Source organism: Ursus maritimus, unplaced genomic scaffold (genome assembly GCF_017311325.1).
Source record: "Ursus maritimus isolate PB19 unplaced genomic scaffold, ASM1731132v1 scaffold_3, whole genome shotgun sequence".
Taxonomy (NCBI): Eukaryota; Metazoa; Chordata; class Mammalia; order Carnivora; family Ursidae; genus Ursus; species Ursus maritimus.
The window spans coordinates 67,129,248-67,192,511 of record NW_024425563.1 but is presented as its reverse complement, the minus strand read 5'-3'; the positions used below and the strand labels follow the sequence as shown (position 1 = coordinate 67,192,511).

Here is a 63,264-nt window from a genome sequence, read left to right as displayed (position 1 = left end):
TTCTGCCAGAGGCACCTTCTGTAAACATAGGTGAAAACACAAAAACAAAAGCGCTGGACTTTGAATACTAGCTTCACGGTCACTTTCTGAAATTCTGTAGTAGCAGAAATCACATCTGTAAAATGAAGAGAATTCCTGTGGGTGTGTTGGAGGAAGTCAATGAGAAAGTATCTGCAAAACCTCTATGTAGATATAAAGCAACTGCAGTGCCAACGATAAAGTTCTATTCAAGTGGGGAAACGAACACTTTAAGAAAGTGCTCTCACCTACATAATCTCGCGACATCTTGGTTGATGGGATATGACCAACATTATTATCCCCATTGTAGGCAGAGTCATCTAGTTAGGAAGTGTAGGAGCCCCAAATACGTATGTCTAGCTTTGGTGGTCCTAAATGTACACGCTAAACACAGAATCTCAAAGTATGTAAGGCAAAATCAACAGAACTGCACCACCTTACTGCGGTTATCTAAGCATGCATCTCAAACACTGAAAAACCCGAAGCCAGCAGAAAGGCAGAAATAATAGAGATAAGACCAGCAATCAATGAGATTAAAAACAACAACAACAACACAGACTTTAAGAAAGGCTTATCCGTCGTATAGAATAGTATTCAGTCATAAAAAATAATGAAGTCCTGATACGGGCTACAATATGGATGCACTTTGAAAATATTACGCCAAGTGAAAGGAGCTCGATACAAAAGGCACCTATTGCGTGACTCCATTTCTATGACGCAGCCGGAAGACAGAAATGCACAGACAAAGCAGATTAGTGGTTACCAGGGGCTGGGGGAAAAGGGTAATGGGGAGTAACAGCTTAATGAGCTTCGGTTTCCTTTTGGGGAGAGGAAAATATTCTAGCAGTTGACAGTGGTGATAGTTGTGCAATAATGTGAACGTATTAAATGCCACTGAACTGTATACTTTAAGATGCTTAAAATGGTGAATTTTATGTTATCTGAATTTTACAATGAAAAATTAAATACAGGGGTGCCTGGGTGGCTCAGATGGTTCAGCATCTGCTATCGGCTCAGACCATGATCCCAGGGTCCCAGGATCAAGCTCAGCGGGGAGTTTGTTCCCCCGCCCCCGCCCTCTACTGCTCCCCCCTGCTTGTGCTCTCTTGCTCATATAAATAAAATCTTTTAAAAAATTAAATAGAAAAGACAAATCATCCAAAAGTTGATTACTGAAAATACTAATAAAATTTAAAAACGTCTCATAAGACGTTTAAAGTTCTAAGTATGGGGAAAAAAGAACAGAATATTACCCCAAGTCCTAAAGATATTTTAAAAATTAAAAGCATATTTTGAGCTACTTTATTCCACTATATTTACAAATTTAGATGAAAAGAATGAATTCTTAAACTTACCAAAAAGACACAAGAAGAAACAGGAAATCTCAATATTTTTATATTCATTAAAGAAATTGAATCCATAATTTAAAGCCTTCAGCCCTAAAGAGCTTCATGAATGAATCTTCCAAACACTTAAGGAAGAAAAAAATACTAGTTTTTAATAAACTCTTCCAGAGAATAAAAAAACCCTTTCTCAACTCTTCTATCAAGCCAACGTAATCTTGACACTAAAACCTGACGATTTATTACAAGAAAGGAAAAGTAAAATTACAGCCAATATTCATCATGAATATGAACATTAATATCTTAAACAAAGGATTAGCCAATTGCAGCCACAATATATAAACAGGTAATATATTGTGACCAAGTGAAGATACACCCAGTATACAAGTTTGGCATAGAGCTTTAAATGCATCATATACTTGATAGAATAAAAAAGAAAAATAATATGATTATCTCAATAAATGCAGAAAAAAATATTAAAGGTTCCTAATAAATTAAAAATGGAATGAAAATGGGCGCCTGGGTGGCTCAATCGGTTGAACATCTGCCTTTGACTTGGGTCATGATCCCGGGGTCCTGGGATCAAATCCTGCATCAGGATCCCTGCTCTGCGGGGAGCCTGCTTCTCCCTCTGCCTCTGCCTCTCTCTCTGTCACTCGTGAATAAATAAAATCTTGAAAAAAAAATGGAATGAAAATGTTTTAATCAGACAAAGAGCAGTAACCAAAAGGGAAAAGCTATAGCAAACATCATATTTGTTGAGAAATTGAAAGCTTTCCTTGATGGTTAAGAGACAAGGATACGTGCTATTATCACCTATATCCAACATTAAATTAGAGGAAATAAATAAATAAATACACAAATAAATCAATCAACCCAAGATTGGAAAAGAAAATCTGGAACATACATTATTCATTATTAGAAGACTTCAATTTTAACCATGTTCATGATCCCCATTCAATGCATACATTCAATGCAATCCCAGTCAAATCCTAGCAAAGTTTTGTAGTGATTGACAAGCTGATTCTAAACTTAAATGCAAGTGCAACGAGTAAAGGAGAGCTGTAGAAATTTTGAGGAAGAACAAATCTGGAGGCTTTTACCACCTAAAATTAAGACTTAACTACAAGTCTATTAGAATTAAAACAGTGTGATTTTGGCACAATGATTGACAATCTAGTGGAGTAAAGAGTCCAGCCATAAACCCACATGTGGATGGTCACCTTGTTTATGACAAAGTGTCCCTGCAATGCTGTGGGGAAAGGATTTTCTTTTCAATAAATAATGTTGTATCAATTGGATATACATGTGGCTACAAATGAATCTTGATTTCTACTCACAGCGTACCCTAAAATATATGCCAAATGGGTGAGAAATTTAAATGTGGACAATTAGACAACAAATCTTTTATAAGATAACCATGAAGCATATTTTGTAAGCTACTTAAACAGGACGCTTCTTAAATGAGATACACAAAGCAACATCTATAAAAGAAAATATTGATATCTAAGTTATCTAAGATTTTATTAAAATTGCAGATTTTCTGTCCATCAAAGACACGATTGAGAAAGAGAAAAGTCTCACCAAAAGGTGGAAGAATATACTTTCAATACAGGTATCCACCAAGAATTCATAACTACAAATTGATTAGACAAATAATGTCAACCAGATTTTTTAAATGGCCCAGAAGTTGAATATTCCCTTTACAAAAGAAGACTCCAAATGGCCAATAAACCCAAGTAAATGTGTTTAATTTCATTATTCACCTGAGGATTGCGAATAAACATCACAATGAGATATGCCTATGCACCTATTGGAATCGTTAACATGTTTTTTATAAAAAGGAAAACTGGGGGCGCCTGGGTGGCGCAGTCATTAAGCGTCTGCCTTCGGCTCAGGGCGTGATCCCGGTGTTCTGGGATCGAGCCCCACATCAGGCTCCTCTGCTGGGAGCCTGCTTCTTCCTCTCCCACTCCCCATGCTTGTGTTCCCTCTCTCACTGGCTGTCTCTCTCTCTCTGTCAAATAAATAAATAAAATCTTTAAAAAAAAAAAAACAAACATGTATACACCAATGTGCTTACACTCACATACATATATATATATTTAAAAAAAGGAAAACTGACACTAGTAAGTGTTGACAGGGAAGTGGAGTAACTAGAACTCTAACATTGTTAGTGGGAGGGTATGTTGGTACAGCCACTTTGAACATTTGCTTGTCAGTATCTACTAAAGCTGAGCATATTGTGCACCCTGTTACCCAGTGATTTCACTTCTGCATATACACCCAACAGAAATGTTTACATTAAAGTACATATGTGTATTAAATGAACAAGAAAGTTCATTGCAGCATGGTTCATAATATTTAAGAAATCTGTGTACAACATAAATGTCTAGCAATAGTGGAATGGATAAATAAATTGTGGTATATTTATACAATGAAATACTACACACAGCAAATGAAAATGGATGAACTATTACAGCGTGCTGTCACAGGGGCTTACCACAATGGCTTATTGATCCCTCATGTACATGTCCATTGCAGGCTGGTGGCAGCTCTGCTTCCTACCATCACCAATTCAGGATCCAGACTGGCAGAGCAGACTGTATCTAGAATACTACCAGTTTGGGGGCAAAGAGAAAAGAGACGCAATGAAACACATACCAGCTCTTAAAATTTCTACCTGAAAGTGACATATGTTACTTCTATCAACATTTCATTGGCCAAACTAAGTTGTATGGTCACTCTTGAGCTCCAGTCTCAGAGATGTGGCATCAGCCTACTGAAGGTACCAACAAGAAGAGACACAGAGTAGTTGGGCAACAGTTACCCAACCTACCAGAGAGGTTGAGAAGGTGAGTATCTGGCTTCTCTCTTGGGCAAACGGGAATGATGTCAAGTGTCTATGTCTGGTTCCTTAAAAGTAGAGATTGAGAGAAGATTTCAGAAGCACATGATTTAATGAGACAGGGCTCATCAGGAGAAATCCTGGAAAGGAATGAGAGCAACAAGAAAAAGATAAGGAAAGGACCAAAATATTTAAACTTGTTAAGGTAGAACACATCTGATTTTACTATTTCCATTTATTATGTGTGTATGTGTGTGTGTGTGTGTGTGTGTGTGACTTTTAGCATATATGATCGTTTTGAATGCCAGTGGGCCTCCCTAGAATCCATTCGTGCACAATTTATTTTCCAAAGATCTGGAGTTTACATCCTACCCACAGGCAATCTTCATAGTCACTGCAGAAGCCACTATGTTTTCTGTAGTAGAAATAACACTTCACATCGTACTCCGTCTGCGTGTCGTTTAGGTCTTACCTCTTGATGCGATCACTGATCCTCTGCAGGTTTGTGTGATTCGCCAGCTAGCTCTTAGAAACCACAGGACTCCTGTGGTGGGCAAAGCCTCGAGCTCTAAGAGCACAATTTTGTGGTTAAGTGTTCATTTCTCCATTTCCCAAAGTCATCCCTGATGGACTGAGCTTTTTCTACTGTCTGTTCCAGAGAGTATCAAATTAAGTGTGTTAAAAGTTTCCACTACGGTCTGTGCTCCAACTTCAGCACATTCCTCTTGGTTTTCCTCAATTGGATTACTTGCTCTCGAATATGCTAATTATGGTCTTTTACATCTCCAGTAAATTGCTTTTCTGAACAACCTCATTGTGTGGGAAAAATGAGTTTTGGCAAAAGGTATGTGGTTTGTTTTCTTGCTGTTGACAAATTCCTCCCGTCTTGTGACAAACAATATGAACACAAGTACATCAATAATACCGAGTAGTGCATTCAGGTCTTACTCATGGTGGAAACACTAAAGCACCTTCCACCTCTCTTTCAGCATCCTTTGGGTGCCATGTTTTAAAACCCTTGCACACATTAGAACTGTGCAGAGAGATTTTATAAAACTCCAGTACCTGAACCTCAGTTGGGGGGATGGGGGAGGAGGTGGTCAGTCTCTTGTCTTCTAGTCTCTTGCCTTCCTGTTCTGCAGAAGAAGAAACTAGAACCTATTATTTTCCCAACAATCTTGAAGCTGCAGTACAGGATATAATTCTGTGTCTATAAATCAGAATGGCTTCAATGAGATTAAAATTTGAAACTGATTAAGGGAAGAGTCTGTATTGCAAGCATCTGGCTTGCTGGCATGGACCTCGGCTACAGACGTGGTTCTGAGCCTGACAGTCCTTTGTGATGCCTCGATCTCACCTGTTGTGGCTGCAACCATCCACACTCTCACCGAAGACGAGAGACGTCTCCTATATCCCCTGTAACCTCACCACACCGTCGACACTTGGCGATATGAGCCTTTTAATTTTTGGTAGTCTAATAGGTACAAAGCAATTTAGAGTGCAGTTTTATTTTTTAAATATTTTATCCATTTATTTGAGAGAGAGAGAAAGAGAGCACGAGTGGGGGGTGGGTCAGACTCCCGCTGAGCAGGGAGCAAGGTGGGGCTCTGGGGCTCCATCCGGGACTCCAGGATCATGACCTGAGCCAAAGGCAGCCACTTCACCGGCTACACCACCAGGCGCCCCTACTGTGCCGTCTGAAATGACACTCGTCCAATTACTAAGAATTCTGTGCATCTGAGCATCTTTTCATGTGCTTGATTTTTCCGTCTTCTGTAAATTGCTCCTTCATACCATTTGCGTCTGATTCTTTGGGGTTACGATCTCCATTTTGTTATTCTCTAGACTTCCTAATATATTGTACTTAATAATACCTTGTCAGTTTGACATTGCAAATATTTCTCATTCTGATATTTGTCTTATCTTTGTCAATGATGACCTTCCCTGAATGGAAATCCTTCATTTTGATGACTCAAATTCAACCAACTTTTTTCAGAGGATTTATATTTTTGAGATTTTATTTTGGAAGTCCTTCTCTACCCTTAGGTCATAAAGATACAGTCCTACATTGTCTTCTATTAACTCCAAAGGCTATAGACACCTGTTGGGTAGTTACCCAGTGATGTTAGGTAGGACATAGGTTTATTTCCTTCCATAGAGTGAGTCCATTCTCCCAATGTCATCTCCTAAGCAAACATCCCTTGCCTATTAATTGGTACTGCTAACTTTATCCGGTATTAATTCCCCAAAGAGAAATATCTCTGAGATCTCTATTCCATTGATCTACCTTCTTTTTTCTTTCAAAAATACTGAACTTTTTATTTTTAGGGCTACTTCTGCCATTCATTTTTATTTTTTGAAGTTAACTTAGCTCTTCCATATGCATGAAAAATCTATTGTGAGATATATTGCATATGCCTGAGATCTATGAAAAAAATATATACATGATTATAGAATGATTATAAAAGAAATATCAATGTAAACTACCATTCAAGTCACGAAATATAATATTGTCAGTACTGTAGAAGTTTCTCCATGTATCATTCTCTGACCACAATCCCCACTTTCCCTAGAGGCAGCCACTACCCTGAGTTTTGTGATAGCTATCACCTCTGTGCTCCCTCTAACTCAATCACTTACACACGCATCCTCAAACAACATTGTTTAATTTTGCTTCCTTTGGAATGTTCCACAAATAAAAGCATACTACATGTATTCACTTTGTTGTTGTTGTTGTTGTTAGTTCAACATTTGTGCTCATTATTTGTGGAATTCATCCATGTCATTCCACATGGCTCTAATTGTGGTATACACGGCTAGATAGTATTTCATTGTATGGATTTACTATAATTTATCCATTTCAACTTTATCAACATGTGATTTCTCTAGTTTTTAGTTTCTTTTAATGTGATGATTTTTATTACTAATTTCTTTAATGAGTATAGAATTATGATTTCCAAACTCTTTTTGAGTCCATTTAAGGTACTATGGTAGAGGACACTAGCTACCTACCCAAAGCCCTCCTTTCTGGGCACAAGGCTCCCCAGCCAAACTTAATTTTCCAGCCTTGCTTCCAATCAGGTATAGCCATACGACTACGCTCTTATTAAGAGAATGTCAGTGGAAGCAGCCTGTGCCATTTCCAGTTGGGCCTGCAGACATCTGGTACGCCTCCTCCCATTTCCTCTCTCCCATTTCCATGGGATGGACTCCAATACGATGATGGACCGTGAAGATGACAGTGCTCTACGGGACAAATGCCAACCGCATGGAAACTGCTAGGCCCCTGAACTACCACAAGGATTTGAATTTTCACACTGATCTGTCTCAGGAACGCTCATCTGCAATTTTTTTTTTATATGGAAGAGATTAGAAATGTATTTTTTTAAATTAGCAAGCACTAATGTAACACTGGCACATAACAAGCACTGTTCAAAGTTTTACATATACTATCTCTTCTAATCCTCTTACCAACCCTAGGTGGTAGTTACTATTATTACCTCAATTTTATCAATTAATTAATCAATTTATAAGAGACAGAGAGAGAGCGAGAGTGAGCCAGGGAGGGTCATAAGGAGAGCAAGAGAATCTCAAGCAGACTCCATGCCAAGCACAGAGCCCAATACAGGGCTCGTTCCCATGACCCCAAGATCACCACCTGAGCTGAAACCAAGAGTCAGATGCCCAACCAAGCAAGCCATCTAGAGACCCCATTACCTCAGTTTTAAAGATAACAAAACAGACTCAGACAAGGTCAGAGTTGCCCGGTTAGTAAGCAACTGAGCTGGGATTCAAATCCAGAAAACTGGTTTCCCCAAACTGTGCTCTCACCCACTACGATGTACTACCTTCTAGCAATGTCTATATTCTTTAAGCCACTACATGTGGGGTCCCTTTGTTACAATAGCTTAGCATGACCTTAGAAACATAGAAATTTGAACCTAGAAATGGGTTTCTAAGAATAATCTTCAGTATGTGGTTAGACTAGAATTGAGGAAACAGATGTCACAGGATGCAAAATTGCAGACCCTTGTAGTGTCATCACAAAAATGTATAATAAAACTGTTTCCTGCAGTCATCTGAAAGGCTGGCCACTTAACCAGAGAGTAACAAGAATGTTGATGTGTGTTGGTTGTTCTTTGATGTTTGTAATAGAGGACAGTAAGGAAACTATGGGCTCAGGTAGAAACTAGGGGAAATAAAGCAGAAGACTATTGAGAAGGTCTGGAAATGCGGTTCTGTCCCCAACAGCAGGAGGTAGGATTGCTACGACTTGTAGCTTTCCCCAAATTCCTCCCAATTAGGAAAGCTAAGGCATCTAGCACTGTGGAAGATTATATTAATGGTATGGCCTCACTTTACCCATTATTCAGACAGCCTCAAAGGAGACAGCATTTAAATGAGAGCAATGCATAGACACGGAAACCAGGAAGTAAAGTGGGCTTAAAAACAATGTTCCAAAAGGAAATCTGAGCGAGTTGTTGTTGGCACATGGCACTGAATGAAAACAAGCAGACGCAGAAGCCTATCGGGTTTCTTAGCTACTTAATTTCAAAAGCAAGCAAAAACCTGACCTGAAAACGTCCTCAGACTCTCAAACCTACACCTGTAGGAAGGAGGCTACTAAAATTACAGTCTTTCCAAGATGCACTTCAGCTGTGGCCTTAAAGCATAAAGCACTAGGAAACATTCCCAAGGGGCAAAATTTGGATTCATAGAGAACATGGGAAAGTACATCACTGCCAAGACAAGGAAGCTTCTCAATTCCTCTCTGGTGGAATAATCTTGTTCCGGAGCTGAGTGTACTCCGTCCCTCCTTTCGTTTACAGAGAGTGTTTGAGTTCATCCTCACCCATTGTAATTGGATGCGTGTACGGGGCAGTAATCTTATTTTCTAGACGGCCACATGCAGCCATATATGCACCTAATGCGGAAGTCAAAACCTCACCCAGAGGTCCTGGGCTTTGAGCTGGATCCAGAAATTGGATAGAAATTTCGTTTATGTTCCTTGGCAAGGGAGAAAGGTACAGAGGGATATTTAGTGGCTGAAGGCTGGACCATGGCACGGGGATTAGGAATTGTTCACTAAAATTTATTCTTTCTCTCTCCTGGAACATATGCCTCTCCAGTCACATGACGTCACTCAGTTTTCCTTCCAGTTAGTTAGGTGTGGCCAAGTGATTAGTCTTTACCATTAGTGAGGGAGAAGAAATAATGACTACCATTTCTAGTCCTGGGCCTTAAGACGCTGGGTATTTCTCCTTGACGTCCTCTCTCCTCTTTCTCCTTCCAGTTGGGTGGACACAGATGTGGTGGTGACCTCGCTTTCACTGGGCAGATAACTAGTCCCCTGGACAATGGTGCAGCAACATGACGATCAAGATCCACTCTCCGTGCCACTCCCCATGGCTCTGTATCCTGGAGGCTTTACGGGCTCCACGGATAGCTTCCCTTGTCTTCTGGCTTCTAACTGGGAGGGCAAAGGGGAGTTAAGTCAAGATATTTATTTCCTCTGCTTTCTCTCTGAATTGTCACAGGGTGGCGGCCTCCTTCTACCAATGACCACAGCATCTTTTGTGACGGTCTCTACATTATCTATTCTCTTCTGATTCTAGTAGCTGCTTCCACACCTTGTTGCTTCGAGCCTGCAGTTAGAAAGAGTCCTTGGCCTCCCCATCCTCTACCCCTCTTCTCTCCCTCTCCACTGCTAGCACTGGGGTGTTAGATTGTACCTTGTTAGTGTCCCTTAACCTTCCTACTCTTGTGTCAGCTGTGCCCTGAAAGAACTTCCTTCAATAGCCGTGTTTGAGTGTGCCTTCCCTTTCCTGCTACATCTGGACCAGCAATGTTTCTGAACGGCCCCATCAAGGGAAGCTGTCCCATCAGTCACTCTCCTGAGAACTGGAAAATGAAAGACAAATAAACACACATTTTTTAAAAAGGCATTATATTTTTGCTCTATATATTATAATGGTTTAGTCTTACCCTAGTTAATGGAGTGTTATATTCTTTCTAGAAGTTTGTTCTTTTCATAAAAATTTCAAATTTGTTGGCATAAAGTAGTTCATCAACTCCTTTTTTATCTCTCTAATGTCTATAGAATCTGCATGTCTTATTTTTCATTTTTGACACTGGATAATTGAGCCATTCTTTTTCTTGATAAGTCTCACCAAACGTGTATTAGTTTTTATTAATCTTTTTAAAGAATGAACTTTTTGGCTTTTGTTGAATCTCTACATTATACATGGTTTCCTGTTTCATTAGTTGGCTAATTATTATAACAAAGTACTCCAGAGCTTAGCATTTTAAAACAGCAAGAAACTTTTATCATGATGCATGATTTTCATGAGCAAGGTCAAAATGGTAATCTTTTTATATAACCTAGCCTTGACAGTCACATATCATCATTTCTAGAATATGCTCTCGATAACAGAGGACAACCATATTTGGTGTGGGAAAAACTATGCAAGGGAATGAATACCAGGAAGTAAGCATCACTAGGGGCCATCTTGGCTCTGGCTACCATATAGGTTTTTGCTCTTATCTTTACTATTTTCTCCTTCTTGAGCTGAACTACCCCTAATCATCACCGTATACCCCAGGTACATCTCTGACAATTTAAACAGAGAGACCGGGGAAGGGATTACAATGAGTCACCAAAATGCAACATTTATTAGGAGGGGGAATCCCTCTCCTTCCCATACCAAGTGACAGAAGAGGCTCAAGATAATCACATAAAGATTGGGACCACCTACATGAAGGCGAACCCCAGAGCCCTGTGACTTTCCTAAGCCCTCTCTGTGAAAGGACACATTGGTCTTTCAACAATCAGATCCCCCAAATGGCTGTGGGGGTTTTATCATCCAACCCTTCCTAAATTGGCCTGGGGAGAAGCCAGGGCAGTGCCAATTCTCAGGAACCCACCAGCATCAAAATGCCCTCAGTCATGCCACCTCTAGCTTTCCATGTTCCCTCTAGTCTGGCAAACTTTATATAATCTATTGGGTGTAAGGGTTAGGGACAGAGAATAAGACATTTTTTTTTAATTGACTGTGTCTTCGTTATTGCTCATAGTTATTCTTTTTTTTTTCCTGTATCTCTCTGATGATTAGGCTTTTGAAACTTAAAATCTAAGAACTGACTAGAACATTCTACTGGGTCCTTCCTCCCCTGTATCAATGGAAACTACAGTCTTCTTGTCTGAATCAGAAAGGGTTGCATGGGCTACATAGTAGAATTTTACCCTGATACAAAACTTTTCAGCAAAACTTAGATCTAATTGAGCAAAAAACTTTAGGAAATAAAGAAGCTTCCTCAATTCCCCATCCCCAGAGGAAAGGGGGAAAAAATCAACTAACTACTCCCCAGCAGAAGTTGTGAAAGGAAAAGAGGGTGGGGTGCTGGGGCAGACTGACTCCCATTAGTGACTTGCTAAAGGTTGTCCTGGTTTTTTACCAGAAAAGGGACATTTCTATTCATTCTCATCAAATTAAGGTTGAGTTGGTCCTTAAGACGGGACTTGAACCCAGAACCATAGTATTTATTTCTGATTCCTTGGTTTGAAGTCTGTGGGATGTTAATTAATAGGGTGTGTATTGAATTAACCACAGGGAAAGTCTGAAGCAGTTGCAGGTCACAGCCCTAAGGCTGCATCCCGTAGTTCTGAGGTAAGCCGATTGGAGTACTCCAGACACAGATAGCACTACGCAGAAACACCTGTTACAAGGGAACAGATCAGCCCTTTCTGCCCTAAAGTAGCCAGTGAGGCCTGTCTCCTCAGATTTTCCAGAGCCTATTTCCTGTGTGTACTGGAGAGACTGCAAGTTTAAGAAGGCTTTGGGCAGTTTCGTGGTGCCGGCTCTTGCTTTTTTCCATGGCCTAGGCACTTGACTGGCAGTTTGGGGCCTAGCACAACCACAGGAAGAGAAGGGGAACCGTCAGTATTTGAGCTTTGCTCCTGATCTGGGCTGCAGGAGGCTCGGGTCATCCGTTGTAGGAAGTAGTTTTGCTTCACAGTTGGCGAGGAGCCCTGGGTGAGCTGGATACCACAGCTTACACACCTTACTGGAGAAAGAATATTGCAGATACTGGACAAAAAGCATTGAGAAGTAGGGCTTCTTATTGGACTGCCACTAACTTGACTTACGACTTGGCGGATATTACTTAATTGCGAGGCTTCTTCACCAAGAAAAGCCGGGCATACTATTATTGGTGGTTGTCATTTATGTATGATTCCACTTATCATATAATTATGGGTAATTTTTTAAAAGATTTTATTTATTTACTTGTGAGAGAGTGTGAGAGAGAGAGAGACGGAGAGAGAGCACAAGCTGGGGAAGAGGCAGAAAGAAACAGACTCCCCACTGAGTAGGGAGCCTGATGTGGGGCTCGATCCCAGGACCCTGGGAAGGCAGACGCTTCACCGACTAAGCCACCCAGGTGCCCCTAATTACGGGTTTATTTTTACCAAACATGTAGATTTACAACAGAGACAATAAAAGTGAGTGACCATTACTAAGAGAGTTATTTAAAATGGAGCCGGGAGGACATCGAGGTGGGGCTTACACACATGTTCTCTAGCAAATTCTCAGAATTTTTGCTGAGCTCAGCTAAAAGCCGAGCCATCTGCCAGGTGTTAAAATGGGCGTAAACGGACTTTCTGCCTCACCCTAACACAATCACACAGAGGTCAGTGTAACTGCAGCTACACCAACACCAAGCACCTTTTCTTCAAACAACTTACGTAAATCCCCTCTTTCCTCTTTAAAAACTCTAACCTCCTTTGTCTCTCTGGAGCACGCTTTCAATTCTGGTCGAATCTGTGTCTCCCATGTTGCAATCCCTAAGACCCCCAAATAAACACATTTATTTTGCTGCTTGCAATTTTGTCTTTCATTGATTGACAAGACTTTCTGGAATGTCTGGAGTCTAGAGCAAACAGTACAGAGCTTTGTGAAATACCGTGCCTATGAGAAGTTTTCCGTGGTACACAGAAGCCACGGAGCTTCCCTGAAGCACAGAGCCATTATTGGCATACTCAGTGCTTATTTTAGGCTTCTCAGACAAAACATTCTGGATGCGAAGCACCTGTCAAGAAAAGATTATTCGTCAGTATACTATATGAGCAAAAGGCTGCCAGTGACATGTTCCTTCCCAAATACTCCAGGACTAATATATTTCCCATAAATCAATACACTGAAATGTGTGTACTATTATTTTTTTTTCTTATTCTGATGACAGTATTAATGATCTAATTATATCTAAGCAATCAAGTGGACTGGTTATCTGACATTCGCCAAATTCCCCAACAAGATTGTTTACACAATTTTGATAGTTCAAGCATCTCCCATAGAAGAAGGATGTGAGAACCAGTGGGTGCTCTTATCTAATTCTCGAGTGAATAGCATTCCTCTGTGGGGAAGGGTCTTGCCTTTGACCAGGCCTACTGTGTGGGGAGAGAAACACAAGAGAGAAAGGATGAAGGGACACTCAGTTAGCAAGCCAACCTAACCTCGTAACCAGTGCGATGGTAGTTTCCCAGCTAGAGCCCCCCTCGAATCCATAACGTGGCTAGGAAGCAGGAAGAATGCATACTTTGGAATTCAATCTGACATACCCCGCCTACTACTGTTACTGACCCTCGAGATTAATACACTTTAGTGTGCGCGTTGGTAAACATGTAAGCCCTCGGTTCTCTAAATAGCCTGGATGAAGTTCACTCAAATAGAACACGATAGGGATTAAAGGAAACCAGTTAGAAATTCATGAGTCATGAATATGTATCAACACGTATTAGAATAGAGTTGAGTTGAGTTTTGTTTCTTCATCTTAAGGAAGATCCTGTAACTTCATCTCAGGTTTGTTACATGAAAATTCTCAAACTTGGAATTTGTGTAGAAAAGCTTAGCCTCAACCACAAGTGAAGGGTGTCTTTGTGAAGGAGGAAGTCTTATCTAAAATAAACATACGATGAACTTGAAAATAGAGACATGAGAAAGATCCTAACCAACTTTCCAAACATGCTACGGATCATAATTTCGTTCTCCTACAGCAGACATTGTTGGGTGCTTATAAAAGAGTAATATGTATCCCTTTGAGGGGCATGGATACCAAGCCAAGGTAGATTGCTAGCTTAGGCTCTAGGCTCAGATTTTTGTTTCTCTTTATATTTTTTGGTGTTTTTGCTTGTTTGTTTGTTTTTAAGAAGCTGTGACTAATGTGTAATAAATTAGAGAAAATTTTTTTTTTCTTTTTAACTGAGGAAGAGCAATATTGGAAGCAGAAATCAGTGTATGTTACCAGGGCCAATTAATTACCAGGCTAGGGTTTGAATCGGAATTTCCCAACTCCCCAAACCTAGATTCAAACATTGTATCTTTCTCCAAACCTTACCTTCTCAATGAGGACTACCCTGATTTCTGTATTTAATACTAGGACTGTCCATCCCCCTGTTCACAGTAATCCTGATCCCCTCTACCCTGTTATACTTTTTTTTCCCGTAGAACTTAACCACCTTTAAGCTTACTATATAATTAATTTATTTCTTATGCTTATTGTTTAATGTCTATCCCCCAAATCCAGAAGAGCAGAGATCTTTGTATGTTTTGTTTTTTGATACATTCCAGGCATTAGAACAAAGTCTGGCCCATATAAGCGCTCAATAAATTTTTGTGAATTAATCTCTCAGAGTATGTGTGCCAAGAATTTCTATCTATACTGAACTTACTAGAGATTTGTTATTCTTAAACTCAGTGCTGTAGAAAATGCTGCTCTTGTTTTTAATGTCATATAAAATTCAATGGTGTATGCTATTGTTTTAGAAGATATTTTTTCTTTTTTCTTTTTCTTTTCTACATAGGTTCCACACCATCGTGGAGCCCAACATGGGGTTTGAACTCACGACCCTGAGGTCGAGACCTGAGCTGTGATCAAGAGTCAGGTGCTTAACCAACTGAGACACCTAGACACCCCTGTTTTAGAAGAGATTTTAAATAACACAAATAACATCTTTAAAATGAGACATTCTTCAACACGATCATATATATTAGACCCTGGTGGCAAAAACTAATTTTGTTTCGAGACTACAGTCATTTAAATCCTTTCTTTTGAGCTTCATGGTAGGTGGTGGGAAAGACGATGGTCCCACATAGGACTCCCTTTGCCTAACTTCAGGCCCTTCTCAGAGCCTATATCCTGATTGGAAATATGACATAGCAATCTAGGTCAACGTGAATCATCAAGCTCCTACTTATCTATTCCTCCCAATAGCAAGTACAACCCTTGCAAGGATGAGACATGTTGTCTAGCACTGATGTTAAATTGGCACCAGGAGACCTGAAAAGGTTAATGGGCTGTATCTCCCCATCCCGCCAAAATCTCTGCTTTTTCCATATGCAGAACTCGTTCAGTTCTGGAATGCCGCATGTGACCCACTAAATTCTCCCAAGTCACCTCAACAAATTGTTCTTGCAGCTTTGCCTGTGAGCTCAGAGAAATACAGGAACTTACTTCGGAGCCTGGAGGATCCTCAGGGTTATAGATCAGCAGCTTCATGCCATTAGGGTGGCATCCTGCCCAAATATCTCCCGTGTCCGGATCCTCAGTTAAGTTATCCACTAAGATGCCCAGATGGATTACCTTCCAACAAAGAGGAAATAAAAAGACATTGTTCCAACTTTCTCCTCTACCCCTCCTCCCTCCCACCAGCTCCTTCTGGCTCCTGAAATGGGTCTTTTTAAGGCCCTTACAACTGAATTTTAGAAGTGCAAGCACAATCTCACTGATATTCTTCTAAAATAGTCATGTTTCCTGCATTCAAAGAGCACATTTCTAGGTCAGGCATGGGAGCCGATCTTAAGGCCATGTTGGGTTGGCCAGCCAGGGGACTTTTACCTTCACTTGAGTTAAATCCCAGTTCTCGTGTTTTTTCAGTACATGAATGTTCTGAGCGGCTACATCGGCTGCATAGATATACCTTTGAAGTGAATAGAATTTATGTGTAAGCAAGTAATATTGAGAGATGACAGTAACTTTTACTTTGGAGGAGAGGTCTAACAATTCACAAGAGTGCCACATGCCACTGCAATGTCTTTCTAAACCATAGTACAAGAAGATAAGAGCGTCTTATTTTTGTATTCTTCAAGAGCTTTAAGTAAGCTTTAGATATGAGCTGTGACTATAAAGTAGTGAACTTGGTGTTTCTAGGTGACATATAAGCTCAGTCTCGTTACTTAGGAGTCACAGTTGATTCCTTAAATTGGGTGGAGGTAAGCAGACCTCTTTATTATAAGGTCAAAAGAGTCAATACTTCCACAAAAAACTAGCGCTTACAAAGGAGTATCAGACGACCAGGAGGCTCAATCACAATCATTTTTAAAAAGAGGAAGAACACTTAGAGTTGTTTTCTACATGGATCGTCTCAGATATCTCAAATGCACATCTTAATATTCATGGGTACTTCTCTTTTTAAAAAAACCTTCCATTTCAAAACACTTTAAAAGAGTTTCTCGGAGAATTTCATGTTGCATAAAATTGTATTTTCTTACAGAAAATTCTCCTGCAGTATATCAGTAAATCTGAAATTTATACAATCACAATGCCCAATCTAAGTCAGGTCTCCTTCTCTAAAAAGAACTTTTGGGTAACTCAACTTAGTGTAAGTGGTTAAACAGCTTTCAGCCTCATCAAGGGCAGAGATACTGTGCGTTTGTTCTCCTTTTCAGTGTGTTGGGTAACTGTGTTTCTAGAGTCTCACAATAAATTGGAACAAGGGTCTCACCTCGTTGAGTCCACAGCCTTCACTTCACTGGGGGGAGCCTGACATGCAAGAGGACAAACAGTGTGCTTGCGATCACACACAGTGTGAACGAACCCTGGCCACAGCTGATCCTTCCGCTGATATAGTGACTACTTAAGCCTAAGGAAGTAATCACCTCTTAAAGGAAGGAATCCGCTAAAATGTCAAGAGCAAAGTATTGGAAAATTATAAAAGCTTACTTTTTGTCCAGTGAGACTGTGATCCCATTGGCAGAACTAAATCCTTCGGCTACCACTTTGACCTCTGTTGGACTGTAGAAAACAACATAAGTCCAATGAAGATCCATGATAATCTCTAATAGTACCAAGAAGAAGTTGGTAAAGTAGTGGTCTCTCGTGGCATAAAACTGCTCTGGTCCAAGAACCACAATGTCATTCAGGCTAAAGTGAAAAAAAGAAAGAGAGAGAGCAAAACCACAGAGTATTTAAATATCTAGATTGTTGTCAAAAACCCCGAATCTCAAAGACCATTATGTTCATCCATTTGAAAAAGTATATGTGAAGCAGTATGAATTAAGAAATTCCACACAACGTACATGATATTTCATTGCACCTGATGGGTTTTCTTTAAGCTGTTTATTTTCTCAATCTTCCCTTCCACAGAAGTCAGCAAAAACACATAGATACACAAACAAACCTCAACTCCAAATTGTACAATTGACTTGTAAATGTTAATAATGGTTATCTGTGGGGGTTGTAGGGCAGTAATGGTTATTATCGGTGGTCACCAATGCTCTGGTTCTCTTTCTTCTAGAATTCGGCTTCTCTATGCCCTGCATCTTTGTCCCAGCCATGTGACTTGCTTTTGGCCAGTGAAATGAAGTGATACTCGTGCCTTCCAGAAAGAAGACGAGCCAGTTTGTTATCCGCCATGCTTCCCTTACCCTTCAACAGTAACCAGCAACTTTTTTTTTAAGATTTTATTTATTTATGTGACAGAGAGAGACAGCCAGTGAGAGAGGGAACACAAGCAAGGGGAGTGGGAGAGGAAGAAGCAGGCTTCCAGCGGAGGAGCCTGATGTGGGGCTTGATCCCAGAATGCCGGGATCACGCCCTGAACCAAAGGCAGACGCTTAACGACTGAGCCACCCAGGCGCCCCACCAGCAGCTTTTCTGATGACTAAAAGTGTGGCCTCTTAAGGCCCTACGTGAGGACAATATAAAATTGAGTCCTTGAATCACTTACATTGGGCATACGGCATGAGTAAGAAAAAAAAATTGTGGTTTTGAGCCACTAAAAATGTTAGTTTTTCTTTTCTGTTATTGTAACATAACCCAGTTCATTCTGATCTTTATATTGGGATTGTGAGTGCTATTTTTTCTTGCTTATGTTCTTTGGTATTATTGAAATTTTTAAAAGAAAGAAGTCAGACTCTTATAAGAGTAAAGAGCAATACAGTCATTTACATTTTGGAAAAGAAAAAAGAGATAGTGACTTAAAAATGTAAAAAAAAGATTAAATACTTTTAGATTAAATTTAGAAAAAAATTTGGATGAAACAGGAAATACTTTGAGGTTTTGATTTACAATGACTTTCCCAAGGTCATTAGGCCACTCATCTTTTGGGTCTCTGCTTAAGCATTCCTTCTTCCAAAAAGTATTGGCAGACACCATAGGTTAAGTTCGATCCTATAGCACCTTGTTCTACCCCTTGAAAAGCTCTGTTAAGGTTGTGTATCAGGGCACCTCTCAAAAATCCTCTTTAGGTCCTCAGAGCGTCACCTGCCCTGTTCCAGACGGCACTTCTTCAGCCAGTTCTGCCTGGTTCTGACAGGCCTTCCCCAGCGCAGTCTTGCAGTGCCTTACCTCACTTCTGCGGCAGGCCTCAGGCTCCGACTTCCAGCCTTCTGTGTGGATGCCGAAGCCCAGGATATCACCAGGCTTGACGTGCACATGCACAACCAGGAACGTGCAGGACTTAACACCCCTTTGGGGCAAACCTCATAGGAGATGGGACTGGTGAATAAACTCTTCTCCTTTCTTACTGTGGCCAGAATGTCCTAAAATGAGGCTCACGCTGCTGACAGGAGGACAATCCCATGATTCCAGGCAGTTGCACTTAGCAGGGGCTGGCTTAATAACACACTCGATAGAGCCCCTCCCCTGCATGAGTTTCCTCGTGCTGCCGTCACAGAGTGCCACAAACTGGGGGTGTGAGGCAATAGAAATCTACTGTCTCCCAGGAGGCGAGACGTCTGAAATCAAGGTGCTGACAGAGCCATGCTCCTTCTGAGGCGTCTGTGGGAGGATCTGTGCTTGCCTCTTCCGGCTGCCAGTCGCTCTAGACAGTCCTTGGCTGGTAGATGCTTCACTCCAATCTCACTCTCCATCCCCACATGCATTCTCCCTGTCTGTCTTCTGATTAGGACACAAGTCATATTGGATTAAGGATCCACCCCCACTTTTAGTATAACTTCATCTTAACTAAGTATATCTGCAGTAATCCAGTTTCTAAATAAGGTTATGTTCTGAGATGTTGCAGGGAGGGGGTGGCTGGTTAAAATTTCAACATATCTTTTTGAGAGGACATAATTCAACCCATGACACCCCCTCAGGCTGATCCCTCACTTCCATTTCCTGGGATGGTAATTCTCCAGTAAAGTAGCTGCCTGTTGAGTTTTCCCGCATGCTGTGCTTTCACCGAAAGGAACTCGTTCAGTGAGGTCACGTGTCACAATCACCAGTTAGGTAAGTCAGGCCAGTGAGAGAACCCCCATTCACTGAAGACACTGAAACATAGGTTGAGAAATTTGTTCAGTTTCTCAGTCAGCCCATGGTGGTCCTGGTCCCCGCTGTGCCTCAGAACCCAGTGCAATGCGTCATGGGAAGAGCTCAGTCACCCCAACTTCTCTTCTTCTGCCCTCTGCTTTTGTCACCCCCAAATTCTACAGGGAGAAACTCATACACGATTTTGAGAAAGAGAGCAAAGGAGAGAAGGTGACCTTGCATTTCTTTTCCTGTTCTTCTATCACAGAAAAGATTAACTTCTACTGTCTTTCAGCGATGAGTCCATTTTATAAAAGACAAATTCTTCCTCGTTTGTTACAGCCTTGGAACAGGCAAACTATCCACTAAAAAACTAAGGTATTTTTCTCAACACAGTATGAAGGATGTTCATCACTGTGACTGAGAGTCTGGCTTTGAATTCAGCCCGATCTAGGCTTACACCCTGGTTCTGCCACTTACTGATTATGTAATTTGAGCAAGTTACTTAACCCAAAACTTCTTAGGTCCCAGTTTCCTCATGCCTATTACTAAAGGCTGTTGGGAGAATTAAATGAAGTATTTTGACACAGGGCCTGGCACGTAGTCAGTGCTTAGTAAATGTGAATTTTCATGTGTGCCTACAGCCTTTTTTCAAATCCTGCTCTGAAGCTTTCAGCGAACAAAGGAGTGGCCCATCTGGAGGCTGGTTATAACACCCAGTCGGTAAGCCTCTCAGAACACAACCTGCTGGGACAACTAGAAGAAGGTGTAGGTGTTTGAAGAGAGCCCAATAGTGGGTCTTGCACTGTTGTGGTGTGGAGGACGGAATTAGAGCTGGGAATCTCACTGAGCACCTTCACAGGATTAAAGTGCTTTCAGAAAGTTGCAGAATATAAAGGTATTCAATACCGAATACAGCGATTTCTAGTGAGGTGCTCGGCAGTGTCACCATGGGAACCTCTTGAGAGCTTTAGGGAAAAAAATGCCTGCTGAACCAGAGAAAACAAAGCACACGGCAGAGGCGCAAAATAAATAGAAGTGCGAGATACTTCAATTCCGTACCTTTTGAGAAGTTCATGTTTTATAGTTTTCAGGTGTACAAGAGAACGTTGTTGTTCCTCAAATTTAAATTTCTCCACCGTGGACTTCATGTGGGGATGATTCACGACGTAAAGATACACAGTATGGTCTAAGGTGGAAAAAAGGCATAATTTCCAAGAAGTTTACTTCTACTGCAACAATTATTACCTTACTAGACTTGGCGTACAACTTGGTCACGTTCAAGCACTTTTCTTACACACCTTGCCTTTGATTCCCACAGTACACCTGTGAGGTCAAATGTCGGAATCCCCATTTTACTGAGAAAATTGAGGCTCAGGAGGTGAAAAACTCGTCAGCAATTTCACCGCCACCAAGTGGCAGAGCCAAGCCCAGACGTTTCTCAATGGTCTCCTCAGCCTCACCTACATCCCCTCTCCAACAGGAAGATACAGAACTACAATGGTGCACAGACGGATGTGGTTTCCCAAGGTGGCCCTTCAGCAAAAGAAGGGGGTGCAAGTGAGCAAAAGTATGCTGAGAATTCCTTTCTGTGAGAAACGCCTACATTGCAACACACATTCAAGAAATGTCAGGGCTAGGTAAACATCTTAAAATAAGGAACGTGTCCCAGCTAGAGAATAAAGTTCTGACACAAGTCAACTACCTAACGTTGCAACAACAATGTTTGATGAGCCCGACGGACACAGAAGTGAATATGAATGCAAGAGAAAGAAGACCAGTCAGTTCTAGGTACTGCCAACCTTGAGAATGTTCACCTAGCTGTTTTCATATTGAAATGTGAATTGCTGGGGACAGGACGAAGGGTAGTCGTCTGTTTTCTCAAAATACTGTTTTCTGACTTGACGGAAGCTCTCGGTCAGACGAGCTCTGAAAAGAGCTTGGCCCCATCCTCCATTTGCAGGGCCTGTCTATTCATGTCCCCTATGCCTTTCTTGATGGGTTCCCAATCGTGCAATAGAGCAAGCGCCAGCTCTGAGATGCGGGGGTTGTACTCAGGGCCCCAGAGCCACACACGTACCTTCACCCTAATTAAGGAAAGGCGCTCCCGCACAGGGAATCTCTCTTTTAGTCCAACCCAGCTCTGTTCCAGGGCCTGAGGTTTGGCAAGCAAAGCCCGAGCTGGATTTCAGCCCCCACGTGGCAGCGTGGACATCACACATGCTGCCTTGGTTTTACCCCTTCTTTAGGCTTCTACCGGACCCCTCCTTCCATAGGAGAGATGCTCGGTAAGAATATTTTTGGTTTTGGGGCTCCTGGGTGGCTCAGCTGTTAAGCGTCTGCCTTCAGCTCAGGTCATGATCCCAGGGTCCTGGGATCGAGCCCCACATCAGGCTCTCTGCTAGGCGGGAAGCCTGCTTCTCCCTCTCCCACTCCCCTTGCTTGTGTTCCCTCTCTCGCTGTCCCTCTCTGTCAAATAAATAAATAAAATCTTAAAAAAAAAAAAAGAGTATTTTTGGTTTTTGTCTTCTCATTCCATTCCAATTTATATGTAATATTTTGCCCCTGTTAAATGCACAAAGGAAGTAACTAATAAGTAAAATAAGATTGCAATCATAATATATTCAGCTTCTAAAAGTCTGATTAAACGCTTGAGGGTTAATCTGTAAATTGGTTCCATCTCAAAAAACAAAAACAGAACAAAATCAAAACATGAACCCCTACTTCCCATGCCTCAAAAAAAAAAAAAAACAAAAAACCCACCTCTAACACTATCCCATGCAATCAAATAGCTCCAGGCTAATCTGGTCACTCATTATACTTTTTCCAATGAAGGTGTCCAGAGGTCAGACAAAAAAAACGGTGACTCAAATAATTTAGACAGGGCCTGGAGCCCTAATTTCACCCAAGTAAAGGATATAGGATTAAAAGAAGACCACCTGGGTTCTACTTCTGGAACTGCCAGTTAATGACAGATGTGACGTCACATGTCGCTGCCTTTCTTCAACCTCCATTTTTCCGTCTGTAAAACTGAGTATTAATATCTGCCCCGTCTCACGGGACTCACTCATTTATTCATTTAACACATGTCCGTAGAGCACCTACTACACAAGAGACATTGTTCTAGACTATGGGAATTCAGCAATAAACAAGTCACACGTCATTTTATGGTGATTTATTCTAGAGAAGAAAACAGGGAAGAAATAACTAGTAAATACAAGAATACTGGAGAGGGGAGATGCTTTCTTCATAGGGTGGCACCCACTTAAAGAGTGACAAGCTTGGATCTAAAGATGCAAAGGAGCTCACTATAGGGCAATAGTGGGAGAGGGAAAGAAGGTTGGTATCATTTAACATGAATAAGAAACTTTAATTGCCATTTTGATGAGTGCCAAAAGAAGGAATATACTGAGAAGAAATATAATAAGGTTCACAGCCAGAAACAAGATGGTAGAAAGGCTTCCCTGAGAAGGTGACATTTAAGCTGAGGCCTGAATGATGAGGAATTGTAAGTCATGAATGGTGGCAAACATTCCACTCAGAGGGAATTGCAAATGCAAAGGCCCTGAGCCATGGAGCATTTTATAGGTCTAAAGGAAATCCAGTGTGGCTGGACCAGGGAGTCAAGGGGAAGGTGGTATCTGGTGAGGCTGGAGAAAACAGCCACGTGCCGGAATACACACGGGTAACGCCTAGGAACCCAGGTCACTCTGGTGAATTGAGATTTTTCTCCAGAGTAATGGAAACAATACGGAGAATTTTAAGAAGAGAGGGACATGATCAGATTTGCATAAAAAATAACTCTTGCTTATGAAAATGGATGGAGGTGGTATAAGAGGGAAGGTATAGTCAGGGGGCCAATATAGAATCCAGGGAAGACATGTCGGGGCCTTGGGATGGGATGGTGGCCACGAGGATGGGGAGAGGCTGAGAGCTTGGAGAAATATTTGGAGGGTAAATTGGACGGAATGTTGAAACTAGGTGACTGAATGGGGCAGGAAGGGGAGATGTAGCAAGATTGGGCCCAGCGTTTTATTTTGAGGAGTAAATAAATTATATATGAATATTTTAAAAGGAACCCACTTATTTAAAAACGAACAAGTCTATTCGTGCTGACCAAAGGAATTAAACAAAGATCCGTTGGATGAGCGGATTAATAAGTATTAATCATTCTTTTTTAATTCAATAAAACCACTCCAACAAATGCATTCTTAACAATACATTGTAACTCCAGTATGTAAAGAATTATAATGAAAGAATTAACACACAATTTCTTTAAAAATTCCGAATTGCAACACTTCCATTTGGCTTTTCCTTCCCGTAGTTACTATTAGTGAGGTCCCACTGTTTTTATTTTCCACATGCCCTATGGACCCACAAATATCTGAAAATTATATTAGTCAGGAATTATGAACTATGAACAGGTAGCAAATAACATCAGAAATGGTTGTTGTAAAGTATATACAACGTACTAGTAACTTAGATATTTTGCAACACTTTTTGTGTGATATAATCCATGGTTGTTAAACTCAAGCTTTTAAAATGTACAATTGAGTGGTTTTAGTATATTCAGAGTTGTGCAACCATGGCCACTCTCTAGCTCCAGACGGTTTTTATCACCCCAGAAAGAGAGCCCAAACCCATTAGCTGTCGTTCTCCTTTCCCCCCAGCCCCTGCCAACCGCTAAGCCACATTCTTGTCTCTGTGAATTTGCCAGGTCTGCACTCTTGATACAAATGCGATCATACACTATGTGGCCTTTAGTGATTGCGTTCTTTCACTTAGGATAGTGTTTGCAAAGTGTACCCGTGTTGTAGCATGCATCAGAACTTCACTCCTTTTTATACGTTCATCACTTGGTGAGAATTTGGGTTATGTTCACCTTTTGGGTGTTAGAAATAATGCTGCCATGAACATTTGTGTATAAGTTTTCGTGTGGACCTATGTTTCCAATTCTCTTGGGGACATACTAAGGGGTGGAGTTTGGGGATCATATGGTAACTCTGTGTTCATTTTGAAGAATCGCCAAACCTGCTTTAAAAAATGGCCGCACCAACAAAGTGGGAGGTTTCCAATTTCTCCACATCCTTGCCAGCATTTGTCATTGTCTGCTTTTTTATTATTATTATTATTATTATAACCACCCTAGTGGGAATGGCGTGCCATCTCATTATGGTTTTGATTTGCATTTCCCTAATGACTAAGGATATTAAATATTTTTTCATGTGTTTATTGGCCATTTGCATATCTGTTTGGAGATGTCTACTAAGATCCTTTGTCCATTTTTTAATTGGGTTGTCTTTTTGTTGTTGAGTTGTAAGAATGATTTATATATTCTGGATACAAGCCTCTTATCAGATATATGATTTGCAAATATTTTCTTTTATTCTTTGGACTATTTCTTCACTTTCTTCATGGCGTCTTTTGAAGCAGAAAGTTTTTAATTTTGATGAAGTCCAGTTTATCTCATTTTCTTTCATGTTATGTTTTCTAATATGACACACAATTATTTTCAAAGGGCTTTGAGTTCATACGTTAGATTTCTGAGAACAATCTCCAAACTGGTTTTGAAGGTCAAATGGAAAGAGAAGAAGGTGAGGAAGAAGGAATGACCATCTTCTAGTCTCCTGTTTTTAATGTGATGTCTACAAATGTTTGGTACACATTTATTATTTTTCTGATAAAATAGAATTTTCCCTCCTTTCACATACACACTGAGTCGTGGAGGTTGAGTGGCTTATAGTTCCCTCATTTACCCTTTATTTTTAAGCATTCGGGCTTTACCTTCATCAATGAAAGTACTGATTCCGTGTGGATTAAATGATGCTTTGTCGAAACCATCACTGATGTTTAGTGCCTGGGCCCTTGGGTTTTGCTCATTCAGATCCATCAAGAAGATTTGTCCTGGCTCGTCTGGTGCAAAGCTTGGCATACCTGGATATTTTAATCCCTGTACAAAATATAAAATAAGTAAGTGCATATATATGCCTCACAATATTTTCATATGGAAGCTAGAATCTCAAAGCCTAACAAAAATATTCAAAGCTCTGCATTTCTTTTAGATTTCTGGGATTTTTTGCTCTGTCAGCTGATGCCATTATCTGATCTGAGGGATTACCAATGACCCCTGGGCCATTGGGAATGGGAATGGGAATGTGGGAAGAACCCATATTCAATTACTAATATAGAGAGAAGGGGGGAAGCCAAAAAGTGTAACGCAAGACACTAGGCTGGGTTAGTTTGTGTGAGTCGCTTGGCCTGCCTATGCCTCTGGTTCCTCATTCATAAAATGAGGAAGTTAAAGTGTTGGATTGCTAAGTCCTGACAGTCTGTTTTCCAGTCCTGACAGTCAGCAACTAACCTTCCTTAAAGCAGAGAGAAGGGATATATGCTCTCATTATATTGCTCCCATCCCTACGCCTGTTATATTAGGTAGTGACAAATAGTAGAGGCAGCCAAGAATCCACATAGGGAACCAGTCACATAAAATTGACTATTTCTGACCTATTTTGTTCCTACAGTTATGTCCGAAAACTTAGAAATGAATCCTTTTCTTCAAATATTGCAAAAAGTTTATGTCGGTAACTTGGATAGTGGCTCTTTTCTCCTGGAAGGACCAGTTGGGCCTTTGCTGCATCCCAGGTCATTGTGTCAAACTTGGAGCTGGCTCGTGCTACACCAATGACAAAACTCAGCCCACTTTGTCTCTGGCACCCTCCCCCATCATTCTGATATATAACAACATCAACAATGTCATATCTTTTCTTACACCCTCGTTTCCATTTACAGTTGATTTAAATGATCTTCTTACTCTGTCTTCTGTCTTCCTGTCCCCTCCCTTTCTTACAAATACGCATACACACCTCCACAAACTTACTTACAATAATACTACTCTTGGCCCTTCCACCGCCCTTCACCCCACCCCCGGGGGAGTCAATCTTCGGTTGCAAACAACCTCACATACATCTTCAAGCTTTTTTAAGAACAGTTCTTCTATGCCTAAGTCTTACCGGAAACCTGGCTTTCCCCCAGACCACAATGACATTGCCAAAGCCCATCCAAGGAGGTACCATTCCGACTTCAGCTTTCTTAGGTCACCTCACCTGGTGGAGAGAACCACATGCCCCTAGCCACAAACTTCTCCTTCCAGACCCTGAAGCTGTCATTGTCAACCAACAGTCAGTCTCCTAAGGAAGCCACACCCTTTGCTTACTGCTTCTTTATCAAATTCCTACCAACTCCCCTTGCCCTGGTCTAGCTTTTACATGGGGCCAGTCGAAATCAGGTCGAAAACTTCTGCTGCAAAGTTATCATCCCAACTTCAAACAGACATTCAATACTGTTTGTCAATCTTTTTGTTCATTCTAATGGGTAATCTCTTGCATTTCCCTAAGTATCCATCGTCAATTAATTGTATTATCTTCCAGAGCACCCACCTTCTTCCTCTTTATTCTCAATGGATGACTTTACTTCCTATTTCTCTGAAAACAAAAAAACAAGCAAACAAAAAAAACTCAAGCAGCTCAGCATGAATTTCTTCTGACTCCCTCCTTTCTGTCTGGTAAATTTTGTCAATTTTCTTCCTTTCTCCCTCTTCTCTTTAGGAAAGAGTTTCCCTCTTCTGTTCTCAAGTTAATTACTTCCCCCACCTGTTTCTTTGGTTGTCTGTTCTTGGGGACCCGTCTTTAGAACTTACAGTCTCTCTCTTGCTTTACCCTCATTTCTCACCAGTGCCCCTTCGTTTGCCTGAAAAATTGCTCATTTCTCCTTCCTCGAGACAAATCTTCTCCTAATTTTACTACTCCTTCAAACCACATTATCTTGCCTTCCCCTCATTGTCAGCTCTCTTAGAAACATCACTTGGTCTTGTCGCCTGCCTTGAACGGCTCCAACTCTCACCGATTTGTAGAAGCACCTCTGTCAAGGTCACCTCAGTGCTCTCCGAAATATCTCATTTGAAAACCCCTCCCCCTTTCCTTATCTGTATCTCTATGGCATCTGACACTCTGATGTACCCCTTTACTCCTTGTCAAAAAGTCAAAAGTAGACTTTCCAGATAGGAGTCCTGCTTCTCTTTCTGCCCCCTCCTCCTTCTATCCTCATCCATCCCTCTTTTCTTCTTGCTCTATACTCTTTCCTTGCAGATCTCATTCATAAGGTTTCAGGTATTTCTTCTATACCGGTTATTGTCAGGTCTGCCCATTTACCTGGAACCTCTCTCTGGAGCTCTAGCTTGCATTCCCGACTTCTTCCTAACAGCCGTTCGAAATCAAATTGTCAGAAACAAAATCAACATCCTCTCCCCAAACCCTTCCTCTCATTTGTATCTATTACTCTCAGTTAAGGCCAGCACTGTTCTCCCCAATATCAGGCCATGAAATCATGACATTCAGTCTTCAAGTCTACCCTTTCTGCAGAGTCAGGCTGTCACCAAGCCCAGCAGCTTAGGTCATGGTAATAATGGACAAATAATGTCAGAGACATCTAATTCTTCCCTTTCACCCAAGGAAAATTAAGCCCAGAGAAGTGAATCGCCTAAGTCACTCACATCGTTAATTGTACACTCTTTCTGCCACACCATAAGGACGGGTTTGACGGTGGAAAAGCTACTGAGGAAGAAAGCTCAAGGAAGACCACTGTAGCAAGTATCTTGGTAGCCCGGGTGCGCACACAAAGGCACTGCCAGCTAGTTCAGAGGCTGAACGTTCTCAAAATTGAAATGATTTAATATGTAAATAAAGGTAGGACATTACAAACAAACTTGACCTACGTTAAGTGTCGTGTTGAATGAAACACTTCCAATAAGTGGCTTCATATGCAACTGGTTTTCTGCTTAAGGCAGTCGGGTACGAATTTGTAGCAAGGGAGTGCAAGCAATTCTGCGGATGTCGTTCGCCCCTGAAAATGGTGCAGATCCCCTGGAGGGGCAGCATCTTATTTTCCCCAACAGGCTACACGTGCGTGTGAGTAGGCGTTGAACTTCTCTACCGCCCTCACTGCCCATCGCACGCGGTCAGTAACTTCCAAGCCCCCACGCATGTCAGGGAGCGCGTTAGGCGCCGAGCGCGGGAACAGACACTGCACGAGGCTCCGGGCCGCGAGAAGCTTGAAACCTGGGGCGGCAGCACCGAGCCAGCACGTCCGATACGATGCGGCAGGGAAGAGCCTCGGCCCAGAGAACGTGAGGGGCCGTCGAGGAGGCCCGTTGCCCAGAAAGGGCGTTGGGGGAGACTTTCCCGTGGAATTGAAGTGTGGCCACAGGAAGGCCTGACGGGCAACGAGGAGCTGGCTCCACAAGGTGTGAAGAAGGCAGGCGTAGCGCAGCCTGCCAGGTCCCCAGGCAAGGAAGCAAATAACCTGCGTGGCCGCTCTCTAGACTGACTACGAATATCGCGCAGACTTTCTCTCTCATTCAGCACCTTCCAAACATGCTCTGTGACGGCAAGAAAGGGAGATGGGAAAAACCAAGAACAAGGACCTGAACTTACTGCAGTGCAAAGAGACTGAAAAGAAGCAAACAACATCATCCTTAGCCTAGGAGTTGTTTGTTGATTTACAAGGAAGAGCTCTATTACTTAAAGCCCCTTGTTAACATTTCTCTGCTGAAAGTCTCTAGTTTCTATACAGCAATAGTTCAGTACTTTTAGTTCCGGTGAAAATGGAAAAGAAGCATACAGCTGCAACTACAACTATTATCTCCTAAGAGCAGAGGAATCTCCCAGTTACAGAATAATCATTTTTAAAAGTCTATTTGGCATAACACTGAACATCTAAATTGACAATAGAAGATTTAAGACAACAAAGGAAAAACGTTTCTAGACAGCATTGTTTGAGTTTTTGTTTTGGAGGAAAACTAAGGAAATAAAATCCCTCCCACCCCCCTACCCCAACACATATCGCCACCAACAGCAATTTAAAATCCAAATGAAACCCCACTATACTGTGCATACTTAAGAATTTAGATATTCAGGCCTTTAAGAATTATTATGCGTGTCCCCTTTTAACCAAAAAAATATAGATTTTAAAATTCATTTTATTTGGTTGTATTCTATTGGTCCAAATGGAATATTTAGGACATGCAATTCCAGCAGTCAGAATTCACATTGAAAATGGAGTCAATTTGCTTGTTCAGAATCTTAGGTCCCGTTCCAAATTGCAACTGTTCAATAAACACATGGCAATTTTCAATATCTTCACACCATGTATATTTCAACTTATTGTACTTAATTTATTTTTATTTATTTGTCAGTCCTTCACATAGCTTTCTGATCGTCCCAAACCTGTGAAGGTGGTATTAGAAATAAAATGCAGGCCCTTCTCTACTTGTCTTTGAAAGAGCTGGAAGGAATGGCAGGGGACCCAAGACAGAAAATGCTCAGGCTTTTGAATCGAGTAACATGGTCAACAGATGATTCACAAACATTTCCCGAGACCCAGACACAGGCAGGCATAGAGGGAAGAACACCAGTTAGGGCGGACATGACGACCGGAAACTGAGGTCCAGCAAAATAGAACAATGATGGGAATGGACAAATCTGGAGACTCTTCTAGAAATCAAATGGAAATCAATATACATTTACTGAGACCCTACTGAATTTGTGACTGCCCATAGGGAGCTGCCCACACAGGGGGCGAGCACACCTGGGCATTCCTAGGGCCCGATGAGCCCTCTGGAATCCTGGTTAAAGACTGCTTTAACCACAGTCAGGATGAGTGTGTAGGGGTCCACCTGGCAGCTCTAGTCAGCAACACTAATGTATATCTATTCAGCTGTTGACATGAGCGTCTGAGGGGCGTGGAAAATACTCACGCTGGAGATAAAAGCCAGCCCACTAGGAAGTATATCAATGTCTTCAGAGCCATTTTCTGCAAAAGAAGCGGAGGATCAGGAAGACGCATGAATGAAGGCTTAAAAAGTAAATCTCACAGACAAAACTTTAGACTTCTTTTGGAAACTACATTAACTTTTTCAACTATTTACTTGGGAAACTACATTAACTTCCAGGAATCCCATAGGCATGCTACTCTACAGTAAAACCTGAGTCAGATTCCCTAAATACTAAATTCTTTCTTTAGAACTCAATTTTCAGGAGAAAAAAGCAAATAACTATAAAATAAAGTCATAGCCTAAATTTATTCTTTAAATAACAACTTCTAGGGTATGCCCTGAGAGATTCCGCTTTATCCCCCACAGAAGACTGATGTGCAGATGGGTTGATAACATTTGGAAAGTCATCGTTGTGAGGGTGTCTTAAAGGCTTCTCGGCCAAACATTTCTCTCTTCCAACTTGTTGAGGTCTAAAAATATATCATTATCCAATCGTATAGGGAAATTTTGGATAATTGTTATCCATTATTAAAGCAATAGGTCTTAGGAAAGACTACCAAATATAGATAAATTTGAACAATTTAGTTCTCTTTCTCATTAAGAGTTGGTCCTCAGCATTTTTCTATGGAAAGAGGCATATAAGAAGTAAGTTATGACCACAAACAGGGTGAAAAGGGGGCTCACATAGCTCCTAATAGAGAGACAGACCCACAGAGGATGTGGTCCCAAACAGGCAGGACTGAGGGTAAAGGCAGTGGTTATCTAGTTTGGCAAACTGTATTCTGCAAATATGGGAGAACCAACATGGACCATAGTCACATGCCCTTCTTAAAAGATGATGTTCATATTCTTCCAACAGGAGGTAAGTTCTCTCCCCTTGAGTCTGGATTAACGGTAACTGCTTTGACAAATTAAATGAGGTGCAAGCGACGCCACATGGTTATGACAAGGTAAAGTCACAACCACAGCTGCTGTTGGTTCACTCCCAATCTCTTTCTCTCTCTCTCACTCTCTCTCCTCTCTGCTCCCTTCCCTTCCCTTCCCCCTTCTCTCTGTCTCTCTCTGTCAGCATGGGCCTTGGGAACCCTAAACTTAAAAGCAGGAAGTCTGGGTACTTTGAAGCTACAGAGGAGAGACTATACAGAGACTACAGAAGGTAGAGAAGACACTGGAGGAGTCACAGGTCACTTCACTTCTCAACCTTTGGGTCACTCTAGCTGATGCAAATGGAACAGCGATGAGCTGCGTCCACTGAACCCTGTTAAAATTGCAAATTCATGAGCAAAATAATGGACATTTAAGTCAGTCCCTTGGTTTCAAGGTGGTCTGTTACGCAGCTATGGTGACTGGCACATGTGGGGAAAGGTTGTGTGAGGTAATGTGTGGCTGGTCAAAAGGCAACTGAGCAAAGACGGGGGGGGGGGAAAGAAAAGTGGGACAAAGCCAAATAAACTGCAAATTTGAATCAACAGAATAATGGGCAATGGGTACTGAAAATGAGAGAACAGAGGAAGATTTAATTATATATTCACTTACTGAAACTAATCCCCAACTTGTAACCTGAAAATTAAATTAATCAGAGCGTTCCATTTTCTAAACATTCCAGTTAATCAAGATTTATCTATCTATGGTATCTTAATGGCTTGAAAGACTTAGTGCTATTTCCACATGGAGTAAAACAGACATGGGGAGAACCCGGCAAACTGAATAAAGCAATTTAAAAAAATCACATTGAATTCAAGTGGGTTAATTTTTGAACCAACTTTTTTTTTCCTCTCTTACTTTTTCTCTCTCGAACACCACTTTTCGGTTTCCTTTTGCCCTATTTTCCTGCACAGTTCTGTTCTGGACATGGTTGTTTTCCAGGCCCTAATTGCCTTTGCCTGTTTCCCATGGCAGAGCAACCCTTCTACCTGTGTAACCTACTCCAGTCCCCTGGCTTCCGCTCCTACCCATGTGCCGTTGACTTTCTAATCTCTGAATCAAGACCAAATCGTTCTGCCAACTTCCAGACCTTTGTATTCACCTGTACATTGAGCAGTCCTCCCTGGCTGTTTCATTTCTCATATTTAACATGTCCCAAACTCATTTGGACATTTCCCCCTTGAATCTGCTCCATTTCTTATATTTTGATTTCAGTGGATGGCATTTCCATCCCCCAAGTACCCATCCCCTGAAGTACCTGGAGTGATCTTTGATGCTTTCTTTTTCCTTACTCCCCGAATCCAATGGAGCATTATCATTGGAGCTCTAGAACTCCCCCCTGGATCTGCACAGTAGCCTCCTAACAGGTCAGTTCTGCTGCCCTGCTACCATTGTCTGCACCTGCTGACGGTCATCATTGCAAATTGCAGAGTCCATCTTGCCACTCTCCTGCTTAAAACCCTGCAAAGGTGTTCCAGAGCTGGCAACAGAAATCTTACGCTTCTTGGTCTAGATTCCAAATTCTCCACATGTTGGCTCCAGCCTCGGTTTGTTGGCCCCCACTCTCCACTCTCCAGGCCAGCTCTGCTGCAGTTCTTCCCTTGGTAGTTGCTGAAATGTGTCAGCCTTGTTCACCCGCCTGCCTCAGCCCATGCTGCTCCCTCTTCTTGGCAACCCACATCTCTCCCACACCACCTTCACCTCCCCTTGCCTGAGTATCATGGGCTCTAGAGAAGAGCTTGGAGACCACCTCCTCAGCCTCGGCAACCTCTCCCAGTTCCCTTAGTTCTAGCACCCATGTTATGTACTAATACAGTCACCTGTGACTACCTCCACCATGATATTTCATTCACACTTGGGCTGCAAACTTCTGTTGACTTGTTGATTTCCTACCAGACAGTAAGCCTCCTGGGAACAAGGGCCAGTTTTCATTCAGTGCTCCAGCTTTGCACCCAACATAATACCTACATTTTCACTATAAAAACTCTCAATAAAAGCTGTTTGACTGACTAAATAAGATAAACCACGTTAGTTTCTTGAACTCTGTCTTGTCTTTCAGTTAAACTATTGACAAATGAGTGGTACTTTCTGAGCATGAGGTGTCCTGAGTTGTGTGCTCTTTAGTTTGGTCCTTTTATCTTCCAAATACCACTTAACACCTCTGCCAGCATTCACCTACCTCGGTAATGCAGCCACAACAGGAGTGGGCGTGTTCTGAGTGCTGTGCTTGTCTCTATTGACTGACTTAATCCAGAGCACAGGGATGCTGGTACTTTCCGTTCAGATGTGAAGAAGTGTCACCGGCTGACTGCAGAGTATTCCCGCCCCTCTCTCCCCACCTCCCCTACCTACACTGCACCTGCGTGACAACACCGTGCATCTCGGCAACGGTGACACCTGTGGGAGTAAGGGCCCCCAGGACACCCTCCCCTGAGTGCTCCCCACATACTTATTAGCCTGTGCACAACCATCACTAAAACCCCGCCGATAAGTCTAAAACCGGTCTCCCAAATAGGTGTCTGCTGCTTTCTAACCTGCCAGCCCTCTATGTGGCATGACTTTGTCTCCTTGGCCTTTGATCATTTTCTACGGATACCCTGAGAAAGTGTCACGCTGAAACATTACGATCAATTAATAGTATCACAATTTCACATCTTGGAAAGAAGATTCTGATAGGCAACTAAGAAAACAAATGCGACCTACCATGGAGTAGAAACAGATCTTGGAGATAGGGGAAGCTGCTGGAGAGGAAAAGGGCTGGAGAGGAAGATAGGAAGACACCAAAGACAATGGCTGTCTACGAGATAATCCTGCCAAGGGTGGAGCCCCAGGAAAGCTATTCGAATTTCATGTGCAGCTTTGATCAGATGCCAAGGGCAGCCAACTAACTTCCTGGTTAAAACAATCCTTGACCCTCCAAGCCTTGGAAAAAAGATAAACTCCATAGAAAAAAAGATCTAGGAGATATGATTTCTGGAGGTTAGAATTATTTCGCTTTTCAACTTTTCTTCCCAGAAAGAATACTGGGAAGGAAAACAAAAAGAGGAAAGTTTCTTCCATCAATAAAATTAACCACAAAAGCCTAGGTCTTGAAGAAAACACAAATCAGAATTCTTCTCCAGCTCTGTTAACTGCCTACCAAGCCCTGCCTCAAATCCTTATTGGTTTTCCATTGCTTCATAAGGCTTTCCACTCATCAAATAGTTGGGTCTCGTGAGGGTGGTCTCACTAGTGATTTGTATTGAAATGCCCAGCCTGTCCTGTTTTGGTTAGCTCTGTTTATTAATATTTCACCATTTTGCATCTTAGATTTTTGGTTTTCTGCCGCCATCATACTTCCCCGACACTTCCACAATAAAATGTGTTGTCAGTAGATAAGAGAGGCAGGGTCACACAACAAAGAGTACAAGGCATAGAAGAAAACCACTCTGGCTCATAATCGAGGCCCACCACCCTCTGGTTCTGGACCACAAGGCAAGTCACTTCATTCTGCTGTGTGTCAGTTTCTTAATCAGCAAGGACAGACAGCAAGCAGCGCCCACCTTACAGGTCGGTTGTGAGGGTGATGTCAATGTTTGTAAAGAACTCAGCAGAATGTTTATAGATGAAGGCAGTGGCATTATTTTTAGAGATATATCAAAATTGCCCTATTGACAAACTTGTTTCGCACTCCAAATATAAAATGGAGATGTGCCAATAGACACAAGAGGTCACGTTGTGTTCTTTTGCTCTCTGCCAGTTTCCAACCATTTTAACCATTCTTTTAAAAATATTTAGATAATCAGAACGTTGATCTGTCTTACAACATTAGCCCCAGTTTTTGCTTCTCAACTCTATTTGAATTCTACTATCTGCAAGTCAGACCAGGCGTTAGCAATCAGCTAGTCTAATTATCCCGTTACATTATTTGGCAAGCTCCTATCTTTTGAGAGAGAGATGTGTAGTAAGTATGAATATTACTCCACAAAACAGTAAACAAATGAGCAAATGTTACATTTCCTTTTTTTTTTTTTTCCTAATCAGATTCAATCTGACCCTGCACCCACATTCCACTAAACCGAAGGGAAATTCAATCTCAGTCATTACTGGGTCTTCTGACAGGGTTGTGCAAATATCGTAGGTGGCAAGTTTTTAAAAAGCAGAATATTTGGGGAGGTCCATCTGGCTTTTATTCTGTACTAGTCACCACCGAATTACTCACTGCCAAGCCCGTGTGTTCCCTTTAATTTACACGGTTCTGCCATTTCCAGGTCCCGGCTGGGCACATGAGCTGTGCTCGGGCTGGGACACACAGTAGGAAGGATCCAAGCCTCCCTGAAAACGCCCCGCAGCCATTCTTTCAGGGGTCCTGCTCCACCCCCAGAATGACATCAGGCGGTGGGGAAAGGATCCCCGTTATTCAAAAAATCCACATATTCTTATCCTTTGTCCATCAGAAACTTCTGAAGGAGCTGGGGTTTTTGAGAACAAGAGTCAGGAAGCAGCTTGTCCTCAGTTCTTTCTGTCTCTACCCAAGGGCACAACCCTCCTCCATGGGCTAGGAAGCACATTGGCCAAGGCTACTTCTTTTTTTCCCTTTCTTTCTCTCTTTCTTTCTTTCTTTCTTTCTTTCTTTCTTTCTTTCTTTCTTTCTTTCTCTTTTTTAGAAATTAAGAGAGAAAAACAAAGATAGAAAACCAAAATCAAAAAGACTCTTATTCTGTCCTTCTCTCTCCCTCTCTCTCTCTCTATGTATATATAGTTGAAATAGATTGTATATAAAGAAATATATGTACCAAGAAAAAGAAAATACAAACTCGTATCACAAGAAACTATGCTGTCATCCTGTCACATACTGATAAATAAGTCACGGTCCTTGACCCTAGGGAGTTTACAGTCTGCCAGAGAGAGAGAGAGAGAGAGAGAAAACACTGCTAGTCATAAAATACAGTGTGTGATAGGTGTCACAAGTGAATCAGAGTTTCAGAGCACTGGGGAGAGGACTTTGCAGCCGATTTCAGCAAGCAAAGAGGAAGAAATTGGTGCAGGGGATTTCATGAGCAACCATGAGAAAGTGAAAAAGCACATTCTCCGAGCGGTGAACAGAATCTGCCTGGAACTGTTTTTCTAGCAGCAGTGTCGGGGCGAACGGGGGCTTGGAGCCCAGATAAGCAGCAGTAACAGTAGCCGGGTGAGCTCAGCCCTGTGTGGGACCACAGAGGAGGCTGATACCGACACATGTCATGAGAACAATGAGGGACGAGGGGAAAATATATAGCTCCGAAATATGGAACTGAGCCCTTTGAGAATGGGGTTACCATCCACAGGAGAAGTCTAGAAGAAGAGCTAGCTGTGGGTGAGGGTATGAGGGAGGAAAGGACAGAAATGGAAAGTGGTTTCAGACTGGAAAAGAAGGCCTGCAGTTTGAGAGCTTAGGGAGGCAGCTATGGAGTTTTGATTAATTTTTTTTTAAAGACATCTGAGTAGGCTGTGAGGTTCCTCAGGGTAAAGGCTAGTTCATATTTCTTTTGGAACTTGCAGATAAATTTAGAAGGAAGTGATATTTGAAGCCAGGAGTACCGTGAAGGAGAGGGAAGAAGAGAGAAAAGAGGTAACGTAGACACCAGAAGAAGATAGAGAGGGGAGTGAAATAGCACAAAAGGGACAGGAGAGGCATTCAGTAAGGGACAGGAGGTCCTTCAAATGACAGAGAGACATCAGTAAGGAAAAAAGGCTGGGGGGAAAGCTACAGACTTTGACATTCAGGAGGGCCCCTGAAGACCTGGGATGAGGTGGCTTCAGTAAATGGGGCAGAGGCCCCTGGCAGGAGGCTCTAAGGAGTAGCAGGGAAATAAATTAGTTGGCAGCCTCAGTTAGGTAGGTAGTGACTAGGTAGTGACCAAGAAATTGCACTGTCACATACATACCAAGTCCCTCAATAAGGTGGCAGCTCTGGGGTTCCACTGGCTCCACTTCTCGAGATGCATTAGTTCGCTGTCTATAGAAGATAAAAACACAACATCCAAAATCAATGTCTAAACATTGTCTTTAATCATCTTCTTGTTCATTAACTTTGTTTCTCATCATTTACGGATGATACAGCAAGTAAGTAGGTACCTCCTTTTATTTACATTTATTTACATAATGTGGACATTATGTGCATAATGCACCTGTATCTACTCATCTCACCCGGTTATTGTTGAAAGCTTAAAATGCCATTATACATGGACGACACTTTGCTGCCCGATAAATGATACTATAAGATAATATAAGTAACTGAACAGTATTATTACTGCAAATGTACAGAGTAGTATTATTTAATTTGCTAAAGTATTATCTATTATAAATCTGCACTTTAACCCCCTATAGTCTTGTCTTTTGACTCCTCCACCAAAATGCTTTCCCCAAATTCAAGTGTTTCCTAATGGCTAAACCCTGTAGTTTTTGCTTCAACTTCATTATTTAAAAAATTTTTATGCTGACTTATTTTGCAAGTGTATAGAAGTCATCAAACTGACCACAATGTAAACAATTGGCTGAATTATTTTTCAATATAGCGTTCCTGTTTTCACAGTGAACCATTCTTCTAAACACCAGGGATAATTTTAAATTTTTATTAGATTGTATTCAGGAAGATTCTACACTTAGACTTATCTTACTGTCACTTTGTAAAAATACTCCTTAGATCTACCTAGTAATTATTATTTTTTATGATTCTCTCACTTGGGTGCACTGGGAACAAATGTAACAATAAACACTCTCAAGTTGAATTAGAAAGTATTCACAAAAGCAATCAGGCTTCTCAATAGATTCTAATGTGAACTTCTGAGATCAGCTTCTGCTTGGAGAAATAAATAAAAGCAACTTAAAGACAAGTGAAGGCAAGCAGAAGCTTTAGATCCACTCAGAAATGCGTATCATAGCTAACGTTTCTTTCTAGCCCAGTATATTGACTTCTCTTGAAATATTTCTGCCTATCACCACTAGATCTTCCACTTCAAAAGGTCCTAATACCTGCAAAACGACCGTGCTCACCACCTGCAAGTTTCAGCTCATTTCCCCGCTCACCACCTGCAAGTTTCAGCTCATTTCCCCGCTGTCTGGCTAGCTCTTTTAATCTACGATGAGCTCTGTATCCCAGTACTCATCAGTGTTTCACTGGCCTTGGGCAATATCTGAGTGGGCTGTAAACAGCCAGCTGGTAGCCTGGTCCCCTCCAGGTCCAGTGCTTCCAACGAGTTCGTTTTTTCAGGAGCAGAATGCCTGCCGAGGACAACCTGGAATGGGGCGGGGGGAGGCTTGGGGGGGGGCACGACTTTCAGAAAATAAATGAGGGATGCTTCTGCTCTACCATCTTAGGAAAGGCAAACAGCTCACTTTCCACACCAGCGCTTCTCAAGGGATAGCTTGCTGGGTGGAACTGAGGAGGAGTGAGGTTCTAAAAATGCTCTTTCCTACCTGCTAGGAGGGTGGCACGGGACAGCCCTTGAAACTTGGAAGAGGAGAGAAAGAACAAGGACGCCCCCATCAAGATGCCAACTCACCTAAGCGCCACTAATCTCTCCCCGATTAGGGCCAGGCCGGCCCCAAACAGGGTCAGCACCATCAGCTTCCCCATGGTCTCCGGTGCCCGGGTGCCCTGCGGCGACGAGCGGGCGCCTAGCACTCCCGAGGGCGTGGCGGGCAGGCTCCTGGCCCCGCCCCCTGGTCGGCGCCCTCCCTGCCCGCCCCGCCCACCCCTCGCGAGCAGGTGCGCTGAGGGGAGGTGAGCTGAGGTCACCAGGGAGCTGAGGCTGAGGTCCAGGTCACCCCCCCCGCGTCGCCGCCCTGGGTTCAAGGCCATTTCCACGCACCAGGTCCAAGGAACCCTTTACTCGCGGGACTCGTTCTGTTCAAGGCTCCACGTACAGAGAGAGAGCCGGGGGTACGGCAGCTTCGGCAAGAACACACCCGTCTGTCGCTAGGACGGTAGAGGTAGTTTGCTGCTAAAAGCTGCGAAATTCTACCTCAGCTCCTCCAAAGGACAAAACGGGAAACGGAAGGGTCAGGGGACAGCGGGGAGCTGAATTCAGAGCTGAAACTTCGCGTTTGTGGAAGGCAAGACGAAAGATGAGACGGAACATTGATCTCGAGACACTGGGCGGAGCGATACTGGGAGATAATCAAAGCAAAGAGCTTTAACCCACCCTTTTCCAAGATTTGGGGCGCAGGGACTTATTTCCTGGCCTTTCTGTCCTCAGAAGGCTGACTATAGTGGGAGCCCAGTTTCGTCTGTTGACTGGGTGGATTTGTGAATGTCCGTGGCTGTCCCCATCATTGTCAGGGTAAAGAACACAGGAGAAGTGAAGGAAAAGAAGTAGATAGGTAACAAGGAGATGAGCAAAGTGGAGGGAACGGAAAAATAGTTTCTTAAGGAAGTTAGCCTTTCAAAAGACTCCTTGATTCTTCTTTCTTCTGGATCTTCAGTCCCTGCCACGCGGAGAATGAATTTTCCCCTCTCATAATGAAGATTAGGCTGGGGGGGGAAGGGCTGGCTGGAGGTGGGGAAGGCTTTAGGAGTTAGGACCGAGCAAAATAGCATCTTCAAGCATGATCTGTTTTTATTTATCAAGAGAAAGAGGTAATGGTTCTTTTGATTTCAACTGAGTACACGCTGTTGAGAGAACAAGATTTACCAGACCTGGAGATATTAAGACAAGAAAAATTGGTCCCTGACTTATGGGACATATAATTACAGTATGAATCCATAATCATGGCATGAATAATGACGCCTACAACTTACACAGCACACACCATGTCCCTTGCATTGTGTTTAGTACTTTGCCTATGTTCACTTAATTCTCAGGACCACCTCTGAGGCAGTTAACATTATCCCAGTTTTATAGGTGAGAAAAACTGAGGCACAGAGCGGCTGGGTAACGTGCCCTAGGTCACAGAGCTGGCGAGTGGCAGAGTCAGGCAGTGGGTCCCAGAGCCTGTGCCCTTTACCGTGCTGCTTCTGTGAAGGCTGGCCAAGAAGGAAAGCTGTACCAAAGGAGAACTGTAACATCTAGAGTTGCATTGATAGTTATTTTTAAGATGACTAATTCTAAGAGTTCAAGCAGAGGAAGAGTTGAATGCTGTTTTCATAAGGCTTCTGAGGAGAGAGATGAAGAAAGAACCGTTCCCAAAGCTGAGGGGTCCATAGGTGTGGGCTACAGCCGTACATGCAGGGCTCGGGGCTCAAGCTGCCTGGGTTTGGGTCCAGCTAGTCTTAGGTGCCCAACTAAGTGGTTGATGCTTCAGATTCCTCTTCGGTAAAAGAATATCTGCCTCATAGGCGGCTTAAAATCAAATTTCATGATGAGTGCAAAGTGCTCAGCACTGCACTTTGGTACATGGTGAGGAGTCAATAAACATTGACCATCAATTAATTCTGAGCCTCCACGTGCGAGCGTCGGCTCAGACCCCCATCCCATTGATCACTGGGTCTTCCAGTGCTGGGCACTGGACTGTGTCCTTAATAGATGCTCTATAAAATTGATTAGATGGATGGGTGCGAGATGTGGACTTGGCAGAAGGAAAAACTGGGAACGTAGGAAGACGCAGAGTGCATGATGAAATAGTAATATTGTACTATGTGTTAAGCATTTTTGCATGTTTTCTCATATTCCTTCTAACCATCCTCACTTCGCAAATAAGGAAAGTGAAGCCTAGAGAGGTTGAGTAATAACTTGCTTACATAACTAAGAAGTGTCAGGGACTTCATCTGGACTCAGGTCAAGTGACTCTAGAGTACATGTTCCTTATCAGTGTGTTCGCTGCCTCCCAGCATAGCACGAAGACAGGGATAAGGGATAAGAGGCGGATTCTTGGGCAATTTATTGCAGGTGCTGTGTCATCTATAATCTGGTTTAAAATTATTCACTTTAGGCCAAGGTAGGGGTGTGTGTGCGTGTCTGCACATAATTTCAAACCTTAGAGGTGGCTAGTTATCATTTGAAAACCATAATCAGTAATTCAAAACCCCAGCCCTGTTAGTTAGCTTTGAAAGATTCCCAACTTTGGGCACCACTGTATCAAGGGTCACCATTTAAACCAGCACCTGGAGAGTTCATTCATTAGCTTGAGATATTAGAGATAATATTAGAGAAGCCGGTTAGCAAGACATATCGCATAAGCATTTAAACCATAGCACCAATTCTAGAACACTAGTGTGTGCTGGGTCCACCCTGTTGACAAGGAAGATTCTGCTTTTTGATCTGAGGTGAACTGAACCCTCCTTTCAAAACTTTGTAACTTTTTGTCACATGCTTGTTGAAATACAGAGCTTGTTGAAATACAGAGGGCAGAGCTGGATCTTCATTGAGTTTCCAGAACAACAGATCCTAGGATGATTTTCATGCATTTTTGGTAATAGACATCTGTGTGTGACAGATTTGGGTTTAAGCCTTGTGTTCACTGGGCCATATACATGGCAGTGAGTGGGATTGACGGCATGACCAGGAGAAGTAGGAATTCGTCAGGCAGAAGAAGGGTTGGTGAGGCCCATAGAAAGGCAGCATGTATCTACAGAGTCCTGGGGAATTAGAACCGGAACGAAGTAAGTCCAGTAAGGACAGAGCAGGGGTTCCCACACCAGGTGATAAGAATCACTTGGAAGGCTTGTTAAAACACAGACCGGTAAACTTGAGCCCCAGAGGTTGTCATTTGTTAGATTTGGGGTAGGTCTTGAGAATTTGCCTTTCTATCAAGTTTGCATGTAATGTTGTTGCTACTGGTCCAGGAACCACACTCTGAGGACCACTGGGCTAGAGCACAAAAGACTGTGAGGAAGATGCTGAGAATTGAATCCAGAGAGGTTGGTAGGGCCTTGTAGGCCAAGTGAGGAAAGTCACACTCTTATCCTAGGGGGTCGTGGGTGTGACATGACCCAGTAGATGTCTTAGAAACATCACTCTGAGGTAAGAGTGGATTAAGGAGGGGTAGGGAGCTCACCTTTCCTGGTGGCGGGCAGAACAGTTGGTGGCCTTGGGGAACTAATTGGAGAAGCAATGGGGATTAATTAGTTCCTAATGTCCTTAGAACCATAGGGCCTTGAGAAATATTTGGGAAGGGGGGCTGATAGCATCGGCAACTGGTTGGATGTGAACACAGAGATAGTGAGGACCAGGGACAGATTAAGGAAGGTGCCTAGGTGTGGAGAATCCGGTGGAGAGTTACGCATTCATGGATCTGGGGACCAGAGGGCAGGAGCAAAAGATAGAAAAGCAGGGAGTCCATTGAAAGCTCTGATTTCCATTAGGATACTATAGGGAAAATCTTTGCATTTTCTCCAAAGTCGAGCAACAAAAGTCACGTTTATCACGATCATCATTTTCAGGCTCTGAACTGAGTCCATACAATAAATTTGTTGAAGTTTGTTTTGTTTATTGTTACATTAGCTCTTTCTGAAGAAAATCTGACTAATGCGTCCTGTGGTTCAATACCACAAATGATGGGATAGCTGGGTTCCATGATTTTGGAGCTTGAAAATTGTGTACTGCTTTCTGCTCTAGTGGGAAACATCATTTCTTGTGCTTCCCAACCCTATCAAGAAACGCATAACTATAAATAAAATCTTTAAAAAAAAAAAAGAAACGCATAACTGATGATTTGCAGTTATGAACTGGAAAAATAATTCTACCCTTTACACATGAAGAACTCCTAGGAAATGATTAAAAAAAAAAAAGTCAAAGTCCTAAAAAAAAAAAAAGAAAAGAAAGTTCACAGAAAAATAAACGCAAATCTCTTTGATTATCTGCACGCGTGCTTAAACTCAGTTGTAGTAACAGAAGGAAAACTAAAACACATTGCGATATCATTTTTGCAAACATTTGAAAGTTTGACAACAAAACCTGTTGGTGATGCTTTGGGGAAATTCTTACACATTGCAAAATTCCTGTAGTGAGTTATGAAGTATCTGTCAAACATTCAAGTGAAATTACCCTTTTTTTTTTTTTAAGATTTTATTTATTTATTCGACAGAGATAGAGACAGCCAGCGAGAGAGGGAACACAAGCAGGGGGAGTGGGAGAGGAAGAAGCAGGCTCATAGCGGGGGAGCCTGATGTGGGGCTCGATCCCATAACGCCGGGATCACGCCCTGAGCCGAAGGCAGACGCTTAACCGCTGTGCCACCCAGGCGCCCCTGAAATTACCCTTTGATCCAGATTTAACCCCTTTTGATTCACTTCTAGGAACTTACGCTACAGATTCACCTGCACACATACAAAGGAAGGTCTGCACGTGATTACTTACTGCAGCGCTGTTTGGAATAGCAAGTAACTGGACTGGCTAACTAAACTAGGGGTACTAGGCAGCTATAAAATAGAATTAGTGAAGATCTCCTTGTAATGATATGAAAACATGTCCAAAAATTATCCTTAGGTAAAGGCAATATGTGGAACTCTGTGCAGTCTGCTACCTTCTGCGATACAAAGGGGGAAAGAAAAATATATATTCGTATCAGCTTGTATTTATATAAAAATACTGGAAAGTGGGGCGCCTGGCTGGTTCAGTTGGAGGAGGAGTGCGACTCTTGATCTCGGGGTTGTGAGTTCGAGCCCCATGTTGGGTGTAGAGATTACTTAAAAATAAAATTTTAAAAAAGTTGAAAAGATAGACACAAGAGACTAACAAACTGGTTTCCTGTAAATGGGGCAAATGGGACAAGAAGAGACTTATCAACATGTACCTTATTATGTCAGTTTGATCTTTGAAACATGTAGGAAGAAATGCCCATGAAAACAATGACTCATATTGCGGATGAAAGCTCATGAGTTCACACACACGATGTGGAGCTGCTGCTGCTGCTGTTGCTTCACATGTCAGTGTGAACATTTGTTTCAAAGAAAAACAGACCACATCTAACACTATGCTGTGACAAAATACCAGTTCGCATCCACTCACTTGACCCTGTGCTCTGGAACAGTGTGTGATGGGGCCGTGGGAGGGGGAGGCGAAGGATGGGACGTTTCTTGTCGTTCACATTAGAGTAATCTCTGATGAGCACTTACGACTACTTACTTGGCACCGAGGACCCATCGGGAACAAGATATCCTCGCCTTTAAGAAGCTTACATTTGGGGTGAGAGGGAGATATATTTTTAGGAGGGAAGGGAAGGAGGACAGAAAAGAAGGAGATGAGGAAGAGAAAAAAAGACAAAGTAAACAAATTGTTTTGGATTTTTTTATGAAGTGGTGGGTCAGTTGTGGCCACAAAAGAAGACAGAGAGGCTCCTGAAGAAACAATGTATTGTATTCACAGGTCCTAGAGAGAGGAGGCGGGGCTCGCCATGCAGGGCCACCTGGGAAAGACACCAGGGTGGTCAGGAGGCAGAGGACAGGGGAGGAAGGCTTAGGTTCCTGCTTTATTGGGGTTTCCACATGAAGGGCAAGGCAGGGCAGGGGTTTGGCCAGTATGAATAATTTCGGTGGGCTTTGGGCTATAGGGGTGGTCTCTGGTTGCCCAGCACCGGGCCCTGGGAGGATCACAGCAGAGGAATATGGTCTCCTGGAGTAGCTAGAGGGGTATGGCTCTGGACAGGGTAGTTTGTCTGTCGGACACATGCCCCAGGCTGAGCCCTTTGCTGTCTCTAAGAATTGGAAAGGCTACTCTCCAGAGATGACACTACAAATGAGCGGGAGGAGAGGCGCGTGGGTGGCTCCGTGGGTTAAGCGTCTGACTCTTGATCTCAGCTCAGGTCTGGATCTCAGGGTGCGGGTTCAGGCCCAGCATTGAGCTCCACCCAGGGTGTGGAGCCTACTTAATAAAATGAAACAAAACTGAGCAGGAGGAGGAGCCATCCCGGGGAAGGGAAGAGTTTGCTCAGTGGATGGCAGGACGTGCGCTCCAGCAGTTACAGGGAGAAGAGTGGCGCCGGATGAAGTTGGAGAAGGAAGCAGAGCCCAGCTCACACAACACTTTGCGGCCCTTCTCAAAGAGAATGGATAAACACAAATGTTTGAAGCGGGACACGAGGTGATCTGAGTCCTTTGCTACTGAGTGGGAAAGGGCTTCAAGAGGGCAAATCCTGGAAGAGAGGAGCCGACGGGAAAGCCCTTTCAGGTAAGAGGTAACAGAGGGCTCGGCCATAGAGCTGGCAGCGGAGCTGGCTGAGACTGGGTTTGAGAATGAGGTGGAGTTTCTGATGGTTAAGGACAAAACCAAAATCAAGATGACTGCAAAGTTCAAGCTGACAGTGTTAATTTTGGGGCAATCAGCGCTCAGCTGGTATGTGAACCAGTGGAATGAACGAGAGATGAAAGAGGAAGGGCACCCAGGTCCGGACCCTAAGGAACCACTACAAACGAGGTGCAGGAACCAGCAAAGGAGGCTGTGAAAAAAGAAACAACAGACCCCAAATTGAGTCATTCGAGCTAAACTCACGTGACCAAACTGAGCCTTCATACCTAACCTAACTGCCTCTCCCAGGAATGTAATCTTAACCAGTCAGTCTGGAATTAACCAGTCGGCACCTGTGAGGTCATCTGCCTGGTAGGCAACTGCCATCCGCTGAAGAAAGGTGACCTTGCCTGAAAAATCATCTCTTTGCTAGGATAACTTCCTTGTTCCACTGCCTTCTGCCTAGAAAAGTCTCTCATTTTGTACAGCTCGTCAGATCTCCTTTTTAATAGCTGGATGGGATGCTGCCCACTTCATGAGTCATTGAATAAAGCCCCTAAGATCCTTAAAATGTACTCAGTTGAATTTTGTTTTTTAATAAGGCAAAAGAATTATTAGATCATTCAACTAAATTCCTACAGAATGAGTATAATCCTGACTTTAGAGATAGAAGTTAAGACAGAAATCCGTGACAAGCCATGAAGAGCATCTCTGGGATCTGATGGCAAATGATTCCCAGAAAAAAAGGGAGACAATGCAGAAGAGTGCAAATGGGAGACCAGAGCAGAGGATGTCTTTAACAGAGTGCCTGCCAATATCAGTGCTAGAAATGATAGAAAAATCACCACTGTGCAACTCCGCTATGACAACCATCCAGGCAAGAATCATTAATGGGTGCTGCAACCGACCAGAGGAAACGTTTTAGGGAACAGAACATTCCCATGGACTTAGAAGTGGAGGGAAAACTAACCCCGTCGATCTGGTCGTCGTCACCTGGATCACTCACATTCAGCCTCACGAACAGTGGAACCAAATGCCCGTACATTCTGATGCGATGCGATGTGACGAACACACCACTTGTTAAATATTCTTGCCAAAATTGCTTACCCTGAATCTAATTGAGCCTTGAGTAATTTTACCGGGAACTCTACAGGAAGAAATGATACTGACTGAATTAAGCTAAAAACTCCAGGGAGAAACAATCACATAAATCCAGAATGCAGGGCATTCCCTAAGATCTGCCGGCCCTGAAAAAAGGTGTCATGAAGAAACAAACAAACAAATGACAGAGCAACTGTTCCAGATTAAAAGGCAGTGAAGAGACGCAACAAGCTACTGAGAAGCTTGACTGGATCCCAGATCGGGGGTGGGCTTGGGAGGGAAAGCAACTGTTAAAGGCATTTGGATTATGTATGGATAAGCAACTATTAAAGGAATTTTGAATTCGGATCAAGAATCAGGTGGCATGACGAATGCATCACTAATGCTCTTAGGTGTTAGGATTACGCGGTGGTTACGTAGGAGAATGGTCTTGTACTGAGAGGCTGCAAGCTAAGGCATGCAACTGGCTTTCAAATAGATTCTCCCCCAAACGCAAGCTTCTAAACTTGGAAAGACAAAGCAAATGTGGCAAAATGGGGATTTGTGAGTATAGGTGAAGGGTATACATTAGGTCACTGAACTACTCTTTTAACTTTTCTCCACTTTAAACTTTTCAAAAGTTGTGTGTGGCGGGGCGGGGGAGGGGAGTAGGTTTCTCCAACTTATTTCCTGATTCCAACTGAGCAAATCAAAATGGGTTTAGAGGAAGGTTCAGCCTTAGAGTAGTTATTATTAATAATTAATCCGTATACAAAATGAGAAAAAAATACTGTATTACAGCTTAAATTTTCCTTGTTCCATGTATTAGGAATTCATGTTCACATTTAGCTGTTGGAAAAGAGCTGAGATTTTGTGAAAAACCAAAAGGATAGTCAGATAAACCTATTGTCCCTGAACAGGACGCCAGGTTAAAAAGCAAGAAAACACTTACACTCCTGCGGGACCTGTATCCACCTAGTGGTGACATATCCCAATTGCAGTTTGAGTCCTTTTGAGCGACTTGACTTAATAACCAACCAAACTGTTAAACTCAGTATTTGATCACAATAAGATCATCATATATAAATGCAGTCTTTATGCTTAGACAAAACAAAATCCCTGATCCATAGAGGCCAAAATCAGAGTGTATTTAAATTTTTTTTATTTCTAAGATAAATAATAGATGAGCTCATAAAAATTATATTTACTTTTGTTAAAATAAAATTTCTAATAAATACAATAGAAAACAAGTTAATTTTATACCTATTGTATTCTGCTACTTTTCATGAATGTAGGTTTTTAGATAGTCACTATTATCATCTAAAATCTGATATGTTTCTTGGTTTTGGATCTCTGGTTTACAATATTTAATCTTGCTTTATTTGTCTGTGACTTATATTTTTTCCTATGGATAATGAAAACGGCAAAAAACAGGAATTATTTTACCATGAAACAGTTCCAATATACATTAGTCAGAGCCCATTTTAAAATGTAAATAAAATCACAGGTCAAGTAGACAGTGGCCAAGGTTAAGAACCGTTCTGCAGTTTACATTTAAAAGTTACTAAAAGATTCACTGTAGACCAGAACTCAAACTGATACCTAAAAAAACAGAAGAAACTCTACAATAGGTAAAAGTAAATAAGAGATCCTCATTAGCTGCATGGCAGTGCCTTCCTGTGGGTGACCCTCCAGCCTGTGTGGCATCGGAACTAGAGGCGGAGCCCCCCCCTCACTAGGTGTGTGACCTGGAACATCTGTGAAATGTTAACAGTTATGTAATATCAATACCTACTCCCTCAGGACTGTAATTAGGATTCCATGAGGTAACGGAGGTGCCATTTTTAGTGCATTATCTGGCAAATTTAAGGAACTGGCAAATATTGTCATGAAAATGATGCTGAAAATGGGAAAAAAAGAAGCATGAGAAGCAAAGTGCCTTGGTAAGTTACAAAGGATAGAAACACACGCAAGTCTCTCTGCAGGGCTTACGCTGATTTTACAGGACGTTTAATGAGAGGAAAGAACTCTCCTATGGGAGGCAGACACCCTTGGCCCTGACCCCAGCATTGCTAGGACTAACCATGCGGCCCCGGACAGCTGACTTCATCTCTCCCGGTGAAGTTCATGGTTGTGTTCAATAGGGTGGTGGCATGACAGGCCGGCTCCAACCTTTTATCTCCTCTTTGTAGGCGAGGTGGGCTGCCATTAAGGAAGAGAGCAGAGGGAGCGCTCCATACTCACTGAGAATTGGAGTTGTTATATTTAGTTGATGCTTTGTTCTGTTTTATTCCAATAAAGAGCTCATTTACATTCAGCTTTCAGTGAAAGAAATTAAGGCTGCCATGCCTGCCTATCCCGACGAAAACCCCACGAGGAAGGAGCCACTTTCCCATTCCCCTCCTGAGGACATGCCTGAAGAATGAAGCGACAGGCCAAATTCAGATTTTAGTTAGCCTTTAATAGAACTCCAACGCATTAACAGTAAACAAAGATGTAAGCACAAAACATCCGAATGTCACCTATCAGTAGTTCTGAACACTCACAGTGGTCACCCTGTTGGAGCTGAGGTCATTTGTATTTTCAGGAAATACAGTCTACCCTGTTTCGGTGGAATGTGTGCTCTGGCCATTGGAAGGCAGAGACGAGGTTTCCGTTGTTCAGTGAAAATCCACTTTACTGGAAGCAGCTGTCTTCTCTCTCCTTCACTCCACATTTTTAAAAACTGTCCCTTTCCCTTTTGTGTTAAAAGTGCTATCAGAACTGAAGGGGCCTTTCCTTACCAAAATAAAATTAACTATACAGGTCATACATTTCTGGGCCCATTTCGCCGGTTAAATTCCCACACAGTTAGCAATTCATAGAAAAGTAAGTGTTAAAAGAAGTTAGCACACTTGCATACCAAAAGTACAATTCAGAGTTCACAATACAGGGCTCTGTGATATAAAGTGCCTATAAGCAGCTTCCTATCATATACTGAGGCTACAGAACTTCCCTGGAGAACAGATCCGTTGTTGGCATAAACTGTAGTCACAGTAGGCTTCTCAGATAGAATGTTCTGGATGCGGAGAACCTATTCAGGGGATACAAAAGATTAATACCGGACCACCATACACCCATGTCACTCAATCACCAATAATCCCTGTCTTCCACAACGACACAATCATTAAGAGGACATGCTGTTGAAAACAGCAGTTACCAATCTTTTTAATGTTAAAATGAAAGTACTTTTTTAAGCCTTCAAAGAAAGTACTTTCTTAAACCATCTAGCTACTGCATGCCAACACAGGATTTCAGGTTATTATAGTAATTGAGCGTTGATGGAAATACTTCCACATTACGCTAGCATGAACAGAAGTCATGTCATGTGGGGAGCTGACAATAAGCCAGGTATTTAAAAACATTGCCAGTCTACCACACAAGGAGGGCACATGTCTTTATAGAAAATGCCTTTTGACTAGTTTCCACCATAATTTAATACATCAAAAGATTATCTTTCTAAAAGTATTTGAATAAGTGAAATTCTGCCAATTATTGGCTTAAAGCACTTACAAAATCACTGCATAAGTTTATTGTAATATTGGTTTAAAATGACTAAACAAACCATCCCTGTGACAGTTTACTGTATTATTAGTTCAAAAGGACTTCAATAATTAAAGTTGAAAAATTAAGGTTTAAAAGAACAGAAAAACCTCTGATGATGGAGGATTGTTCGGGTCATAAATGAAGAGCTTCTGGCCATTAGGATGACAGCCTACCAAGATGTCCCCCGAGGAAGGATCGATAGATAAATTGTCCACCAGCGTATCCAACTTGAGTACCTTCCAGATGAAAAAATGTCAATATCTAAATGACTTGAGAAACTTGATTAAATAATTTAGGGCTAACCCTTCTTGCCTCTCTACATGCGGGAAAATTATACACAGCTCCCTGCGTCTACCCTTTTAACACCAATATGGCTTAACCTAAATTTAATAAACTGGTTTAGAGCCACTTTTCATCCTCCCTGAAATTAAGAAAGTTAGGGTGATGATCAATCTCTCTAAAAAATGAACTCCTTTTCCTTTAAAAGATGCACAATGATCAGTTAGCTCAAGGAACTCATTCAAAGCCAAATAGGAAATTCTTAATCAATCTAAAATATGTGTTGTCAAGCAGGAAGAAAATAATAATGGTGTGGAACCCAATTTCTACCCTCATTTATTATTGAAAGAGCTGACAATGTGCATAAATCTTCATTTCAGAATTCATCTATTAGGCTTTTCAATTGTGAAAATTCTTATTGGAATTCATTGGGTACCATCAGTACTTCATGGAATGGGCTCTAAATCTGATGCAAATATCACTCCCAACCCTCTGCTGCACGTAATCAGTCAGTCCTTGTGATTGCTGGGGATAGGAGGCTTGGCCTGTTGCAGGGAGGTAATATTTAAAAACCCAGAATAGCAACCCTGGCATCATATTGTGTTCTAAGGTGAAGTACTGTTATAATACAGTGTAACCACAAAACTACAAAGCATAATAGGTTAATGTCTCCTTTACATATGAAAATCAGTATTTTACCTTCAATTGAGTTAAATTCATATTAGGGTGTTTTTCCAAAACATGAATTTCGTGAGCCAGTATATCAGCAACGTAGATGTACCTTCGCAGAAAGGACACACTGGTTAGAGCTCCATGCCAATATAAAGCTTCATTAATACAGCGTGGAAGAATAAGTCTTAATAACCTGCCAAGAAGTTAATCAATGATGGGCCCTCAAGGAATGCTTGATAAAGGTTAATTTTTATTTAAAAAGTAAGCTTTCAAAATCAATTCATTGTTGCTACAAACAATCATGGAATTGTTAAATTATTTCTCAAAAGCTTTGTAAGGGGGAAAGCAATACAGCACATTATTTTGAATATAAAGTCTGTGATATTTGCCACCGAAAGGACAACAAAACCAATGTCTGGCTTCTGAAAAAAAGCTTTTATATTCCATGATATAATTTGGTATTTCTAGGTATAATGGTCACGTAGAAATATACGGTACGCAACAGAACACACTTTATTATTTGTTAATAGTCATTCATACTTAATAAAATATTTATTAACATATTCAGAATTTTCAGAGTAAGAGATAAGTATCTATTCAGAATAATCTGTCTACATCTAAGGAGGTGAATTAATGGACTACTTTACGGTAATTTTGCTCATTGAATTGACCCTTCCATGGCAACTGTTCTGTTGAGCCATTATCATGTGTAAAGCCATGAGCTCAGTATTGTGACGGACATAAAGAAGAGGCAGCCTTTTCCTCAAAGTTTAGAGTGTGTTGGGATGATCAGACTGGTTTGTACCCATGAAACAAATAATACAGCATGACTGGGAGCACGAGAAAGATTTCAGGCCTAGAGACCGAAGAAATATCTAACTCCTGAGAACACAGAAGGCTTCACAAAGGAAAGGCATCTGCAGTGGCTGTGGAAGGAGAGACTGGATTTGAGGAAATGAGGACAAAGCACCTTCCAGGCAGAAAAAAAAAACATGTGAGCAAAGGCACCGGGGCAAGAATGAGAGAGGCATATTTGCAAAATAATGAGTTCTTTGTCTAAAGCAGGGTAAGTATGAAAACGGTCAAAAAGGGAGGTTGAAGCTCGCCTATTAAAGCAAGTCCGAGCCTTTAGCTTGCCTCCATTTGATAAGCAATTGGGTCCCACTGAATTTTTAGAATAACAAAGTGGCATAATAACAAATGGTTAGTTCCATTCAACAAGTACAGAGCATTTGCTTTGCACCTGGCAGGGCTCAGCAGGGAGGAGTCAAAGATGAAGCGGCGAGCCCCCTCTCTCCGAGGGCCTTAAAGGCTCGTGGAAAACAGCAAGACAAAACTGGCAGCAAGGCAGAAAATGTCAGTGGACTGAAAACAAGTTGGAAGAAAGTCTACTACTACTCTAGGCAGAGAGGATGAGGACCTAAAGGGGGCAGGCGTCGGTGGGAAAGGAAAGGAGACGAGGATGATGGCTCGCTCACGGGTTGGCCCAGGAGGGTAAGAAGAGAAGGAGTTAGAGCTGAATCCTCTCTCGTTATTATTTATTGTTTGCAGCTCGGGTGCTGGAAAGTTGAAACTCATAATTCAAAGATGAGAGTTGGGGGAGAAAAACAGATTTGGCAAGAGAGTTACAGACAATTTAAACGATTCTACATTCACCTTCTATAATCAACAAGAAGGAGGAAAGTGTGTCATGAAAAAAGACATTGCGTCGTCAAGAATGCCAAATTTATTTCACGTTATATTTGTAGGAGTTTAAATTGTTCAGCGTGCTAAAGGTAGTACGAGGGGAGGTTAGTAAAATTAATATCCTTTCTATATGTTATGGTTGGACGTATAGAAACAGTGAAATAATTTGGGGGGGGCCATTGGGCAATATCGATTACAGTTACCATTGAAAGGGGTCACTCTTTGACTAAGTGGTTCTATTTTGAGGGTTTTATTCTATAGAAACACTTGCACAAACGTGCAGCGAGGACGGGCTCAGAGCGTCACTTTTAGCCCGTGCCCAGCTGGCACGCGAACCCAGGTCTGTCTGTATCATCCCCAAACCTGAAGACGGATTACGCTGCAATGCTCCCTTCAGGAGTTGTTCCTTAAAAATATCTGGAGAAGCTTCAGTGGTAAATGAGAAATACATTTTTTGTAAAAAATAAAATAAAATAAAATAAATATATATATGAAAAACAGCCTACATATCCATTAACAGAGAAGTGGTTAAATTACTTTAGGATCATCTCTCTAGTAGAATAATATGCAGCCAATAAAACAAAGATGTATTCATTTAAAAGGAAACACCAACCTCACACTTTAATATGTATATGTAAATATGACCCCAGTTCATAAAAATTTATATTTACAAAATTAAATTCTATAAAGATACCTACCAAAATTTAGATATTATATGTAAATATATGTGTGCTTAGTATATATTATATATTACATATAAACATTGTATATATTTAATAATATTTAATACAAATACATCAATGTATATATTATATGCATATATATATATATATATCATAGACCAAAAAAATATCAAGGGAGCTTTTTACATTGGAAAAATAAAGCAAAGTGAAGAATTTGACCCAGCACCACTACTAGGGAGAAATGAAGATACTCTTATAAGGAGTCATACTTTTTATCAGGTGAAATATTGATCCCATTTGCCGCATCAAATCCTTCTGCAACCACTTTAACTTCATTTGGACTGTAGTAAACAACATTTGCCCAGTGTAAGTTCAAGTATGTTTCCAAATACTTTAAGAAAGGATCAGAGAAATAGTGGTCATTGGTGGCATAGAAATGTGCTGGTCCAACAGCTATGATATCATTCACACTGAAAGAGAAAAAATAACATGTGAGAGAAAATAAGAAGCCAGTTGGTCTCCATATTAAAGATTAAGTCTCTGGAAGGCACACACAACCTATGCTTTAAATTTTTGGTACAAGGTTCCCCAGGAAAAGCTCAGCTAAAACTCACGTGGCTAGAGTTACATGCAATCTACTGTAATATCATTTTTCAGAGAACAATTTTGTATGATAACAGGTAATTTGAAGACAGGTCATTTAGCAATTATGGCAGGGCTATTATAAAAGAAAAAAGAACTTGGTGCCAACAGGGTATGTTTTTTGACAGCAAGAAATGTAGGGTCTGGCAACAACACGGAAGGATACAGCTATCTATAGTATCGAGCTGGACAGAGCCTCATTGGCTCCTGAGCTGCTTAGGCCGTCCATAACATTTACCTAGCTTTCATTTACTCAGTTGCCGGATTTTCCTGAGTTCCTTTGCTTAGTTATTAGTCAAACTAAGGTTGACTGTTCAATTTCTACCTGCCTCACAAACCGACCTGCCGAGAACAAACGGGCACTCAATAAACACTTGCAGAGAGATGGATGATGAAATTGCTGGAGTACAATGCTTCAGGGGAGAGATTTATATACTAAAAACAATTACATTTTTAAAACCAGTTAGGCAAAGGCGTTATTAAATTTAAATTCCAATTACCCTATGCAAAAATTTCTGAAAGAGCTGCTTTCTTCTTTGTTAAATGAAAAACAGAGCTACAGGGAAGGTGAGTTCCCTCTTTCTGAAAGAGCACGGTGATGCAGAGGCTGCCTGGACAGTATTTAAGCTCCAATTATTATGAAGTGCATTTTTTGGAAGAACGATTGGAAATTATATGCAGAAGTCTGAGATAGGGATGGTGAAATTAAAAATATTCATCAAGTTCAAACTTAAAAGAAGCAGTAAGCTAACGCAAACTGAGCTGGGGAGATACACATGACTCTCTTTTAGCCACATTATCAACCGGTTGTATGTTCTGGAAGTAGGAGTGACCGCTTCCAGTTTGAATCCCTCCAACTCTGTGTGGCCATTAGCCCCCAGCGACCATGACACCGGTGCAGGTCCTTTGTATTCATCCCGTACAAAGCACACGGACTTCATTTAAAGCAGGCTACTCCTCTTTGGCAGGACAAGTATTATGGTTCGGGGGATGAGTCATCCGAGATGGAAGGTGACAGCAGGAAAAACAGGGAGGCTTGTCTTCTGCTCCCAAGATGGCCCGGAAGAGAGCTCCCCTGTAATCCAGTGTTTTATCATTTCTCAAGGGAGTCCTCAGAGAACACTGATTATTATGAGTGACAGTGACTTCCCCTGCTCTACAAGGAAACCACACACACACACACACACACACACGCACGCACGCACACACACGCACACACGTATTTACGTATGTGTACACATGCACATATTTTAGCTCTTATCAAGGCTGAGAGGCCCATCGTGGGGAATACATGGCAATGCCAAAGATAAACTGGAGAATGAACACAAGGGCTGAGTACCTTGGAAGAAGTTCATGTTTGATTGTTTTTAGATGCAAAAGAGAATTTTCTTCTTCTTCAAATTTAAAAATTTCCACTGTATTCTTGAATTCTGGGTGGTTTACAACAAAGAGATAAACTGTGTCGTCTAAAGAATTGAAAGAACAGAGTTAATTTACAAGACAGAACCGTAAGACCCCTGGGCAGACACTGACATTTACATACCGCGGGCGGGGGAGGCTGAATGTATAAGCTGTGAGGCGACCTAACAGATCGTTCTTCTTCCCCGTCTTTCCCATCACTGTCTGGCTGCTGTTATTTCCGATCATTGGGCCCCTGACCTTTAAGAAAGAGTGTTTTCCACTCCGTATACAGAATTCATGAATAATCTGTTTATAGTTTAATTCAGAAGTACAGCTCTTTTTTAATGCAATAATCATAGATATATGGAAAAGGTTATGAAATCTAACCATTCTCCCAGGTGTTAACTGTTAGAAATTCCCCATGTGGCCTATGTTGGCTGCTAGCTGGAGAGGCAAATGATCAACTTATTTGTATGAAGAATACAGAAAGAATTCATGAGTTAATTGTTCTTCTCTTACTATAGATACGATCCAAATCTGTTTTCCACAGGCATTTGCAAACCATGGTAAGTTTCTCAGTGTGGGGAGCTCATCAGCTCTTACCGTTGTCTATGAAGGTGCTGATACCATGTGGATTGAACGAAGCCAAATTGAACCCACGGCTGATTCTTAATTCCAGAGCCCTCGGGTTTTCTTTTTTTAGATCCATCATTAGTATCCCTCCAGGCTTATCTGGGGAAAAGCTGTGGAGTCCCGGACATTTTAAACCCTTTTCAAAACAGAGGAAAAAGTTAAATATAGAAGCTTAAGTGTGTTTATAGGCTAAAATGGGCTGTATAAATAAATGATAAATAGAGACTTTGGTTAAAGGTGGCGGCATTACAGCTACAAACAGCAAGAAAGCAGAGAGGAGACGATAGAAAAAATAGGAATTGGAGGCTGGTGAGAGCCGCAAGATGAAAAGGAACTGATTTTTCTGAGTTGAGGAACAAGACTAGGGGTGTAGTCTCTTAAGGGGATAACCAGAAGGTTGGTGGACTGGGAGATACCAAGCGGAGTTGAGGGGGGTGGGGGAGAAGTGAAAGTTTACACACGGGCTGTTGACCCTCCAGCCCTTGGCCTGCCCTTTGCTCCTAGAGAGCCACAAAGTCTTGGTGGATGGTGTCAGTCAAGGCTTCCCTCCTTGTCTCATGCTCCAGATCCAATCCGTCAGCAAATCCTGTTGACTTTACCTTGAAAGTAAGTCCCTTCATAAGGATGAGAGCCTTTCTCACCACTTTGTCCATGACTGCCCTGGTCCAAACCACCCCCACAATTATGGCAACGGCTCACAACTAAATGCCCTTTCTGACTTTTTCTGCCTTTCCCGGAAGACCGGGTCTCCCACCAGCATCCAAATTATGTCAGACGTCCCGCCTCTGATCAAAACTGCATCTCACTCAGATTACAAAGTGGAAGATCTTCCGATTGACTGAAGGCCCTGTACCATCTGCCCTGCTCACTCTCCTGCACCTTCCCCACCCCAAACACTCCAGGTCTCCGCGCTCATCTCCTACTGGCCACATGGCTTCCTTGATACTCTTCATATAAACCAGCACATTCTCACTCAGGGCCTTTATACACACTGTTCCTTCTGCCTAGGAACGCTCCCCACCCCACCTCAGCCCACTCCACCCTGCAAGATCTAGGGCTCTTAGATGCTTTATATCTATGTCAAATGGCACACACTGCCGTTTGGCACAGACGCATATATTTAGATATACATAAACGGCCTGACCACACCCTCAGCACAGCTGTCCCTCTCCACTGCCCCACCTTCCTTTACTTCTCATTAAAGTGTTGCTAGCATCTGACACAGATTCATCCTCTCTCCGCTGCAACATGAGTCAGGACTTTGTCTCCTTTGTTCATTGCTAGATCCCAGGGCCTGGAGCCGTGCCTGGCATATAGTTTGCAAATATCACCCTTATGTACAAGATCCCTTTGTATACTGACCTGTTTGGGCGCTCATGCCTATTCCTGTACCAATACACTGCTCTTTAATTACTATAGCTTTATTTATACATACAGCCAATACATTTATGGTGAGTCCCCATATCCCACACCTCATTGTTTTATTTTCACAAACTAGTTTTAGATATTTCTGCTCATTGGTTTTTCTGTATAAATTTTGACAATTAAGTTGCTATTCTGAATGGAACATTATTATTTTTATTTTTATTACTATTACAGTTTTATTTGGTTCTTCCTTGTGCATGGGAAAGCCAGTGAGTTTTACATGTTCATTTTGAATCCAGCCATTTCACTGAACTCTCCCCACAGGTCTAATAGTCTGTTAGTTGAATGTCTTGGATTGTCTAAAAAGCAGGTAATGATGATGTCTGAAAATTAGGGTAGTTTTGACTTTTTTCCTACCTCATATTTCTTTTTCTTGTTTTCTTGGGTTATTAACAACTCTAGTGGATTACTGATAGTTATAATATTTGGAGGCATTTTCTTCCTTTTCTAAACATTTATGGGAAGGCGGCTAATGTGTTACCACTAAGAATGATGTCTGCTGTAGGTTTCAGAGAAATTACCTTCCATTTCTAGTTTTCTTGGAGCTTTCAACCAGGAATGAAACGCTGAATTTTCTTTAATGTTTTCTTGGGACTCACTGAAATAATCTAGGTCTTTTCTCTTTTAGATCTTTGTAAGTCATATTTTATGCAAATCTAAAAGAGTATACAAAAATTAAGTCTCACGTTATGCACAAAGTTGAACATAATAGAAATTATCTCCAATTAAAAAAAATCTATCAAAATGATAAACCTTCAAGGCTGGCAGGCTCAGGAAGCAGAATAAACTGGAATTACACTATCCCTACATGGCGGCACTACTGCAGTGGCTGATAATCTCTATTTTGTATCACTGTCCCATAAACAAGAGCATGACTCGAAGGCACAGAAAGCTCTACCAGGGACGGTGATCACTATCCATGGTCATTTTAATACTCCCTACCATTGAAATCTGTTTTTTCTCTTTTTAAAAGTTTGATTTATTTTTACTTGCAGTAAAATACACATCACGAAATTTACCGTCCTCATCATTTTAAGCATATGGTTTAGCGGTGTTAAGTACACTCACGTGGTCATTTAAATCTTTCTTCTATTCCATTTTGTGTCACCCAATTCTTCAGTAAGTGTGATGTTGGTTTTGGGGTGACTCTCAAACCCATAACCATGGAACAGGATGGGTCAGATGGGCTAACATGCTTGGAAGAGGAAGAGACAGCTGACGTGAGATACACGTTACTCGTTTAGAAAGGAGGGAATTCTGGGAAACAGTAGAGACAATGCTGAGTAGTTTAAAAATCAGCAGTAAAGTGGGATTGTTTCTAAATTTGAAAAAAAGACAGTCAGATAAGCAAGGAAGGACAAAAAAGCTGAAGAAATTCTATTGACATGGCTACAAGATCATTGTGACTGTCATCAGTCCCTCCGTGGAAATGACTATAGATTTATGTGCTCGGAGACCTCACTTCTAATTCCGATTTATTCCTATGGGGGTTGAGATCTTGAAACATGTGAGTTCTGGATTACAAAAATCTCTGAGATTACCTCTTTTGGGGGGGACAAAAAAAGCAAGTGATTTCTACTTTCCTCGGGATTTTTGCGTCTCTAGTTAACGAACAATTCTGACAAGGAGCCCCCGGGTTTTCTCCTAAGCCTACAGACACGTGTAAGCATGTGCTTCCAAACAAACCGATAGTCCTACTAGAAATATCCATTTTACTTTTTCTGTGAAGGTAATGACATAACCTTGTCTTTTGAGACGATATTTTTAAAATTTAATATATTAGTGTTCTTGCCAAAGCCTACAATGTTTCTTTTTTTACCTCAGTGGTAACAACCGGCTGCTCAGTGTTCCACTTAAAAACCATCAGGAACCTGACCGGTATCCCACGCCTCATTCTCCTCTCAGCCCAGTTCTCTCACGTCTCCCATAGGTCCGACCACAGTTTTATTGGTGCTGTGGCTCCTCTGAAGTATCTCCATGCTTTTCACACCTGAGTCTCAGAGTCTGAAAACAATGGACGCTGAGAGGGAACAGAATCAGCACAGGCTGCCTTCCTCAAGAAAAACCGAACCCATGACGATGCCAAGGACACTCCTGGGGGCCCACGCCAGGGAAGAACGTGGTCAGAACCTCCTCATCGCCCACTTACACAGTTTTCCAATTAGATGGCTGCTGGTGTAGGCCAGCATGCGGGCCAATCAATTTTACAGCCTTTCTAATGTATGCCCAGGGAAGTGGTTATTTTTAGCTTCTAAGAAATTAAGGCGAAAGGGTATAAATAAACTCAGCTGATGACTTTCATGAGAAGCTATTCAGGGGGAAAAAGAAAGAAAAAGCCTTGGTCTGGGAACGTTGGTATATTGTTTGAAAATAAACAATAACAGCAAGAATATGAGCTTAAAATTGAGAAGCTAATGAAAAGAGAGATAGATGCTGTATTTAGAAGAGTATAATGTAGTATGGAATATCCACAACAATGCCCAAAGTATGCTTTTTAATAAGAAACTTTCGAAACACAGATTGCATTGGAATATTTTAATGCAATGCAGTGGGGACATAAAGAGCAATTAATCAACTGCCAAAGATTTTTTCATCTCTACATTTAGATAAGCTTGAGGACATTTTCCAAAATCCTGTTTAAACTGTCTTCCCCCCCCCCCCGAACATATTTTTGAAAGTGAGGAATTTTACACACAAGTTACTGCCCTGCAGGCCTCATCAAACTCCCCTGTACCTCGTCCACGGAGACTGGGGAAGGAAGGAGATACTCACCACACTGAGGAAAGCCAGACCATTGGGAAGTATGTCAATATCGTCCGCACCAGCTTCTGTAAGTTCAAGAAATAGATAAATGTCACATTCAAATTCTGTTATTTGTTAGATGTAACATAACTGGGACTTAGTTTACTCTATCAGTGCCTGCATTTTTAGGAATGGTTCTAATTTTTTTCCCAACCACTCTCTTTAATACACGTCAGTCTAAATCCCTTCCTGCAGTGAACCTCTGACTTTAAATGTTAGATATTTTATGTTTACTCAAATCAAAGTCAAGTAATCACTACATTTCCAGCTATAATACAGAAAATGTTGACATCTGTACACTCTTATGATAAACATCCAGATGTCTGTACAAAAGTAATTGACATCAGGGGAATATTACTTTCAGAGAGAAGGGCTCATAGTCATTTAACCATGCAAATATCCTTGTCCCTTTCTCTGCTCATTCAATCTGAAGCAAACACAGACATTTCTCCCATTAACAGAGATAAGACACCTGGGATTATATATTCCCTCTTTAAAAAAACAATGTCTGCTTGTTCTCATAAGCAAAGAAAGCTTTCCATTTAATCTTTAAATTTAGGCTTTAAACTACAGAAAACAACCAGCAAAAGAAAATTAATGAAAAATACCATGCACCTAAGCCAGCTGAACCTTCTAACGCTTGTCTCTGAGCAGGCTACAATTACTATTGATTGTTTATTGATTGTCTGAGCATACTCCACACAGCACAGCAAATAATTAGACATAAGACCTTCCCAGTGGTCTCACTGTGTAAATTCCGCAGACAGATAATAGACCCAAACACAAGAAAAGAGGAATAAAAATGGCTTAGATTAAGCCAAATCATGACACATTCTTTGAGTCCACAAAATCCAATCTTCCCCTTTAAGGCCTCTCCAAAGGCTTTCCCCAAGATTATTTCTAGGTTGTCAGAAACAAACAGCATCTATGCAGCCATTTTGGTTTTGATTCACGCGTTTGCATTTGGCCGGTTGCCTCCAGTGTCGCTGGCTCTATCATAGTGGAGAGAAGCAAAAGAAAATAAAAATGCCAAGAACTTCACTTCGTAAAGAGGACTGCAATCATGAACACCTGCAATGCCTGTTCCTTGGCAAGAAGATACATCTATAGCTTAAGCACGGCATAGTGGAGGAGTTCTTAACCTGGGGCCGTGGGTTCCTAAGGAGCCACAAATGGCTTTTAGAGTCCGTGAACTTGTTAAAACTCTATGCAATGCAAAATATCATCTGTATGCTCAGCTGAGACATTTTCAATGAAAAGGATCCTTGGCTTTCAGCTGGTTTAAAAAAGGGTCAGTAATACCGCAAAAAAAAGTCAAAAATTTCTAGTCTCTAGTCCCATGGTGGTTCTCAACTGGTAATGAGCAGGGACCAGGGGAACTCGACACCACACGTGTGTACCTGCAACCACAAACATACAAACGCACGCACTCACATGCACATGTCAGTCCAAGGTTTGCTTTCTGGATCCATTTAGTAGGAAGTCAATGAAATAAAATTTGTTGCTCCGGAAAAATTACTTAAAGCAACTTAATTTCCACGTGTACATGCTTATACAAAGTGCAAGAAAAGACATAAAGAAACAAATTAAGAAGGTTTCTTTGGGTGGCAGAATTATGAGTGATTTTTTCATTTTCATCTTTACTATTTAAAATTTTCTACAAACGATAGTATTGTTTTAGTAATCAAGAAAAGAACAATGTTTTTAAAAGATATTTTCATTTCAACCACACTGTAACTTCTTTCTGTTTAACTCCATTGCCTATTCCAAGGAAAAAAAAGTCTTATCTAGTTTTCTTTAGAATATTTTCCAGATCTACCCCCACCCCATCTTCATTTCTACATCCAACACTACAAGAGAATTTTATCATTTCGTATCACCTCTTTGGTGTGATTACTGCAAGAGTAGTCAATGCTGGAGAAATTTTTTCTCCTCTAATTTAATAATAGGAGTAGTACTAGTAGTAATAGTAATAGCTACTAAGATACAGTGTTTACCAAGGGCCAGGCTCCTTGTAAGCGCTTTACATACATTATTTCACATAATTTCCTACATCCTAAGCAGCAATACTATTATCTCTCATTTTAGAGTTAAGGAATTAGAGCCTTTGAGCAGTTAGGGAGATTGTTCAAGGTCACAAACTGGGAAGGTGGGACTCAAGTCCTTTTGTTCTGACTTAAAAGCACACAGAAAAAAGACAACCTAGCATCGAATGAATTCTCTGTCAGAACCATCTGCTGGTTCCTCTCTGAAGACACTGTACTTTGTAAATCTGACTGTGGTCAATTCCACAGGTTGGCCTTCCTCCCAAAAGTTTTGCTTCCATGCCTCCTCCCAAGTTCCTCACCAATCCATATTCTGCACTTTTCTTTAAAACCTCTTTTAAAACCCTCTTGCACTAGAAAGTCTTCTAGCTTAGCTCATCTGATTTCTTATTTTTTCTTACTCCTTTGGTAATGCTCTATGTCCGAGATGGCTAACTGCCCCCCACTGTCCATGCTCCCCTTCCTCCTTTGCAGCTCCAGGTGCATGGCAACACAGCCACAGAGATTTTCTACCCTTTCTTGCAATAGTTGTGGCCATTTGCCTCCGTTCATGTTAATGGCATGCGAGAACACAGTATGCATGCAATTTCTGGGTAAAAGAAACTAAAAATAATAGCCACGTTAATGTTCTTTCTACCCTTTCCTGCTGGGAAGTGGCAATAACTGGAGTTCCAGTCGTGGACCGAGAAAGCAGCAGGATGTTGAAGACAACTGTGTTGCTTCGT

General features: G+C 41.7%; 2 protein-coding genes across 5 annotated transcripts in view; both read right to left on the bottom strand.

Moving 5' to 3' along the window:
- Window positions 1-5,651: 5,651 nt before the first annotated feature.
- On the bottom strand, window positions 5,652-39,164 carry LOC103658743 (serum paraoxonase/lactonase 3). Of its 4 annotated transcripts, none has more exons than XM_008686267.2 (9): window positions 39,007-39,164; window positions 37,390-37,460; window positions 30,542-30,597; window positions 25,516-25,681; window positions 20,794-20,920; window positions 17,206-17,406; window positions 16,102-16,183; window positions 15,718-15,846; window positions 5,652-9,679 (listed from the first exon to the last, which is right to left on the bottom strand). In XM_008686267.2, exons 1-9 carry the CDS (start codon window positions 39,078-39,080, stop codon window positions 9,587-9,589), a joined length of 999 nt encoding a protein of 332 aa, XP_008684489.1. In that variant the 5' UTR covers window positions 39,081-39,164; the 3' UTR covers window positions 5,652-9,586. The 4 variants fall into 4 exon arrangements, with proteins under 4 accessions (XP_008684489.1, XP_008684487.1, XP_040500194.1 ...); XM_008686265.2 differs by lacking the exon at window positions 5,652-9,679 and adding an exon at window positions 12,650-13,296; XM_040644260.1 differs by lacking the exon at window positions 5,652-9,679 and adding an exon at window positions 12,650-13,296 and having other exon boundaries at window positions 17,206-17,277.
- Window positions 39,165-49,126: 9,962 nt separating this feature from the next.
- Window positions 49,127-63,264, bottom strand: part of PON2 (paraoxonase 2) — a 26,458-nt gene continuing 12,320 nt past the window's right edge. Inside the window, exons 3-9 of the mRNA XM_040644259.1 lie at window positions 60,465-60,520; window positions 56,238-56,403; window positions 55,573-55,699; window positions 53,861-54,061; window positions 51,250-51,331; window positions 50,379-50,507; window positions 49,127-49,759 (exon numbers count right to left, since the gene is read on the bottom strand). Of these exons, the coding sequence (XP_040500193.1) occupies window positions 49,601-49,759; window positions 50,379-50,507; window positions 51,250-51,331; window positions 53,861-54,061; window positions 55,573-55,699; window positions 56,238-56,403; window positions 60,465-60,520 (920 nt within the window). The 3' untranslated portion in view covers window positions 49,127-49,600. The remainder of the gene's footprint in view (window positions 49,760-50,378; window positions 50,508-51,249; window positions 51,332-53,860; window positions 54,062-55,572; window positions 55,700-56,237; window positions 56,404-60,464; window positions 60,521-63,264) is intronic.

Coding starts and splice junctions, on each gene's coding strand:
- LOC103658743 (XM_008686265.2), bottom strand. CDS start 39,080: ATGGGGAAGCTGATGGTGCTGACCCTGTTTGGGGCCGGCCTGGCCCTA. Junction 30,598..37,389: donor CCACCTTATTGAGGGACTTG/GTATGTATGTGA, acceptor CTTCTTTTGCAG/AAAATGGCTCTGAAGACATT. Junction 13,297..15,717: donor AGGATCCTCCAGGCTCCGAA/GTAAGTTCCTGT, acceptor TTTTCTTGACAG/GTGCTTCGCATCCAGAATGT.